This window comes from Triticum aestivum, chromosome 4A, assembly GCF_018294505.1.
Source record: "Triticum aestivum cultivar Chinese Spring chromosome 4A, IWGSC CS RefSeq v2.1, whole genome shotgun sequence".
In the NCBI taxonomy this organism is placed as follows: domain Eukaryota; kingdom Viridiplantae; phylum Streptophyta; class Magnoliopsida; order Poales; family Poaceae; genus Triticum; species Triticum aestivum.
Genome location: NC_057803.1, coordinates 331,854,416 through 331,926,504, shown reverse-complemented (window position 1 = coordinate 331,926,504; position 72,089 = coordinate 331,854,416). Strand labels below are relative to the sequence as shown.

The 72,089-nt window shown below is 44.3% G+C and overlaps 1 protein-coding gene across 1 annotated transcript; it reads right to left on the bottom strand.

Moving 5' to 3' along the window:
* Window positions 1-35,022: 35,022 nt before the first annotated feature.
* Window positions 35,023-43,517, bottom strand: LOC123086059 (probable esterase D14L). The gene is made up of 2 exons (XM_044507753.1): window positions 43,024-43,517; window positions 35,023-35,636 (listed from the first exon to the last, which is right to left on the bottom strand). Exons 1-2 carry the CDS (start codon window positions 43,392-43,394, stop codon window positions 35,192-35,194), a joined length of 816 nt encoding a protein of 271 aa, XP_044363688.1. The 5' UTR covers window positions 43,395-43,517; the 3' UTR covers window positions 35,023-35,191.
* Window positions 43,518-72,089: the final 28,572 nt, after the last annotated feature.

Genomic DNA, 72,089 nt, shown 5'->3' with positions numbered 1-72,089 from the left:
GGGTGTTATGGGAACCCCTTGACAGTTCGCTTTGAATAAAACTCCTCCAACAAGGCCCAACCTTGGTTTTACCATTTGCCACCTAAGCCTTTTTCCCCTGGGTTCTGCAGACTCAAGGGTCATCTTTATTTTAAACCCTCGGGTTAGTGCTCCTCTAAGTGTTGGTCCAACCTGTCAGCCGCTGGTGACCACCAGGGGAAACTCTGGGTTGGCCTACTGGAATCTTGGACAATCTGGTGTGCCCTGAGAACGAGATATGTGCAACTCCTATCGGGATTTGTCGGCACATTCAGGCGGCTTTGCTGGTCTTGTTTTACCATTGTCGAAATGTCTTGTAACCGGGATTCCGAGACTGATCGGGTCTTCCCGCGAGAACGAATATCCTTCGTTGACCGTGAGAGCTTGTGATGGGATAAGTTGGGACACCCCAGCAGGGTTTTGAACTTTCGAAAGCCGTGCCCGCGGTTATGGGCAGATGGGAATTTGTTAATGTCCGGTTGTAGAGAACTTGACGCTTAACATAATTAAAATGAATCAACCGCGTGTGTAGCCGTGATGGTCCCTTTTCGGCGGAGTCCGGGAAGAGAACACGGTCTCGTGTTATTCTTGAACGTAAGTAGCTTCAGGATCACTTCTTGATCACTTTATAGCTTCTCGACCGTGCTTTGCTTCTCTTCTCACTCTCTTTTGTGTAAGTTAGCCACCATATATGCTAGTGCTTGCTGTAGCTCCACCTCACTACCCTTTTCCTACCTTAAGCTTAAATAGTCTTGATCGCGAGGGTGTGAGATTGCTGAGTCCCCGTGACTCACAGATACTTCCAAACAGATGTAGGTGCCGATGATGCCAGTGCAGGGGACACTACCGAACTCAAGTGGGAGTTCGACGAGGATTCGGTCCGTTACTATGTTTCTTTTCCGGATGATCAGTAGTGGAGCCCAGTTGGGGCGATCGGGGATCTAGCATTTGGGGTTGTCTTTCTTTATTTTGGTTCCGTAGTCGGACCTTGATTGTATTCTGGATTATGTATGATATATTTATGTATTGTGTGAAGTGGCGATTGTAAGCCAACTCTTTATCCCTTTCTTATTCAGTACATGGGATGTGTAAAGATTACCCCTCTTGCGACATGCCTACCATGCGGTTATGCCTCTAAGTCGTGCCCCGACACGTGGAAGATATAGCCGCATCGTGGGTGTTACAAGTTGGTGATCAGAGCCTTCCCCGACTTAGGAGCCCACTGCTTGATCGAATCGCTGACGTTGTTGAGTCTAGAAGAAAATGTTTTGAGTCTTAGGATTATATATATATCGGAGAGTAGGATTCTTTTACTCCTCAGTCCCTTCGTCGCTCTGGTGAGGTCTCCTGACGTAGAGTTTTGACTCTTCTCTCCTCAAATTTGACTAAAAAAATTAGGATCACGCGAGTATGTTGGAATCGTTCCGATGGTTTTGTGACGAGAACATTGTTCTCGATGCCTCCTGGCATTTAGGGGTTGTGGAAGTGTCCCGGGGAGTTGAGCTCTGAGGTGTTGTCGTCACAATTTTATCGTTGTATTTCTAGAATACCTGAGTTCGCTGACATCGAAAATGCTTTTATGCAGTTGTTGCTGAGATAACCTCGACGCCACCCAATACTGGGGCGGGAGTTCGGGAGTATTGCCATAACTCGTATAACCGATGCTTTTTGAAGGTTGAGATAAATGATTTTCGAAGGTTTCTTGGTTATGTGTTGAAGGATGGATACAGCTGGATGTAGGATTTGCTAGTTTTGGGTGAGATATTATGCTTCCCGTGTATCCCCAACACCTGATTGCATAACCAGAAAGTTTCGGGAGTTTATAAGTGGGAATTCAAGTAGCTCCTAGAACATCTTTCCGGCAGACACATGATACGATATGGGGTCTATCATATGTTTGTTCCGGCTTATTTTGCAAGCCAATCCTTTGTTATGTTTTGAGTTGTGGAATTCGAGTTGCTTCAATGTCAAGTGTTGATTCCATGCCTTTTTCCTCAGCGGTGCTCTCATATTTCTATGGGAGTGTTAATCCTTTTCGATCATCGAGATGGTCATGCCAATCCTTTTCAACCAGCGTGTTCCTCTTCAAGTGGATCCGATCATTTCTACATTCGCGAGATCAATTCTCAGTTCTTTCCAATGGTGTTTTCTTCATTCGTCCCAAGTTGCCTTTGTTTTTCCTGCCCTCCCACCCTTTTTCTTCAAGGAATCAGATGTCTTAATCAAGTATCCATCTTATGGATGTGAAGACTCTTCATTCTTGTCTTTCCATGTTTTACCCGGCGGTTCTCATGAAGATGCTCTACAAGTTCATCATTGGTCGTTCTCTTTCTTCTCCGGTGGATTAAATTCAAGCTCTGTAGATCATATCTTTTCCTCATTTCAAACGTCTTCTCATGCTGGTGCACCTCTTAATAATCCACTTCTCGCTATTCAATTGTCCCGGAGTGCTGAAGATATCCCAGAAGGTTCAAGTTTCTATTCGTAATCCTTTCAAGCTATTTCGAGGTCTTATCTTATTCAAGCCATTTAATTCTTGTCTTTCAATTTTGAGACGTTTTCCATAAGCCCACTACAAGTTTATTTGTTTCGTTGTTGATAATCCAACAACTCCGTTCTAGCATTTGTTGTAAGCGTGCTCTCTCAAGATCTCGTTTCCCTCCGTTCAATCCATTACATTCTTTCATTTGTTCCGGATGCATTGTGTTGTTGCTCTCTTCAATCATCATCTCTATTTGTGAGGTTCGTGTTCTTTCATGCTTATCCATTTAACCAGAGTGTTGCGTCCTCTGCTCAAGTCCTTTTCATCTTATCAAGTCTTGCATCTCTTTTCAACCGGAGTGCTGCCCGAATTTGTTCTTACTCGTTCCTCTTTTCTAATGGAGAGTTATCAACTTTGTTCATCTCCGTTGTATTCTTTTCTCGAAATGGTTTAACCTCTCAAGGTTCTTTGGTTTCACTCGTTTGTCAAAGAAGCAACTTAGTTTTACCTCTTATCTTCCTCTTCCTTTTCCCTCTGGTTCCATCCTAGATCTCGGGACGAGATCCTTTCGTAGTGGTGGAGTGTTGTAACACCCCGGATGTAACTTGCCATATTTGTACTCCGACTCTTGCCATTTTTGGCTTTAGGTTATGAGATTCCCTTCATGGTTGGGTTTTGTCTTCGTTTTTCATTTTGTTCATGTCATGCATTTCATATCATGTCATCATGTGCATCTCATTTGCATACGTGTTCGTCTCATGCATCCGAGCTTTTTCCCCGATGTCCGTTTTGCAATCCGACACTCCTACGTGCACCCCCCCCCCCCTTTTGTCTCTTTTCGTGAGCGGGTGTTAAACATTCTCTGAATGGACCGATATTTGCCAAGCGGCCTTGGTACACCACCGTTAGACTGCCTGTCAAATTTCGTGTCATTTGGAGTCCGTTTGATACTCCATCGGTTAACCAGGGAACCGCAAAGGCCTCTTGTGTGTTGCAGCTCAACACCCCTCCAAAGCGGCCCAATAACCCGTCTAAACCCCTCCCATGTCCTCCGTCGTCGGATCACGATCGTGTGGTCGAAAACTACACCTCATTTGGACACTCCAGACTCCTTCTGCGTATAAATACTCTTTTCCCCGTCCAAATCTAAGAGAGAAAGCACCCTAACCTAATCCGCCTCGATTTCCATGCCCCAACAGTGCTAGTCGCAGCCTCCCACCATGCGGGCCCGCTAGGTCCATCGCCGGCCATCCCGGCCTGGGTCGCGTGCCCGGCCACCTCCCGCGTCGTCCCCGTGCGTCGCCCGGCCAAGCTCGTCCTCGCCGCCCTGCTCCTCCGCGCCGCCCGCCGCCACCAAAGCCGGCCGCGCCTGCCGCCACCGGAGCTCACCGGCGCCCGCGCCCACCGCGAGGCCCGCCGCCTCCACTTCGATGCCTCACCTTCAAGCCACTCTGGTGCTATCCCCGGCCATCTCCGGTGAACCCTCCTCGTCCGCAAGCGTCGGCGACCGCCACGACCTCCATCTCCGGCGATCCTCGGACTCCGCGCCAGATATGGATCCCACGAGGTTGACCCCCGTTTTTTCGTCTAAGTCCCTGATATTTTTGCATTCTGGTGCTATATTCATCATGCCATAACTTCTAATCCGTAGCTCTGTTTCATGCCCATGATATATCAAAATGTTCATTAGGAGATGCTCTTCATTTCATTCCATTGTGGCATGCTTGTTGGAGTCCATCTTGATGCCCAAATCGTTGATGCAAACGTGATATAAAATGTTAGCTCCTGTTACTTAGCAGATTATGAGGATTTGTCATTTTTTGCCACATTTGTTGTGTGCTTCATATGGGCATGAGCTCTACATGTGTTTTGGTCTATGCCATGCCATCTTTATAGGGGTGCTTGCCATGTATTTTTGTGGTCTTTGTGGTGACTAGCACAAGCATGCAAAGTAGCCTTCGTGATATTGCTGATTTCAGGGACTTAGGATTTTGCTATGTCCTTGCTCTGCTGTTATTTTTATGCCATGTTACCATGATGCTACAGTGAGATCTATGCTTGTTTTGAGTTGCTTCAGTAAGGTTGATTTGGACATATGGTTATGCTCTATCGATCCATGCCCCTGTTTGCAATTATGGAGTGCCCTAGCATGTCTTAATCTTGCTCTACTTTTGCTATAAAATGTTCCTAGCAGATTATTTACATGTTAATCAATCTTGGACAATCCGGTGTGCCCTGAGAACGAGATATGTGCAGCTCCTATCGGGATTTGTCGGCACATTCGGGCAGCTTTGCTGGTCTTGTTTTACCATTGTCGAAATGTCTTGTAACCGGGATTCCGAGACTGATCGAATCTTTACGCGAGAAGGAATATCCTTCGTTGACCGTGAGAGCTTGTGATGGGCTAAGTTGGGACACCCCTGCAGGGTTTTGAACTTTCGAAAGTCGTGCCCGCGATTATGGGCAGATGGGAATTTGTTAATGTCCGGTTGTAGAGAACTTGACACTTAACTTAATTAAAATGAATCAACTGCGTGTGTAGCCGTGATGGTCTCTTTTTGGTGGAGTCCGGGAAGAGAACACGGTCTCGTGTTATGCTTGAACGTAAGTAGCTTCAGGATCACTTCTTGATCACTTTATAGCTTCTCGGCCGTGCTTTGCTTCTCTTCTCGCTCTCTTTTGCGTAAGTTAGCCACCATATATGCTAGTGCTTGCTGCAGCTCCACCTCACTACCCTTTTCCTACCTTAAGCTTAAATAGTCTTGATCGCGAGGGTGTGAGATTGCTGAGTCCCCGTGACTCACAGATACTTCCAAATAGATGCAGGTGCCGATGATCCCAGTGCAGGGGACGCTACCGAACTCAAGTTGGACTTCGACGAGGATTCGGGCCGTTACTATGTTTCTTTTCCAGATGATCAGTAGTGGAGCCCAGTTGGGGCGATCGGGGATCTAGCATTTGGGGTTGTCTTTCTTTATTTTGGTTCTGTAGTCGGACCTTGATTGTATTCTGGATGATGTATGATATATTTATGTATTGTGTGAAGTGGCGATTGTAAGCCAACTCTTTATCCCTTTCTTATTCAGTACGTGGGATGTGTAAAGATTACCCCTCTTGCGACATGCCTACCATGCGGTTATGCCTCTAAGTCATGCCCCGACACGTGGGAGATATAGCCGCATCGTGGGTGTTACATAAGAAAGGAGGTATAACTGTTGTTCCTAATGATAAGAATGAACTTATTCCACAAAGAATTGTTATAGGCTATATAATGGTAATAGATTTTAGAAAATTAAACAAAGCAACTAGAAAAGATCATTACCCTTTGCCTTTTATTGATCAAATGCTTGAAAGATTATCAAAGCACACACACTTTTGCTTCCTTGATGGATATTCTGGCTTTTCACAAATACATGTTTCTCAGCCTGATCAAGAAAAGACCACTTTTACTTGTCCTTTTGGAACCTATGCTTATAGACGTATGCCTTTTGGTTTATGTAATGCACCTGCTACCTTTCAAAGATGTATGACTGCTACATTCACTGACTTTTGTGAAAAGATTGTTGAGGTTTTCATGGATGACTTTTCTATTTATGGGAAGTCTTTTGATGATTGCTTAAGCAATCTTGATCGAGTTTTGCAGAGATGTGAATAAACAAATCTTGTCTTGAATTGGGAGAAGTGCCACTTTATGGTTAATGAAGGCATTTTCTTGGGTCATAAAATTTCTAAAAGATGTATTTAAGTGGACAAAGCTAAGGTTGATGCAATTGAGAGAATGCCATGTCCTAAAGATATAAAAGGTATTCGTAGTTTTTAGGTCATGTTGGTTTCTATGGGAGATTTATCAAAGACTTCTCAAAAATTTCTAGGCCTCTTACTAGTCTCTTGCAAATGGATATTCCTTTTGTTTTTTATGATGATTGTTTAGAAGCCTTTGAAACACTTAAGAAAGCTTTAATTTCTACACCTATCGTTCAACGACCTAATTGGAATTTGCCTTTTGAAATTATGTGTGATGCTAGTGATTATGCCATTGGTGTTGTTCTAGGACAGAGAGTTGATAAAAAAACTTAATGCTATTCATTATGCTAGTAACACTCTAGACAGTGCTCAAAGAAATTATGCCACTACTGAAAAAGAATTCTTAGCGGTTGTGTTTGCTTGTGATAAATTTAGACCTTATATTGTTGATTCCAATGTAACTGTTCACACAAAGCATGTTGCTATTAAATATCTTATGGAAAAGAAAGATGCTAAACCCAGACTTATTTGATGGGTTCTCTTGTTACAAAAATTTGATTTGCATATCGTTGATAGAAAAGGAGTTGAGAACCCAGTAGCCGATAATTTATCTAGGCTTGAAAATGTGCTTGATGACCCACTACCTATTGATGATAGTTTTCCTGATGAGCAGTTAGCTTCAATAAATGTTTCTCATAGTACTCCTTAGTATGCTGACTATGCTAATTACATTGTTGCTAAATATTTACCACCTAGCTTTACAGACCAACAAAAGAAAAAATTCGTCTATGATTTAAGACATTACTTTTGGGATGACCCACGTCTTTATAAAGGAGTAGATGGTATTATTAGACGTTGTGTACCTGATCATGAACAGGGACAAATCCTACGGAAATGTCACTCCGAAGCTTATGGAGGGCATCATGCTGGAGATAGAACTGGTCATAAGGAATTGTAGTCTGGATTTTATTGTCCTACTCTCTTCAAGGATGCCCGTAAGTTCGTCTTATCTTGTGATGAATGCCAAAGAATAGGTAATATCGGTAAGCATCAAGAAATGCCCATGAATTATTCACTTGCTGTTAAACCATTTGATGTTTGGGGATTTGATTGCATGGGACATTTTCCTTCCTCTAATGGGTATACACATATTTTGGTTGATGTTGATTTTGTTACTAAATGGGTAGAAGCTATTCCAACCAGTAGTGCAGATCACAACACCTCTATTAAAATGCTTAAGGAAGTTATTTTCCCAAGGTTTGGAGTCCCTATATATTTAATGACTGATGGTGGTTCACACTTTATTCATGGTGCTTTCCGTAAAATTCTTGCCAAGTATGATGTTAACCATAGAATTGCATCACCATATCACCCTCAGTCTAGTGGTCAAGTTGAACTTAGCAATAGAGAAAAAAATTGCAAAAGACTGTCAGTAGGTACAGGAAGAATTGGTCTAAGAAATTAGATGATGCACTTTGGGCTTATAAAACAGCTTATAAAAATCATATGAGTATGTCTCCTTATAAAATGGTTTATGGAAAAGCTTGTCATTTTCCTCTTGAGTTGGAACATAAAGCATTTTGGGCAATCAAAGAAACTCAATTATGACTTCAAACTTGCTGGTGAAAAGAGGTTATTTGATATTAGCTCTCTAGATGAATGGAGAACCCAAGCTTATGAAAATGCAAAATTATTCAAAAAAAAGTTAAAAGATGGCATGACAAAAGAATCCAAAAGCATGAGTTTAAAGTCAGAGAATATGTTCTTTTGTACAACTCTCGTTTCAGATTCTTTGCAGGAAAAATCCTCTAAAAATGGGAATGCCCATATGTTATCGAGGAGGTTTATTGGTCTGGACCCATCAAAATAAATAATTCCAAAGGTACTAACCCGAAGGTTGTCAATGGGCAATGAATAAAGCATTATATCTCAGGTACGCCTATTAATGTTGAAAGTAATATTATCCAAACTTTGACACTGGAAGAACACATAAAAGAGTCCTTCCAGAATCATGAAAATAAGGAGTTACGTGACACGGTAAGTAATCGGACTCCGAAAAATCTGCAAAAATAATTTTTTATCAGTTTTGGAATATTTAAGAATTTTGGAAATAAAGAAACTTCCAGGAAGCGTCCCCTGGTGGGCACAAGACACCAGGGCGCCAGGCTTGTGCCCACCTAGGACACCTTCTGTACTCCGTTTTTCTATAGTTACTTGTCCTCCAAGATAAAAAAAATCTATATATACTTCTCGAACATGTTGATCATCGTATCACGGAGAAATCCTTTATTCTCTTTTCTTGTTGTTTTCTGCGTAGATCTAAAATTATGTCTTCCCAAGACTCTGACGGTGAGAGCTATGTCTCACATCTCATTGTTGACCCAAAGACCTATGGGGACCTATCTCCTTGTGGTCGAACTATGGATGATGAGGAGGATGCTCACTTGATGAGGGTCGATGACCCAAGCTCGGAGGAGAATGTTGCTCTACCTCAACCTGGGGATATGCACATAGAGTTCAAGAAGTCCAGTCTCCCTAAGAGAGCTAACCGATCTATTCCTTCTTGTTTCCGGCAGAAAAGTAAAGGAGATTTATGTGACAAGATTTTGAAGCTGGAGTTGGAGGTTGACTATTTAAAGGAGGAAATTGCTCTCCTCAACTACAATATGAAGAAGCTAAAGGCACAATTGTCATCACTGCCACCATCTTCTTCACCACCAAAAGAGAACTAAGTATCGAGTATGGTCACTCCCCTTGGCTTCCTCCAAGCATTGGGGGGGTGCCCCGGTATCGTATCATCCCACTATATTTTTTCTTTTACTTATTTTAGTTCGATCTTTTGCTTTAGATGAATAAAAGTTTAGTTTGATCCTTTCTTCTTTGAGAGTTTGCATAATGATCTATCCTTGTAATCGTGTGCAAGTTATATAATAAAGTTTAGTGTGAGTTTTTGCTTTCTTTACTCTCATGTTGAAAATAAAGAAAAGAAATAAGAAAGGAAATAATTAAAAGAAAAGAAATAAATCAATAAGATCATATACTAATCCAATGGTAGGTGATGGCACCACATAAGGAAAAGTATAAGTAGAAAATTTTATTAGAGATTGACAAACATAGCATTAGTCAATGATGCAACTCGTGAAAGAATTAATAAGGGAAGAGAAGATTCACATATAAATATACTATCTTAGAAATCGTTTGTGATTGTGAGCCCTCATCAAAATATTATATGCCAAAATAGTTGATGTTGGACAAGGAAGACAACTTAATGATTTATGTTTGTTCATATTCACATAGAAGTCATATTGTCATGGATCCTTTAACATGTGGTGCTTGCCCCCTATCTTTGCTAGCCAAAAATTCCGTACTAAGTAGAGATACTACTTGTGCATCCAAAAACCCTTAAACCCAAATCTTATTTTCAAGTGTCCACCATACCTACCTAGGGATTGAGCAAGATCCCTCAAGTAAGTTGTCATCCGTGCAAAAAGGCAATAAAAATTGCTTCTAAAAGTGTCAGATCATTTAGTGTAAGAGAAAATTGAGCGTTGCACGAACTTGTGATGGTGAAGAATAAAAGCGACAGACTGCATAATAAAGGTCGCTATCACAAGGGGCAATGTAACGTGACGTTGTTTTGCACTAAGGGATTGAGCATACAAACAAATAAGCGCATGGTAACCTCTGCTTCCCTTTGGGAAGGGCCTATCTTTTACTTTTATGTAAGAGTCAAAGTTTTTTCTCTATTCCTTTTATTTTTCTCTTTTGGCAAGCATCATGTGGTGAGGAAAGATCTAGGCACATATGTCCAGTTGAATATGGATGGCATGAATCATTATTGTTGACATCACCCTTGAGGTGAGTATGTTGGGAGGCGAAACCATAAGCACATATCTTTCTATGTGTTCGGTTGAAACGTTTTGCTCATGTGTACGCGGTGAATGTTAGCAATCATAGAAGACTATATGATGGTTGAGTATGTGGACTTGCCTAAAGGCTCCGACACATGACCCTTCTTGAAAAGATGATGAATTGTAGTTGCAAAGTTGACTGAGAACATAGTTTGTTGGTTTCTAATAGAGTTTTTGCTTTATACTTTGATTGTGTGATGAACTATTACTTATTCATGAGAAGTATATGATAAAAATCTTATGTTTAATTTTGTTGTTGTTATAATAATCAACATGATGCTTCTATGTTCGTATTTTGTTATTATCGACACCTCTCTCTTAAAGCATGTGGACATGTTTTTCGATTTTGGTTTTCGCTTGAGGACAAGTGAGGTCTAAGCTTGGGGGAGTTGATATGTCCATTTTGCATCATGTTTACTTACTGTTATTTATAATGTTTTTATCCATAATAATGCTTTTTGGAGTAATTCTAATGCATTTTCTCTCATAATATGCAAGGTATACACAAAGAGGGAGAATTCCGGTAGCTGGAAATCTGGACCTGAAAAAGCTACGTCAGGCCACCTATTCTGTACAACTCCAAACAAGATGAAACTTCATGGAGATTTTTTATGGATTATTTAAGAATTATTGGAGCAAATAACTATCAGAGGGGGCCCACCATGTGGGCACAATCCACCTGGGCGCGCCAGGGAGCCCAGGTGCGCCCTGGTGGGTTCTGCCCACCTCCGGTGCCCATCTTTTGGTATATAAGTCATTTTGACCTAGAAAAAATAAGAGTACTTTTGGGACGAAGCGCCGCCGCCTCGAGGCGGAACTTGGGCAGGAGCACTTTTGCCTTCCGGCGAAGCGATCCCACCGGGGGAACTTCCCTCCCGGAGGGGGAAATCATCGTCATCATCATCACCAACAACTCTACCATCTTGGGGAGGGAAATCTCCATCAACATCTTCAACAGCACCATCTCCTCTCAAACCCTAGTTCATCTCTTGTGTTCAATCTTGTTATCGAAACTATACATTGGTACTTGTGGATGACTAGTAGTGTTGATTACATTTTGTAGTTGATTACTATATGGTTTATTTTGTGGAAGATAATATGTTCAGATCCAATATGCTATTTAATACTCCTCTGGTCATGAGCATGTTTATCATTTGTGAGTAGTTACCTTTGTTCTTAAGGTCACAGGAGAAATCATGTTGCAAGTAATCATGTGAATTTGATATGTGTTCAATATTTTGATAGTATGTATGTTGTGATTCCCTTAGTGGTGTCATGTGAACGTCGAGTACATGACACTTCGCCATATTTGGGCCTAAGGGAATGCATTGTGGAGTGGCAATTAGATGATGGGTTGCGAGAGTGACAGAAGCTTAAACCCCATTTTATGCGATATTCCGTAAGGGACCAATTGGATCCAAAAGTTTAATGTTATGGTTAGAATTTAGTCTTAATACTTTTCTCATAGTTGCGGATGCTTGCGGGAGGGTTAATCATAAGTAGGAGTCAAGTAAGAACATCTAAGCACCGGTCCACCCACATATCAAATTATATCAAACACGAATTAAACCAACATGATGAAAGTGACTAGATGAAATTCCCATGTACCCTCAAGAACGCTTTGCTTATCATAAGAAACCGTTTAAGAACCCGTTTTGGCCTGTCCTTTGCCTCAAAAGGATTGGGCTATCTTGCTGCACTTTTGTTACTACTATTGTTACTTGCTCGTTACAAATTATCTTGCTATCAAACTATTCTGCTACTTACAATTTCAGCACTTGCAGACACCATACTGAAAACTACTTGTCATTTCCTTCTGCTCCTCATTGGGTTCGACACTCTTACTTATTGAAAAGAGCTACAATTGATCCCCTATACTTGTGGGTCATCAATGTGCCTACTCATTCATGCTTGCTTCTTATGCCTGGTATGCTTAGAGTCGTGTTAGGTCTGATTCATCTTGGAAGGATTGGAATGGATGTGATCATGTCCTACTGTTGAAAGCTAAGTGCATGAACACGATTTGGTAAAGGTAGCGACGAGAGGCCATGTAGGAGTACATGGTGGGTTGTCTCATTGAAACCATTCTTAGGAACTGAGTTCTGTGTTTGTGATCCAAGAACAACTACTACCATACATTGGGCCCGAAACCCATGGACCCTCTCGACTTATTAATCGCCTTGATCTCTGTCCAGGAGTTGCAACTAGTTTCTGATGTTTGTAGGATATGTGTTGGAGGCCGTGCGTAGCGCTGGCCCTAAGGGTGGACTATGATGCGGTATAGACAACAAGGCATGGTGTACCAGGATAACACCCGAACGATGCTCTTGGGAACCCTGCTCTCATCGTTTAGGGACATGGTAGAACCTCGGTCGAACTTCCATTGCGGATACAACCTCAAATAGGCAATAAACCTGGACTAGAGACTTGTGTGGTTAGTCATGTCGTGGCCGACACCCTAGTTGGGCTTCCGCTTGAAGGTTGTTGAGTACATGTCATGTAAATGGCGATAAGTGGTGAGAGCGTGTGTGAAGAAGTACACCCCTGCAGGTTTAATGATCTATTCGGATAGTCGCGTCCTCGGATATGGACTACTTGGAAATCTTACATTGTTCATAGATAACTTGAAGTAGATACTCTAAAATGCGCAAGATAAGTTTGAGTGCTATGGATGGCCTTCTCGTAGGAAGACGGGAGAGAATCCATAGTGGTGTATTGATATAGTGAATATGTGGACTCATGTGTGCTTTCTTCCCCAAAGAAAATGTTGGTAGACATAGTACAAGAAAGCCAGTGAGTCAAACCTGGCTTGCTACAGTTGAACTCCACAACCCCCTTGTTGATACTGATGCATAAGTATCTAGTTCTCATGTAAGTCTTGCTGAGTACATTTGTACTCACGTTTGCTTAATTTATGTTTTGCAGAGAGATTTCAGTCTCACTAGTAGTTCTTCGTGCGCTTCGACGATTAACATGGGAATCCCGGATAGAGGTATGTTTCCTTTGGAGGGTTTTGTAGATAGACAGGCTTTCTAGTCTTCTTTCTTTTCAGATGTCTGTACTCAGACATGTTTATACTTCCACGTGTGCTCGTTGCTTCTATGACTTGAATGCTGGGTCATGAAACCCATGTTTGTAATATCATGCTATGTATGGCTGCTCGGAGCCTTTCAAATAAATACTTGAGTCGTGGAGTTATGTTGTGATGCCATGTTGTATCTACACATATCAAGCATATTGTGTGTATGTTTCTAAAATGCTTTGGTATGTGTGGGATTCGACACCTAGTTGTTTATTCTTGGTAGCCTACCTTATGGGGAAATGCCTCCTAGTGCTTCCATCCGGAATACATGGATTGACCGGCATGTGTCCTTTGCTCATGTGTTTGTCCCTTCGGGGAAATGTCACGCGCGGTGTTTACCGGAGTCCTGATAGCTTGCTACAATCCGGTTACACTTGCTGCAGACCGACACATGCATTGTTGGGTCATGTATGCATGTCCCTGTAAGTTTGTGCCACCTTCAGTTTACGACTAGTCATGTCGGCCCGGGTTCTCTATCATATGTATGCTAGCGACACTATCATATACGTGAGCCAAAATGCACAAACGGTCCCGGCCAAGGTAAGGCTGCAGTCATGGGAATACCGTGCGTGAGGCCGCAAAGTGATATGATGTGTTACCTGCTAGATCGATGTGACTTAGGATCGGGGTCCCGGCAGTAATCCAACCATCTACAAAGCAAGTCTAGTTGCGAAAGGGTTTTTGCAAGTTGAGGGAGTTGATTATGATGAGACTCTCTCTGGTGGCAATGCTAAAGTCTGTATGGATTATGATGGCTATAGTTGCATATTTTGACTACGAGATATGGCAGATGGATGTCAAAACTACTTTCCTAAATGGAAATCTGAAAGAGGATGTATACATGATACAACCAGAAGTTTTGTCGATCCAAAGGATGCCAGAAAGGTGTGAAAGCTTCAAAGGTCAATCTATGGTTTGAAGCAAGCATCAAGGAGCTGGAATCAACGTTTTGATGAAGGGGTAAAAGAGTTTGGCTTCATTAAAAATGATGAAGAAGCGTTTCTAATATTATATGTAGACGACATATTGTTGATTGGGAATGATACTAAGTATCTTGGCACAATAAAACACTATTTGAAGTGTGTGTTTTCAATGGAAGACTTAGGTGAACCGGCATATATATTGAGCATAAAGATCTATAGAGATAGAGCAAGATGTCTAATAGCACTAAGTCAGAGTACGTACATCGACAAGGTTTTAAAGAGGTTTAAAAAGAAGAATGCTAAGAAAGGTTTTCTCCCAATGTCACATGGCATAACACTTAGCGGAAATCAATGTCCTAAGACAGTTGATGAGCGGGTGCAAATGAGTGAAGTACCATATGCCTCTGCTATTGGCTCCATCATGTATGTTATGCTATGTACAAGACCAGATGTTTCTTATGCACTAAGTGTTAGTAGCAGATACTAGAGCGATCCAGGAGTGGCTCACTGCATAGCAGTTAAAAATATTCTTATGTACCTCGGAAGAACAAAGGACATGCTCCTTGTTTATGGAGGAGATGAAGAACTCGTTGTAAATGGTTAGACCGATGCTAGCTTCATGAATGATACAGATGACTATAAATCTCAATTAGATTATGTTTTCACACTTAATGACGGTGTGATTGTTTGGAAGAGTTTCAAACAAAAACACTGTTGCAGATTCTATGATAGAAGCAGAATAAATTGCAGCTTTGGAAATTTCAAAGGAGGCGTAATAGATCAAGAAGTTTTTGAAGAAATTAGTGTAGTCCCAAGTGTGATGAATCCAATAGCTCTCTATTGTGATAATAATGGAGTTGTTGCTCAAGCAAAGAAACCAAGATCACACATGAAGACCAGACACATTGAATGCAAGTATCACATTGTCCGACAATATGTTGAGAAGGGTTATGTGAATATTCTGAAGATTCACATGGATCTGAATGTGTCAAACCCAGTGACGAAGGCTTTACCATGAGAAAAACATGAGCAACACCGAATAGCCATAGGTGTTAAAGAGACAATGTAAACTAGATTATTGAATCTAGTGCAAGTGGGAGACTGTTGGAAATATGCCCTAGAGGCAATAATACTTGCATTATTATATTTCCATATTCATAATTAAATAGTTTATATTTTATGCTATAACAGCTCTGATCCTGGAATACGCGATTCAGTAGAAAAACTCATGTACATGTGGAATGATAAATGGTTAAATAAAAGGTTCCTGGTCTTGCATCTAGGACTAGCTCATGTGTTGATTCGTGATCACATTTTCTGGATCTTAGAATATCGTTAAGTGTTAAATGATAGTCCTAAAACAACATTGAGATTATGATGTTGGAAGAACGATCATATTGAATCGACCCAAATATGTTTGTTATGAATTGAATAATATCGTCTGTAATCAATTGTAATAACGTGAACTGTGAACGCGTGATTTTGCTCCTTAGACCATGAGAGTATCGTAGTCACTTCTTATCGTAAGGTGGGCTTTGGGGTTGCTCAAATATCACCTGTAACACGGTGATCATAACGGCAACTTACAGGATCATCGAAAAGATTGACAAGGGACTAGATAGCTCGAGAGTGGGATTTGCTCCTCCGACGATTGAGATATATTCTTAGGGCCCTCTCGGTGTGACGGCATTCATCATTGTCTAGCCAAACACAGGTGACTATGTCATGGGGATGCCAGAACAAAACAACGAGAAAAAGGAACAAAACGGGCAACAAGGATTTCGGTACAGTGAGCATGTGATGACTCAAGATGATAACGATACATTGTAGGTTATGTAAAGTATCGTGAAGCAATGCGAACATCACATGATAACCAAAGGTTCACTTGTACATCATTCGTGGCTCATAGGGATCGATATGGACGTCCACGGTTTCCGCTATTGGTTATTGAACGAAGGGGTTTCGTTCATGTCTATGAGTTACCGAACCCACGGGGTAACAACCTTAAGGAAATCACAATATTCCGAGTGTTAGTAGGATGGGAGTGATGAGAATATATTTGTTGAATTGTTTCATTAATATTCGAAATAGTTCTGAGAGGATCCAAAAGCGTTTCAGGGTCATCGGAAGGGTTTCGGTGAGTATTGGGTAATATTGGGTCTGATAATATTTAGAACACTTTTATATTTGATTTAATATCAACGAGCCTTAAAATGCCAAATGGAGGAAGGCAACTTGGTCCACCAAGGCCTAAGTGGGAAGGCGCCCCTTCCCATGTGGAAGAAGGCCGAATTGTGGAAGGGGAAGGACTCCCCTTCCCTCCTTGGCCGGCACAAAGGGAGGGGAGTCCTTCTCCTTCTCTTTGATGCTCTCCTCCCCTCCCAACCTATATATACTTGAGGATTTGTGCTCTTCAGGATACACAAGTTCTGGAGCCTCCTCTAGTTCTAGTTCTAGTTGGTCCTAATTGACTAATTAAAGCTAGACTAATCCTCTAATAGTCATAATTAGAAGACCCGTGTGGTTCTAATCTTCTCCCTCTAATTCTCCGGCGATGATTAGCTCTGGACGACGAAGCGCTGGCGAATCATGAAGGCTGCACGCTTGCAACCAAGTAGAGAAGCCGTGCTTTCGGTCTTCAGTTCGAGGGACTGTTCGTGGGCGATCCACGAGATCATTCATCGACGGTTCGAGGGACTCCAAGTACGATCTATACCGACACGTTTCTTATTCTGCTGCAACTTGGTGATGGTAACGATCATGATCCCAACCCGATATGCATCTTCATATTGACCTTGGGTGCGCATAGGCATGAATTTTTTTGTTTTCTACTATGTTTCCCAACATCCCTAACCTGGCCCCTACCTATACGGCTGGGCGACTGGCTGACAAAAGCAGAACTCGCTCGCTAAATTACGGGTAAGTCATTTGTTCTACATCATTTTTGCCATTTTGTGTGTAGAAGTGCATGCTCTAGCCAATGCAACCAAAAGACCGATATGATAGAAGAGATTAGGCAATACATTTATACGTCAACACTCCCCCTCACGGGTGGCTCCCTCGGACCTAAACGTGGACCGTAAGTGGATTGCAACTTAATTGTGCTAGCCAGATCTTAAACTCAAGACCTCTTGGCTTTGATACCATGTAGAAGTGCATGCTCTAACCAATGCAACCAAAAGATTGATTTGATGGAAGAGACTAGGCAATACATTTATACATCAACATTGTGGGATAATAGATGGAGTGATGAAGATAACATGTTGTATTCTAGTCACTAAATTTTCTTTGAATTTTAGGTGACACATATGGAGGTCATAGTGAAATTCATAATCTTACGGGTACTATGCTCTAACAATTTACAAAACCATTTGTAGTATGACAATTATGCACTGTTAAATCTTCAGAAAAATATACAAACATTTTCCTTTCGTAGGCAGGCTTTAGCCACTGCTTTGTATATGAATATTTATGTGCTACATCTGAGTCATCTATTTGACATTCAAATTGATGAGGTGGTATTTATTTTCCTTGCAATTTGAAACCATTGTCTTTTCAGTATGTTGTAAACACACTAAATTATACTTTGTTTTAAAGAACAATATGCCAAGTCTTCATTTATGTTTCTGTTTTTGGAGCTTTAGCCATGGACTACATTCTGGATATGCGCCCTTGATGCGTGCTTTAATTGCCAGCTTCTTCTTACAAGTAGCACTTGCCATGTAAGTTGAAAAATAAGTTCCATGATTCTACCAAATGTCAAGTTAGTCCACATTCTCATTCCATATTTGATCCTTTCTAGACTCCATTGCTCCGACGGAAACACCATGTGTTCCTCACTGCATCATGCATCCTATTTGTGAGGGCTATCTTTTTCCAATTACCTTTCTTTTAATATATTTGCTAAAGGTAACTTTTTACAACTATTGTTAACCTTAAAATTGAAGATGTTCTCTATGCTTTGGTCGATTTTCTGTTGCTAAGTACTCTTCATGTCCTTTTATTTTTTGAAAAGAGTGAAGCCTAGAGATTTTGAGGGGTGCAACATGCCTGCTATATCAAAGTTAACTATACCATTACTTGAGGAATCATGTTGTGCCCAGTGATGTCCAAATGTCTTTGTTCTAGGAGTTAGATGCTAACAGGAGTTTTACAAAGATCAATTTCATCTTGCCTCAACTCATTCTATATGTTTACTTGAAACAGAACCAATTTAGTCAGTCATTTCACTCCTTTTTAGTGATCTTTGGACCCTTTGTTTTGCAGCTTAATGATCTAATTTGCGTAATTCATGATGGATTTCAGGTTGGTTTCGTTGATTTTTCTTCGGAAGTGTTGGAAGAAAGCAAAGCACTATGTGATTAAGTAGAATTAGCTCACAAAGCATGTGTGATTGTCTCCGAAGATGATGTTTCTCACAAATTAGAAGAATTTGGAACACTTCTACTAGATTTGACTCTTGCAGCCTACAAAGGTCTAACCTCTGGAAATCTCAGCAAGCTGAAAAAGAAGAGAGGAACCAAGGTGGAGACTAGCAAGGAGGGATAGAAGGAGGCTCCCAAGGCCAAGGCCATCTTCAAGCCTTGATCCCCAGACAGTTGTTGCACTCTCGGCATGTTTGACTTTTGGAATGAATGTAATGCTTTGTATTATGAATTGCTGGTCTTGTGTTAAGTTTGTAAGAATCCCCTTAAGTACTACTACAACCTCTAACGTGTGTTGGTCATACTGGACTACTTGTTGGAATTTATCTCAACCTTGGCCTATGTGTGCCAGCTCCAGGTCTTTGGTTGTTTGCTGTCTCTGGATGTATTTGCTCTTAAGACCCTGGCTCAAAGGATTTAATGCTCCTTATAAATGAATACAAACTAAAATATCTTAAACTAGAATATTAGAGGGATCAACTCTAAAGATAAATGGTCTGCCATCTCCAATAAAATAGAGGATCTGGTTGTGCTATATTGTGTCTACAGGAAACAAAGAGAGAACATTTTGACACTGCCTATGTTAAAAACTTCTGCCCTAAAAGGATTAACAAGTTTGGATTCACTCCATCTGTGGGGGGCTTCTGGGGGTCTCCTTGTTGCCTGGAATGATAATTTCTTCCAGGGGCAAAAAGTTTTTGAAAACAGGTTCTCCCTGTCAATACAGTTCACACTGGGGGAAGTTGTTTTTTAACAAATATTTATGGCCCTTGTTCACTAGAGGAAAAGTTGGAATTTCTAGACTGGTTCAATAACATTCAAACTCCTAATGATGTAAATTGGCTGATTTTGGGTGACTTTAATTACATCAGATATCCTAAGAATAGGAATAAAGAGGGAGGAAATTTTCAAGAAATGCTGCAATTTAATGAAGCTATTAATAATCTTGGTCTGGTTGAAATTCCCCCCAAAGGAAGAAGCTACACATAGAGCAACATGCAAACTGCACCCTTGCTGGAAAAAATAGATTGGATTTTTTCTTCAGAATCATGGACAATTTCATATCCCAACACTCAGGCAGCTGCCCTTTCAAAACCTATCTCAAATCATGTCCCATGTGTGATAAAAGTGGGCACAAGCATTCCCAAGTCCAACCTATTCAGGTTTGAATTTTTTTGGCTAGACCATGGTGATTTCAAAGAGGTTGTGCAGAATATCTGGTCACAAGATGCGCAGGAACAAGATAGTGCCAAGAGGATCACAGCAAAATTCAAGAGGCTTAGAAAAGGTCTAAAAATTTGTCCAACCTTGCAGCCACCATTAGAGCTTGTAATAATTTCATTCTCCTAATGGATACAGTGGAAGAGTCCAGACCTCTAACCAATGTGGAATGGAATGGCAGATGTATAATAAGTGAGCATTATCTGAAACTTCTTTCATACCAGAGAACTTACTGGAAACAAAGGGCTACCATAAGATGGGTCAAGTTGGGAGATGAAAACACCAAAAAAAATTCAAGCAAAAGCCACTATCAAGTATAGAAAGAATCACATCAGTTCTATCCATGATGAGACTGGTCAAGAGACAACAGTTCATCAAGCCAAAGCAGTTGTTCTATGGAGAGCTTTCAAAGAAAGATTAAGCACATCTACCCCCAAAGTGGAATCTTTTCCATTGCACACTTTGATTCAGAGAAGGGGAAATCTAATGGAGCTAGAAAGACCTTCTACTAAGGAAGAAACAGATGCAGTGGTAGCTCAATTGCCACTAGATAAAGCTCCTGGTCCAGATGGTTTTAATGGGGCCTTCATCAAAAGTTGTTGGAGTATAATTGCTGAAGATTTTTATAGTCTGATCAAGGATTTCTATAATAGGAATGTCAATCTTCAGAGCATTAACTCTTCATATATTACTCTCATTCCTAAAAAAGATAATCCAATGTTGCCAGGGGATTATAGACCAATCTCTTTCCTAAATTGCTCTATCAAGATAATTACCAAACTCTTGGCCAACAGACTACAAGCTGTCATTCTTCGGTTGGTGCACATCAACCAGTATGGGTTTATAAAGTCTGGAATAATCCAAAATTGTTTGGCCTGGGCTTTTGAATATCTTCACCAATGCCAACAATCCAAAGAGGAAATTCTAATCTTGAAATTAGACTTTGAAAAAGCCTTTGATTTAATAGAGCACCAAACTATCCTAGATATCTTGAAGGCCAGAGGTTTTGGGAAGAGATGGATAAACTGGATAGATATGATTTTCAAATCTGGGACATCTGTTGTACTGCTCAATGGAATATCTGGTAAAGTGTTCCACTGCAAGAGGGGTGTCAGAGAAGGAGATCCTCTCTCACCTCTCCTTTTTGTTCTGGCTGCTGGTCTGCTACAGTCCATCCTCAATGAGGCCATGAGGAATAGGATACTCTCCCCTCCACTACAAGTAAACAGTTACCCTGATTTCCCTATAATCCTGAAGGAAATATGCCCTAGAGGCAATAATAAAGTTATTATTTATTTCCTTCTATCATGATAAATGTTTATTATTCATGCTAGAATTGTATTAACCGGAAACTTAGTACAAGTGTGAATACATAGACAAACAGAGTGTCACTAGTTTGCCTCTACTTGACTAGCTCGTTGAATCAATGATGGTTATGTTTCCTAACCATAGACATGAGTTGTCATTTGATTAACGGGATCACATCATTAGAGAATGATGTGATTGACTTGACCCATCCGTTAGCTTAGCACGATGATCGTTTAGTTTGTTGTTATTGCTTTCTCCATAACTTATACATGTTCATATGACTATGAGATCATGCAACTCCCGAATACCGGAGGAACACTTTGTGTGCTACCAAACGTCACAACATAACTGGGTGATTATAAAGGTGCTCTAGAGGTGTCTCTAATGGTGTTTGTTGAGTTGGCATAGATCGAGATTAGGATTTTTCACTCCGAGTATCGGAGAGGTATCTCTGGGCCCTCTCGGTAATGCACATCACTATAAGCCTTGCAAGCATTGTGACTAATGAGTTAGTTGCGGGGTGATGCATTACGGAACGAGTAAAGAGACTTGCCAGTAACGAGATTGAACTAGTTATTGAGATACCGACGATCGAATCTCGGGCAAGTAACATACCGATGACAAAGGAAACAACATATGTTGTTATGCGGTTTAACCGATAAAGATCTTCGTAGAATATGTAGGAACCAATATGAGCATCCAGGTTCCGCTATTGGTTATTGACCGGAAGTGAGTCTCGGTCATGTCTACATAGTTCTCGAACCCGTAGGATCCGCACGCTTAACGTTCGATGACGATGGGTATTATGAGTTTATGTGTTTTGATGAACCGAAGGTTGTTCGGAGTCCCGAATGTGATCACGGATGGAAAAGCAATGATTGCTTGAGAGACATTTTGCAAACCTAAGTCCCATGGGGGACTAGGAGTAGTGGATATTCAACTGCACAATACAGCTCTGCTTATCAAAAATCTGCACAAATTCTTCAATAAGCAAAATCTGCCATGGGTTAAATTGATGTGGGAATCTTACTACACTACCAACCCACCTCAAGGCAAAATGGAAGATTCTTTTTGGTGGAAAGCACATTTGAAGCTAATCCCTCTCTTCAAGGCTGTGGCACGTTCTACTGTGGGCAATGGAGAGACCACTCTGTTCTGGACTGATAACTGGCACCAAAATCCCCTGGCACAACAATATCCTGAATTACACTCCTTTGCAATAGATGACCAATGCTCAGTGGAAACCATGAAACAGTCTTTGGATATCATGCAACAATTTCGTACTCCACTCTCCTCTATTGCCTTCCAGCAACTACATGATGTTACACCCATATTACTTCAGTTGGAAAGCTCTAATGACTCTTGGACATATGAGTGGAAATTTGGCAATTTCTCTGTTAGTAAGATGTACAAGCATCTGCTGGGACTTCCTGACGCTCATCACTTGTTCGGAGTGGTTCTTAACTTCATTGAAGGATGATCTCAACATAAGCAACAGTACACCATATACACTTATGAGTGACAAGCAGAAGGTGGGCACACTTCCTTCCATTTTATGCTAGTGTTTGCTGTTAGTTTATGCAATTATTGTTGTTGATGATATTGCTATTTTGTAGGGTTTAATAAATGTAGTTCAGAAGGTTTTTCCTTATTCAGAACACAGAAATTGTGTTAGGCATATTTACCAAAATTTTCACAAAGTCCACAAGGGTGACCAGCTGAAAAATGACTTGTGGGCTATAGCTAGATCCCCAAATGAGATGGCCTACACGAGAAGCATGAATCAGATCAAAGAGCACAACCTTGATGCTTACAAGTGGGTCGAGAAGTTAGCTCCGAAAACATAGATCAAAGCTTTCTTCAACCCATTTTGCAAGTGTGACATATTATTAAACAACATGTCTGAAGTCTTCAACAGGTTTGCATTGCCCTCCCACCTTTCCTTCATATCATGTCAAACAATGCCATTGGGTACTAACATAACATGAACATATGAAAATATCTACAGTTATATATTGGATGGAAGAGAGCTACCGATTAAGTCAATGCTGGATTATATTTTCACGAAGCTCACAAATAGGATAGTTGGTAAGCAAAGGGAGTCGGAAAAGTGGACAGGAAGACTGCGCCCCAAGATTCAGAAGAAACTCGACAAATACATTGAGTGGGCAAAGAATTGCAGGGTGCAAGAGTATGGTAGAGGTGTGTTCAAGGTTTTCTCTCTACAAAACTCATACATAGTGGACTTAAATATGCTAAGCTGTGATTGCAAAAGGTGGGTACTGTCTGGCATCCCTTGTCATCATGCAATGCAACTTTCAGGCATGAGAGGATTGAACAAGAGAGCATGGTTCATTCCTGCTATATAGTGGAGTACAAAAAGTGTTATGGATATAACATGATGCCGATGAGGGATACAAATCTATGGGAGAAAATGAACGGGATTGATGTGTATCCACCATTGTACACAAAAGTTATGGGCAGGCCAAAGAAAAATAGGAAGAAAGATCCACAAGAGAAGAGTGACAAAAATGGAGTAAAGAAGGTGACCAAGCATGGTGTGACCATGCATTGTTCAATATGTGGAGCAGCTGATCATAACAAAAAGGGACACCATAATCATGTTGATAAGACTCCAAATGAAGAAGCTGCTAGGGAATCTGAAAAAGAGTATGATGATCCATCAATACTTGCTGTAATACACTTGTACTCTTATGCTTACTCCCATATACTTTTTCAGATTTAGGATACACTAAGTTCATACATTGCTTGTCTTGTGTAGAACATAATGCCACACAGGGTATACCCACAGCTGGATCCAACACAAACACCTGATTCTATGGTGTACAAGATGCAGGAACAGGCAATGATGATTTCACTAATTAACTTGTACACACTCATAAATCACTAGTGTGCTCTGTCTTAATTTTTGCAGGAGAGGCTCACGTACCCACCCCCTAGGGAATTTGGCCCCTTGCCTGAGTCTACATTTATTGCAAATGCTAGAGAAGCAATGCCAGTAGGCAGAGTGACAACAACAATGGCTAGGGGGGGAGGAGTCAGCAAGCAGCGCCTGCAAATGGAGAGGAAGCAGCTGAGTCAAGTCAGCAAGCAGCGGCTGCAACAAGACCCAAGAAAAAACAAGCAAGAGGGGGAGGCAGTGTAGGGAGAGGAGCAACAAATGCTGCAAGAGGAGGAGGAACTGCTGGGAGGGGAGGAAGAGATGGTGCAAGAGGAGAAAGAAATGCTGGTAGAGGAGGAAGAAATGGTGCAAGAGGAGGAAGAACTGCAGCTGCTACATTTGGAGGAAGAGGTGCTGCTCCTGGAGATGTCACAGGAGGAAGAGTTGATGCTCCTGGCTTTTACAATCTCCTGTTTGGAGATGATGGAGCTGCTGATAGAGCACAGTTCATGCAGGCTGAAGAGGGGGTTTTGTTTAGCCAAAATGCACCACATTCCGCTCTATCTCAAGATGGCCGACGTACTGATCTGCATGATTTTCTCTCTTTAGTTTACATCAGAACAAGTTAGAGTTCATGAATGAACTTTTAGTTAGGTTTAGTTCATGAATGAACTGCTCCTGTAGTTGGGGTAAAGATGTACTCCCTCCGTTCCTAAATATTTGTCTTTCTAGAGATTTTGACAAGTGACTATATACAGAGCAATTGGTGAGAAGCTCTTCATAGGAGGAGACCTCAATGGCCACGTGGGTACATCTAACACAGGTTTTGAAGGGGCGCACGGGGGCTTTGGCTATGGCATCAGGAATCAAGAAGGAGAAGATGTCTTAAGCTTTGCTCTAGCCTACAACATGATTGTAGCTAACACCCTCTTTAGAAAGAGAGAATCACATCTGGTGACTTTTAGTAGTGGCCAACACTCTAGCCAGATTGATTTCATCCTCTCGAGAAGAGAAGATAGGCGTGCGTGCCTAGACTGTAAGGTGATACCTGGAGAGCGTGTTGTACCCCAGCATAAACTGGTGGTTGCTGACTTCCGCTTTCGGATTCGTGTCCAGCGGGATAAGCGTGCCAAAGTCGCTAGAACGAAGTGGTGGAAGCTCAAGGGGGGGTAGCTCTAGCGTTCAAGGAGAGGGTCATTAAGGAGGGCCCTTGGGAGGAAGGAGGAGATGCGAACAATGTGTGGACGAAGATGGCGACTTGCATTCGTAAGGTGGCCTCGGAGGAGCTTGGAGTGTCCAGGGGAAGGAGAAGCGAAGATAAGGATACCTGGTGGTGGAATGATGATGTCCAGAAGGCGATTAAAGAGAAGAAAGATTGCTTCAAATGCCTATACCTGGATAGGAGTGCAGACAACATAGAGAAGTACAAGATGGCGAAGAAGACCGCAAAGCGAGCTGTTGGTGAAGCAAGGGGTCGGGTATATGAGGACCTCTACCAACGGTTAGGCACGAAGGAAGGTGAAAGGGACATCTATAAGATGGCCAAGATCCGAGAGAGGAAGACGAGGGATATTGGCCAAGTCAAATGCATCAAGGACGGAGCAGGCCAACTCTTGGTGAAGGACGAGGAGATTAAGCATAGATGGCGGGAGTACTTCGACAAGCTATTCAATGGGGAGAATGAGAGTTCTACCATTGAACTGGACGACTCCTTTGATGAGACCAGCATGCGTTTTGTGCGGCGAATCCAGGTGTCTGAGGTCAAGGAGGCTTTAAAAAGGATGAAAGGAGGCAAGGCAATGGGCCCTGATTGTATCCCCATTGAGGTGTGGAAAGGTCTCGGGGACATAGCGATAGTATGGCTAACCAAGCTTTTCAACCTCATTTTTCGGGCAAACAAGATACCAGAAGAATGGAGACGGAGTATATTAGTACCAATCTTCAAGAACAAGGGGGATGTTCAGAGTTGTACTAATTACCGTGGAATTAAGCTGATGAGCCATACAATGAAGCTATGGGAGAGAGTCATTGAGCACCGCTTAAGAAGAATGACAAGCGTGACCAAAAATCAGTTTGGTTTCATGCTTGGGAGGTCGACCATGGAAGCCATTTTCTTGGTACGACAACTTATGGAGAGATATAGGGAGCAAAAGAAGGACTTGCATATGGTGTTCATTGACTTGGAGAAGGCCTATGATAAGATACCGCGGAATGTCATGTGGTGGGCCTTGGAGAAACACAAAGTCCCAGCAAAGTACATTACCCTCATCAAGGACATGTACGATAATGTTGTGACAAGTGTTCGAACAAGTGATGTCGACACTGATGACTTCCCGATTAAGATAGGACTGCATCAGGGATCAGCTTTGAGCCCTTATCTTTTTGCATTGGTGATGGATGAGGTCACAAGGGATATACAAGGAGATATCCCATGGTGTATGCTCTTTGTGGATGATGTGGTGCTAGTTGACGATAGTCGGACGGGGGTAAATAGGAAGTTAGAGTTATGGAGTCAAACCTTGGAATCGAAAGGGTTTAGGCTTAGTAGAACTAAAACCGAGTACATGATGTGCGGTTTCAGTACTACTAGGTGTGAGGAGGAGGTTAGCCTTGATGGCCAGGTGGTACCTCAGAAGGACACCTTTCGGTATTTGGGGTCAATGCTGCAGGAGGATGGGGGTATTGATGAAGATGTGAACCATCGAATCAAAGCCGGATGGATGAAGTGGCGCCAAATTTCTGGCATTCTCTGTGACAAGAGAGTGCCACAAAAGCTAAAAGGCAAGTTCTACAGGACGGCGGTTCGACCCGCAATGTTGTATGGCGCTGAGTGTTGGCCGACTAAAAGGCGACATGTTCAACAGTTAGGTGTGGCGAAGATGCGTATGTTGAGATGGATGTGTGGCTACACAAGGAAGGATCGAGTCCGGAATGATGATATACGAGATAGAGTTGGGGTAGCACCAATTGAAGAGAAGCTTGTCCAACATCGTCTGAGATGGTTTGGGCATATTCAGCGCAGGCCTCCAGAAGCTCCGGTGCATAGTGGACGGCTAAAGCGTGCGGAGAATGTCAAGAGAGGGCGGGGTAGACCTAATTTGACATGGGAGGAGTCTGTTAAGAGAGACCTGAAGGATTGGAGTATCACCAAAGAGCTAGCTATGGACAGGGGTGCGTGGAAGCTTGCTATCCATATGCCAGAGCCATGAGTTGGTTGCGAGATCTTATAGGTTTCACCTCTAGCCTACCCCAACTTGTTTGGGACTAAAGGCTTTGTTGTTGTTGTTTGTGTTTTTGACTATGTACAGAGCAAAATGAATGAATCTACATTCTAAAATATGTCTATATACATCCGTATGTGATAGTCCATTTGAATCTCTAAAAAGACAAATATTTAGAAACGAAGGGAGTAGTAGGCAAGGCCTTTTCCAACTTTATTTTGCTTTGGTTTTCTCGGTGTTCAGACTGTATGAAACTGTATTTTGCTACGCTTTTGTTTATGCTATGACAGTGCTAGTAGTTCAAGAGGCCTCCCAGATCAATATTAAGTAAATTTCTATGATTTCTGTAATCTGGTTTCAATTGGTTCATTCTTGAGATTGTTTTGACAGTGCTTAATTTGTAGAATTGTTGCTGCAAAATGTATTTAATCTGTGTCGCCTGGTGCAAAATAATAAAAAGAGCAAAAAAGGTAGGCTATCTAGGACTCGAAACCGAGATCGGCCAGTGATAGATGACACCATATAGCCAGTTGGGTAATGAGAGGATTCTGTTACTTTCTCCCCATCTCTCCCTTTTCTCCCATGTAGTGTGCATCGTCTCTTTCCTCTGCTCCGCCGCCCGTACAACAGAGGATGTGCACTGAAGGGCGTAGCCGCGACGGCACGCCGGCGCCCGGCGCGGGCAGCTCCAGTGCCGGTTCAAGGCGCCGCACATCCGGTTCAAGGCGCCGTGCATCCGGTTCTGCATCCGGCGGGTTCGGGTCATCGTCCCGTGCCTTTGGGTCATCGTGTAGCTGCTATCTTCAGTTATGTTCAGTTAACTAAGATGTGGCTATCTTCAGTGATCTTCAGCCCACATATGTTCAGTTAACTAAGCTGTGGCTATTTTCAGTTATCTTCAGCCCAGATCCAACCGGCGGACAACTATTCAACCCGACGACGCCGACGAGGACTCACCTTATTGCTACCGCAGCCGTCTGTCTCCGCCATCGCCTGTCTAGGGTTCCTAATTTGGGAACCGGGGGGATTTGTGAACGAGGGGACGACTTGCCCACTGTCATGAATGGCCCACTGTCAGCAGGTTTTTTTGCGCAAAAATTAATAAACCCACAGGGTTTTCTGCAAAGTGACCGCGTGCACGCCTCATTGGACGGCCATGGTCGCTGACAGCGGGCCCACGAAGGGAGTAACTGTATTTGCACTGTTTTGCAAGTTCCGTGACCATAAATGTGTATTTTACAACTTTATGCACCAAAGTGATCATCCAGTGCAAGTTCAAAAACCGCGGGTGTATTTACCTCTATCTATACGCTAGCTTTACTCGAGTTTTAAAACAAAAAATATCAACCAAATAACCAAAACAAGAGAAGTTCCGTGACCATAAATGTGTATTTTACAACTTTATGCACCAAAGTGATCATCCAGTGCAAGTTCAAAAACCGCGGGTGTATTTACCTCTATCTATACGCTAGCTTTACTCGAGTTTTAAAACAAAAAATATCAACCAAATAACCAAACAAGAGACTCCTCTGCCTGCTAGTTAATACTGATGGTGCGTAGCGTACAAAGCTTGATTCTGGAATTGGAGGCTAGGGTGTGGTTTCTCGGGACAGAACAAGGGAAGCTCTGCGTACTGCAGCTGGGTGTTAGACTATGTATAACTTCTGTACCTATGTACGTATTGTAACACAACCATTATATATAATGAGATAAGCCACCCCTAGAGGGTTGTGCTGGTTCCCAAAACTTATTGTCTTACATGGTATCACGCTAGGTTACGATCGCTTCCGCTTCTAAACCCTAATACCCGCACCGCCGCCGCAGCCGCCGCCGCGCCACCGATCGCGCCGCCGCCATGTCGAGCGCCGCCACCACCGGTTCCACTGCTGCGGGCTTCCTCCCTGCCTTTCTTGCGGCTCTGCTCAACCTCCCGCTCGATGCCGTCTCCGTTCCGGCTCCGATCGGGACAAGGAGCATCGGCTCCGTCTTCTCCACGCCGCCGGCGCCCTCGCTCGGGCGTGACCTCGTGGTCCACACCGCGGCGCCGCCGTCCGCTGCGGATTCCGCAGGCGTCGTCCCGCCGCTCCTGCCGCGAGCGGATCACACCGCCCCGCTGGCGGGGTTGGCGGCGTCCGCCCCGGCCGCGGGCCTTGCGGCGTCCGCACCGGCCGCGAGCTTTGCGGCGCCCGCCCTGGCTGCGGTCCCGCCTCCTCCCGCATCGGCTTCGGTGCCTCCGGCTGCCTCCATGGTGTTTGCACCCCAGGCAGCCTCCTCGATGGGATCGTCTTCGCCGCCGCCGTTTCACTTCGGTCATCTCATCACCATCAAGCTCTCCGCAGACAACTACATCTTCTGGCGTGCGCAGGTTCTCCCGCTCTTGGGGAGTCACTACCTGCTAGGCTACGTCGACGGATCGCTTCCCTGCCCACCCGCGCTGGTAGACAGCGTGCACGGTCCGGTCTACAATCCGGCCCATCGCGTCTGGACGGGGCAGGACCAGGCGAACCTCTCCTCCATCCAGGGGTCGCTCTCGCCGGCAGTTGCCGGCCTTGTTGTCTTCGCGAAGACGTCTCATGAGGCCTGGACCATCCTTGAGCGCACCTTTGCAGCGCAGTCCCAGGCTCGTGTCTCTGCACTCCGTCGTCAGCTTGGAGAGTGTCAGAAGCTTGACTCCACGGCCACTGAGTTCTACAACAAGGTCAAGGGCCTTGCCGACACATTGGCCTCCATTGGACAGCCCCTCACCGACTCCGAGTTCAACTCGTTTATTGTCAATGGTCTTGATGAGGAGTATGATGCCTTAGTCGAGATCATCAACGAGCGGGGTAACTCGACACCCATGTTGGCACACGAGGTTTTCTCTCGGCTTCTTCTCACTGAGCAACGGGTCGAGACTCGCCGCACCAGGGGCACTGGCTCTCTCTCGGCCAACGTCGCCACCAAGGGTGGCCGCTCTTCTTCATCACCCCGGTCTCCCTTGGGGCTGCCACCGTCGCCCGCCTCGGCCCCCCCACCTACTGCGACCTTACCGGGGGCTGGCGGTCCACGTGTGTGTCAGCTTTGTGGCCGCGATGGGCACTGGGCCTCCAAGTGTCATAAGCGCTTCCAGCGAAGCTTCCTTGGTCTTGGCAATGACGGCAAAGATACACGCAACAATGCCCGTCAGGTCGCCATGGCTGATCGTCCCGCGCCGCAGAAGCACCAGGGACACACTCAGTCCTACTCCATCGATCCACACTGGTACATGGACTCTGGGGCGACAGAGCATCTGACCAGCGAGATGGGGAAGCTTCACACTCGTGAACCCTATCATGGCTCCGACAAGATCCACACCGCCAATGGAGCAGGTATGCACATCTCTCATATTGGTCAAGCATCTCTTCTCACTAGACATGCCAATAGGAGTCTTCAGCTTCGCAATGTTCTTCGCGTTCCATCTGTGACCCGCAATCTTCTTTCAGTTCCTAAACTCACACGTGATAATAATGTGCTTTGTGAATTTCACCCTTTTGATCTTTTTATTAAGGATCGGGGCACGAGGGACATTCTTCTTAGTGGGCGGTTGTGCCAGGGCCTCTACCGTCTGGAGCATCCTGGCGTCGCTCGCGTTTTCAGTGGAGTTCGGGTCTCTCCGTCACAGTGGCATGCTCGTCTTGGTCACCCGGCCACACCTATTGTCCGTCATATTTTGCGTCGTCATGAGCTTCCTAGTTTGTCTAGTAATAAAGATGTAGCAGTGTGTGATGCTTGTCAGCAGGGGAAGAGTCATCAACTTCCTTTTTCGGAGTCCAGTCGTGAGGTGAAACATCCGTTAGAACTTGTGTTTTCAGATGTATGGGGTCCTGCTCAGACTTCTGTCAGTGGTCATAATTACTATATCAGTTTCGTTGATGCTTATAGTCGCTTTACCTGGCTTTACCTTATTAAACGCAAATCTGATGTGTTTGATATTTTTGTTCAGTTTCAAAAACATGTTGAACGTCTTCTCAAGCACAAAATTGTTCATGTCCAGTCGGACTGGGGGGGCGAGTATCGCAACCTCAACTCCTTCTTTCAGTCGCTTGGGATAGCTCATCGTTTAGCATGTCCACATACACATCAGCAGAATGGTTCAGTCGAACGTAAGCATCGTCATATTGTTGAAGCTGGTCTTACTCTTTTGGCCCATGCATCTGTTCCGTTTCGGTTTTGGAGTGATGCTTTCACCACTGCATGCTTTCTCATCAATCGTACTCCTACTCGTGTTTTAAACATGAAGACTCCCATTGAGGTTCTCCTTAATGAACAACCTGATTATACCTTTCTCAAGGTATTTGGGTGTGCTTGCTGGCCGCATCTTCGTCCATATAACAAGCGCAAGCTTGAGTTTCGTTCTAAGAAGTGTGTTTTCCTTGGCTATAGCTCTCTTCATAAAGGTTACAAATGTCTTCATGTTCCCACTAATCGTGTCTATATATCTCGGGACGTCGTGTTTGATGAGCATGTTTTTCCCTTTGCCAACCTTCCTGTGTCCACTGTCGAACCACCATCCCTGCATTCATCCTCTGTTGCTTCTGACCAATTTGATGATGTTGCATACTCTCCTTTGCTGTTACCTAACCATGGTGCAGGAACCGGACGTGGAGCTCGTTTGGAGCTGTTGGAGGATTCACCATCATCATCGTCGTCTTCTGGTGGGCATGTCGATCGCCCTCTGTTGCATGGCATCGATTCGCGTGCCCATGCATGGTCACCCGACGAGCCCGTCGCGCCGAGCATCTCCACTGCTCGGTCTGCTACGCCAGTGATCGCCGAGTCTCCAGCGGCTCGGCCTTTTTCGCCAGCGGCCGCCGAGTCGCCCGTGGCTCGGCCCGTCACGCCGTCTTCGCCCGCGGCTCGGGTCCTCACGTCGCCTTCATCAGCGGATCGGCCCGCGACACCGGCCGCGCCACGGCCCACTATGCCGAGCTCGCCATCGGCCCGGTCTGGGATGCCGGAGTCGCCAGCTGCTTCGTCTGCTCTGCCGGTTTCGCCGGTGGGCCGGCCTTCTTCGCCGACTGAGTCCGAGGCTACCGTGCCTGGCTCCTCGTCACCGGCTGACTCGTCAACGTCGCCGTCCTCCAGCCCGTTGCAGGCTGCTCCGTCGACCTCGGTGGTTCCTGTGTCTCGACCACATACACGCAGTCGCAGTGGCATTTTCAAACCTAAGGAACGTACGGATGGTACGGTTGCTTGGTTGGCTGCTTGTTTGGCTGCTGCTGTTGCGGATCCATCTTCTGAGCCTCGCTCATATCAGGCTGCCCTGCGCATTCCACATTGGCGAGAGGCTATGGAGCAGGAGTTTCATGCTCTTCTTCGTAACAAGACATGGACTCTCGTTCCTCCACCACCACGGGTAAATGTTATTGACTCAAAATGGGTATTCAAAGTGAAGAAGCATTCGGATGGATCTATTGAGCGTTACAAAGCGCGACTTGTTGCTCGCGGTTTTCGGCAGCGTCATGGTCTTGACTATGAGGACACCTTCAGTCCTGTCGTCAAGCCTACCACTATTCGGCTTCTTCTCTCCATTGCTGTTTCTCGTGGTTGGTCCCTTCGTCAACTTGATGTGCAGAATGCTTTTCTACATGGATTTTTGGAGGAAGAGGTTTATATGAAACAGCCGCCTGGTTTCTCTGATCCTGATCGTCCTGACTATATCTGTCGTCTTTCCAAAGCACTATATGGTTTGAAGCAAGCTCCTCGTGCCTGGCATGCCCGCCTTGCCTCTGCCCTTCGTGCTCATGGGTTTGTGCCGTCCACTGCTGACACTTCATTATTTCTTCTACAGAAGCCAGAAGTCACTATGTATCTTTTGGTATATGTCGATGATATTATCCTTGTCAGCTCTTCTCAGTATGCTGCTGATGCTCTTGTCTGCTCTCTTGGTGCTGATTTTGCGGTCAAAGATCTTGGGAAGCTTCACTACTTTCTTGGAGTTGAGGTCACTTCTCGTGCTACTGGTCTTGTCCTTACGCAGAAGAAGTACTCCTTGGAGTTGTTACAAAAAGCCGGCATGCTGAAGTGCAAACCGACCACCACACCCATGTCGTCTACCGACAAGATAACAGCTGTTGATGGTGAGCTTTTGTCTCCTGCGGATGCCACAGAGTACAGAAGCATTGTTGGTGGACTTCAGTACTTGACGATCACGAGACCAGATATCTCTTATGCTGTTAACAGGGTTTGTCAGTATCTTCAGGCTCCCAGAGATACTCATTGGGCTGCTGTTAAACGCATTCTTCGTTATGTTCAGTTCACCCTGACTTTTGGTATGCATATTCGGCCGACTTCCTCTCGGGTCCTTTCGGCCTTCTCTGATGCAGATTGGGCTGGTAGCCCAGATGACAGGCGATCCACGGGGGGTTATGCAGTATTCTTTGGCTCTAATTTGATCGCCTGGAGTGCTCGGAAACAGGCTACTGTGTCACGTAGCAGTACTGAAGCTGAGTACAAGGCTGTGGCTAATGCTACTGCAGAGATTATTTGGGTGCAGTCTTTGCTTCAGGAGTTGGGTTTGTCTCAACCACAGCCTCCTATTCTTTGGTGTGATAACATCGGTGCTACATACCTTTCTGCAAATCCAGTATTTCATGCCCGAACGAAACACATTGAAGTTGATTATCACTTTGTACGGGAACGTGTATCACAAAAGCAACTTCAGATCAAGTTTATCTCGTCTAAGGATCAACTTGCAGATATCTTCACTAAGCCTTTACCACTGCCACAGTTTGAGGCTTGTAGGCGCAATCTTACCCTTCTCAGTTCTTTAGAAAGTGGCTAAGATTGAGGGAGGGTGTTAGACTATGTATAACTTCTGTACCTATGTACGTATTGTAACACAACCATTATATATAATGAGATAAGCCACCCCTAGAGGGTTGTGCTGGTTCCCAAAACTTATTGTCTTACACTGGGTATCAGGAAATTGCAGCCTTGAAAGCTCTTGAAATCAGGAATGGCTAGAAATCAGTCAGCTGACGTTGAGAAATCAAAGGCCCATGATGCTTCTTCAACCTCCGTCTCCTCTTGAGCCGCCGGCCACCACCGACCGAACCGTCGGCCCCTGCCGCCCACGGCCGGCGGCGCTCCCGCGCTGCCTCGCCGCCCAGCCCTCTCCGGAACCACTCCCACCGCCGGTTCTCCGTCGCCCCGGCCATCCCTCTAGGCCCGCCGTGCTGAGCTTTTTCTCTGGCGAATCTCCATGCCACTGGCCATCACTGCCCTCACCCTGAACCATAAGATAGATATTGACGTAGCCTCTCCGGCGAGCCCCCTCCGCTGCGGCTGGTTCTTCCTTCCCTCCGGCGAGGCCCCCCTGAAAATCGACTGACCCAAAGTCGGATCCGTTGACTGAAGTCTAGCTAAACTGCTTCAAATCGCCATCAATCTGGGAATGGCCAATGTGATTTTAGAAACTGATAACTTTAAAAAGAAGTCGGGAAGCTGGGTGCTATGGCATGTCGCCCCAGTGTGTACTCATCGAGGATCGTAAGTTCTTACGAGTCAGTTTCTGAGTTTAGAAATCCCGTATTGTCCTAGGATGACAGGCAATCCTAGTCTGCAGTGTAACGCGCTATGCCTATTGTAATGTCATAGTGGAGAGCAATTTAGCTTGCAAGGTTTTGCATTTCCACAAAAAATCTTCTCCAACACGTTTTCTTTTCCAAGTAGCACGGAACTACAGAAAAGCACATCCTTCAGAGTTCAGACTAAAACCATGGAGACAAAAGAGAGTAGGAATTCGTAGGGCATGAGTTCTGCTAAGTGATCCAACATGATTATTATACACATTTTAAAGTAGGCAAAGGTTTACAATGTACACTACAATTTCCACCGCCAAGAATTTACATCATGTGGTGAATCCTTAAGTAAATGCAGATACTGACCTCATAAAGCTTCCAAGCAACAGTTTCTATGAGCGATGGTTGCACTACTTAGAATGCAATGTCATGCTGGATGTGTCGGAGCAATACGGGGGTGACAATGTCCGGTGAGCTAAGCTGGGGGAGATGGCCCTCAGATGGCATCACCTCAACGATGGAGTCGCCACCAAGATGCTTGTGCAAGTACTCTGACACCACAACTGGCACTGCGAGGTCCTTGGTGCTCTGAACGATATGGCATGGGACCAAGACAAGCGGTAGGAGGGTGCGCACATCACTCTGGAAGATCGTCTGGACAACACTCAGGGCTATGTCTGGGCGAATGTTGAAGAGAGTTCGGCTGAACTCCTGAACTGACACTGATTCCAGGTCCCCTCCAACACAGAGTGGTGCAAAACCTGAGCACCAGGCCTTATAGTTTGATCTCATCGCTTCAAAGAGCTCATCAAGCTCCTCCTGCTCAAATCCCCCATAGTAATCCACATCATTGAGGTACCTGTTTGGTCAATACAAAATTGGATATGTGAAACAGAAATCATAAAATGAAAACAGAGCAACCAGAAACGAATTAGTAGAGAAGGTCTGAAAGGAAGGATGTAAACCCTTGAAACATCAGAACTGGATAGGATGTCCAGAGATACTCAACATACCAAACAAATAGCATGTACTTGTGAGATACAATTGCATTTGCTACAGAATAACAACTGAGTGATTCATATAATGTCTGATCTATAATTTTAATCATCCTCGGTATGTGGGAGCACAAAAGAAACAATTAGGTTGTTAAGAAGTTGGGGTCGTCAGAAAGAGGACGAACAAGCCATGGACAGATGCTTGGAAAGGAACATCTCCCACTTAGCACCGTAATCTTCCAAACTAGCTCGGTATCCTATATCTTATATACATAAGAAGTTCATCCCCACTATCTTATTTATCTAAACATGCATCCTGTCCACATCACGATCTAGCCACATTAGCAACTCTCGGCATGCATGCGCTCTATTTTCAGTGTACACCAACAACCAACAAATGCTATTTTGCTGCCATCTTAACATTCCACGCCACCTCTATTTATTTCATGTCTCGTAGAAACATATGTGACTGATTGCATCCATCTAACTACCGCATTATTTGCTTGAAGTCCATATCTCTTCCCCTACCATTACGTTGTCTCTTCTCTCCTTAAGTACTCACTTTACCTTGGTCTTGCATCCTCCAGTTCACTTTCTCTTTCCCCACTCTTTTGCTAATTGGTTATTCCTTTGTTTCCCGACAGGCATGGAGAAGATATGGCTTCCTTGGTTTCTATTTCTTAAGCCTATCTGTTGCGTCCATTGGTAGGAGGTGTTTTGCATAGTTGTTGGCCGTTGTCTTCTGCTGCGCGGCTCGATTAACCCCGGCCTCTTAGCCTGTGCGGCCACCATTATCAACTGCGGCACCTTGTCCGCTTAATCGAAACAAAAGTACATATGGTAGTCATGATGTTAGGAGCTAGGGTTCTGCCGGTTCTAGGGCGGAGATTGTAGGGGAAAGATGGAGGAAGACGAGGTCGAGGGCGCGGCGGCCGGCGGCTAGGCGCCGTCCTTGCGTGGTGGAGAAGAGGCGGCGGTGGCGCAAGAGGCGGCTAGGGTTAGGTCTCCCGGATCCCTAAGGGAAGCCGAGCAAATACTGATTGCTTCTTGCTTGATTAGATTGATACATCTCCTCTCCTTATATAGAGAGGTTTACTTGACTCCTAAGCAAACGACCCTAATAACGATAAGATAATTGGGCTAAGCCCCTAATAACGATAAGATAACTTGGGCCACAGCCCACTGGGCTAAGCCCCTAATATGCCGGTCATGACACTTCTCCCTGCCTACACAAACAGCTCGTCCTCGAGCTGTAAGGTGAGGAAGCGCTTGCTGAACTCCTCGAGGTGATCAACCAGCGTCAAACACCTCCGCGACAGTTGGGGCGGCCAGGTCGCCGAGCCCGGCGGCGACGGCGTCCTCCTCAATGTAGTCTGCAGCCTCCAGATAGAAGAATCGGGGGCAGACGTGGCCGGGCATGTAGGTCTCGTCACAGTTGAAGCACAACCCTTGGCGGCGACGCTCGAGTAGCTCGGCCGAGGTGAGCCGGCGGAACGGGCGCGCCACGGTCGCGGCAAGGGGTGCCGCGGAAGCCTGAGCAGGCCGACCCTGCGCGGGAACATCCGGCTAAGGTGGCGGCCCAGCGGCCCGGGACGATGATGCCTGCTGGATGGCCACCGCGCGGCGCTCGTATGCGCGGGCGTAGTACATGGCCGTCTGGAGGTCCTGGGGTCCCTGCAGCTCGACGTCCACGCGGATATGATCTGGCAGACCGCCGACGAAGAGTTCGGCCCGCTGGTGAGCTGTCACGCTGGGCGCGTGGCACGCCAGGGCCTGAAAGCGGTCGGTGTAGTCCTGCACCGTTGTGGTGAAGGGAAGGCGGCCCAACTCCGCCAGCCGGCTCCCACGTATCGGTAGTCCGAATCGAAGGAGGCGGAACTCGCGAAAACGCTCCCATGGGGCATACCGCCCTCGTCCTGCTCGAGGGCATAGTACCACGTCTGTGCGGCGCCGCGGAGGTGATAAGAGGCGAGCCAGGTGCGGTCCGACGCGAGCATCCGTTGCCCCCGAAAGAACTGCTCGCACTGGTTGAGCCAGTTGAGGGGGTCCTCGGCGTCGTCGTAGGTGGCGAAGGCGAGCTTGGCGAAGCGCGGCGGTGTCTAAGCATGACCGCCGTGAGTGTACGGCTCGGCGGTATGAAGCAGCGAAGAGGATGGCGTTGGTCCGGTGTGCACAGGTGGTCCGCAGGAAAGCAGTGGCCCGTCGAAGCCAGCGTGGAAACCCGCGGAGTCAGAGGGCCCGTTGTACGGCAGGGAGGGCGCCGGCTGATCCGCGGCCATGGTGTAGACTGGCAGCGGTGACGTCCCGGCCAACCAGGCCGAAAGCTGGGATGGCGAGGGCGGGAACCGCACTTGCTGAATCGGCACGCCCGCCGGCGCAGTTGTAGTCAGCCCGGTGCTTGGCGGCGGAGGCGCCAGCTGCTGCTGCCTGGAAACGGCGGAGGCGACGGGCACGGCGATGGCCACGTCCGGCCATTATGGCCAGATCAAGGCAGTGGCGGGGGCTGGTTGTAGCTGCAGCAAGGGCTGCAACGGCCCGACCAGCGTCGCGGTGGCCCCGGGGTGCGGCGGCTGCCAGGGCGATGGCGGCGAGGACCTGGGTGGCATGGGTGACGCCGCGAGGGCCGGCGCCGGCCATTGGGGCGTGTAGGCGCGCGACCGCTGAATCGGCCAGTGGTGGTGTAGAGGCCCGGTCGGCGTCGCGGGTGCCAAATACCACGGCAGGGCGGCTGGCCCGGTCGCGGCAACCGGCGGCCCGTAGGGGCCGGCTAGGTATAGCCGTATCCCCTGGACGGCGGTGACGAGATCGTTGAGGACCCCGGTGATCTTCGCCGGGGAGTCGACGGCGGTCGGTGGTGCGGTGGAGGGCGCCGTCATCTGGGTGGTGGCGGCGTCGGAGGATGCGACCAGCAGCGCAGACGGGGAGGGCAGCGGCGCGGTGGAGAAGGCCAGCGGCGCGGTGGTGACGGTCGGCAGGGGAAGCGACGGGATGGGCGATGGCGAAGACATGATCGGAACTAAACAACCTGATACCAAGGTGTTAGGAGTTAGGGTTCTGCCGGTTCTAAGGCAGAGATTGTAGGGGAAAGATGGAGGAAGACGAGGTCGAGGGCGCGGCAGCCGGCGGCTGGGCGCCGTTCTTGCGTGGTGGAGAAGAGGCGGCGGTGGCACAAGTGACGGCTAGGGTTAGGTCTCCCGGCTCCCTAAGGGAAGCCGAGCAAATACTGATTGCTTCTTGCTTGATTAGATTGATACATCTCTTCTCCTTATATAGAGAGATTTACTTGACTCCTAAGCAAACGACCCTAATAACGATAAGATAATTGGGCTAAACCCCTAATAACGATAAGATAACTTGGGCCACATCGCACTGGGCTAAGCCCCTAATATGCCTGTAACACATGAATATGCATTCGTGCCGGCCACCTTGGCACTCCAGTTTCTCTCTCGATAAACCTTCATGCGCCAGCCACGCTGCTACGGTAAGGTGTTTGATATGTGTCCATCATATTTGTCCTTTTTATTTGTTTTCTTTTTCCCATACATTTTGCTAGTTTAGGCTTCAAACCATGTATAGTCAATAGGATGTCGGCTGTTTATTTCTTGTGAATTTTCCCGTGGAATAGAGCTTAGCTCCACCTACCTCCCCTCGTGGGAACAAGACCTCCATTGTGGAGATGGCTCCTTGTGGATAATAAGGCCTCCGGAGGGAGAAGACTCTGAGGAGTACAAAAGCCACCTCCGGGTGAAGATTCATCCATGGAATTCAAGTCCTCTTTGTCTTACGACTTGGGGAAGAACCCTATCCTGCTCCCTCTCTCTTGTGGATGATTGAGATCAAGGATTTATCCATGTGTGTCTTGTGTTGCCACTTGTGTGTTGATTTGTGCTTGTTTCCCCTGTGTTCTTCCGCTCTTCTCTCATGCTCTTCGTGTTCTTCCTCAAATTCACCTCCAATTCGTGAAGATAGGGCCACCCCTATGTTTTGCCCCGTATCATAATAGATTTTGCTTCAGCAGTACGAGCTCCAATATGTCACTTGCACAGAGATCTACCTCAAGTAGATACTGCGTACTAGAACATTTATTGTAACTGCTACCTCACCCAGGATAGTTTTGGTGGGAAACTTGGTGTCAAATCTTGGAGCTCACCAAGATTTGTATGTGGGCTGGTTTGTGGTGGTCTGGTGGATCTTTTTACTATGTAATCTTTCGACTTTTGTGTTTACTCCATGAAATCTCGAAAACTAACTATTAGCATCAATCCCGTCATACCAATAAATGGCCCAAACCAAGCCAGATCTACTCGCTCCTGTAGGCAGCATTAACCACTAGGTTTTAGAAACCCTCATAGAACATCTGTCCAAGATAAAACTCATATTCCATTCCAACAGATATCATGATACCATTTTCAGTCAAGCTGATTAAGATCAGTCTCACAATTACGGTGGGGGACGGGGGTACCACCTCGTTCAACCATTTACAAAAGGCAAGCACATACCTCGAAGAAGAAAAAATAACTAACCACATCCAACAGCAACCTATAATACCACCTTGCAGGTAGTTATGACTCTATTATCCTGGTTTCTTATCAAGTCACCTAATTAATCTAAGATCCAACGGTTCAACACTGAACACCCCTCTAGAATCCAAGTAAATTAGACCGTGGTTATTGACAGCATCTAGATCACCATCACTAATAATGTTTTTGGAATAAAACCATAAGAGCTAATCCTTTGAGGCAGGATCGCAAAATGTCTCCATCCTAATGAAGGTACATCAGATTAGTGACGTTGTAAGAAGGTATGAGGTGTGTAAAAAAGTTGTAGGCCTATGTCCCGAGCGAGTCGTTAATTTCTGCCTGTCGTCATGCCGCAATCTGCCCCCAAATCCTAAAAAATCCTTCGTGAGTAGAGCAAATCAATGTATTATCCCAAATCAATCAAAATGACTGCATACATGTAAATCAAACGACTAAAAACCGATGCTCCCAACATCAAATTCCCCAATCGATATGACTAGAAGGGTTGAGCGCTCTGCTGTGCCGTTGTTATTGTTGGGATTTCATAATTTTTGTTTGTTATTTTGTTTGGCGCGTCGGGAAGATATTTTTTTAGACAATCTCACAAAGCTTTTATTAAGTCGTCAATGTTTACAGGGACGAAAAAGATATTATCAGGCTGGCCTAATCAAACATGGCGGCCAACCCCTAAGATAAAGCATGCTTCACTAGATTGTGAGCTTCGACATTTGAGCTCCTAAACTCATTAACGAAATTACACAAGGTGAATGCAGCAGCCCGGTCTATTATTTCATGAATGATTGCACCATAGCCCATAGAGCTCCCCTGATTGAGATCTTCAACAACCACCAGACAGTCTGAAGCAACATGAATCCTTTGGGCATAGATCATCAGCAAGTGCCAAGGCCTCTCTGACTGCAGGTGCCTCAAGTGTTGTGGTATCAGAAATACCAATGAATATAATTACTGGCGCTCCCAAGTAAGATCCGCCTTGGTCTCTGCAAATTGTCTAGCTAAGGATTTAGGAGTTAAGGAATGTAATTTAGCTTGTAACAAGATGGGAATGATAAATATCTATCACCCATCTTGAGGGGGAGTGTTGGGTTGAGTGTGTGTAGTGTGTGCATGGGTTTAGCCCAAAGGCCCACCCTTGTGTATATACTCATACTTTTAGACTGTAGAAGGTAGTAAGAGAGAATTCCAGAATCTTCCCAAAGACAACAGATCCAATTCTTGGCATTTAAGTTTTAGTTATAGCACATGTGCTCAACCATTTCCTCCGTTGGGAGAGCCCATACACTTCTTGCCATAGAGCAGTCAAGCAACGCGTGTCACCATGTATCCTTCGCTCCCCATAAGGAACATACACACATCGTAGACACATTCCGATGGTGGAGGAGTTGTGCCGTCGGAATTGAGTGCCGTGCCAACCGCCATAAAAAGACCTTTAGTTTCGATGGCGCCCATATATTCCAAAGGGAAGTCCAGCCCCTATTCTCCTCAGCCCCATCAAACGTGCCTTCACCTTCCTCCAGCCAATTCTCCCTGCTCAGTTTTGTTTTGACAATCATTCTATAAGCATATCTGACTGTGAAGTTTCCACGACGTTCCTCGCTCCATGCCCAAAAATCCTCTGCATGGGGAAGATGGTGTATGTTTTCTTTTTTTTATAATACGGTACTTTGGTCAGCTTTCTTGGCAGCGTGATTCTATCTTTTTTGATAATCAACTCATACTTATATGGGGAAGTTTCTTGCGCCCGTGGCCGCATGTATAATATCGGTGCTACAGTGTCACTTGTTGGCGCTTCTCTTTTTCTAGGTAGTGAGAGGATGCACAGGACTGATCTGTTCTCTAGGCTGGTTTGCTGCCGCTTAATTTGAGAAATTATTGACCCATTCAAAATCGTGAATCAGATCCAAAATAGAATACTTTAACTGAGAGAGCTAGTTGAGAAGTTGTTGACCCAGTCAAAATCGTGAACCAATCGAAAACTGAACATCTCCATTGAATTGGAGGACTCCAAAATTAAGGAGCATAGTCTATTAGACTAGTCACAATGGGGAGTAACGTAGACTAGTAACATCACATTTTACTTGGCTATGTTACTACCTCCACAGTCAGGGGCGTAGCTATGTAGAGCTAGCTGGTGTCACCGGCACCGGGTCCAATTTGAACTTGCTTAATGTAATCCATTGATTTAGTGTGTAGATCATTGAATTATTTGACATGTAGGCATGCATTCTTCTATATGGACACCGGGTAATTTCCAATCTGGATCCACCCCTGTCCACAGTGAGTAGTAACATATGTGTGTTGTCATGTTATAGTTCATTTATTAGCCTATAGACTCATATTGTCTTGGTATGTGTGATATCACAGTAACTAGCTAAGTTACCACCATCACCTCTCTCATCATTAAATATGTGCCACATAAGCAAAATTATCTTGAAAAGTGTGATGTTACTAGTGATGTTACTTCCACTGTGGCCAGCCTTAGATGGTTAGGACCATCAAACAAACAAATAAATAGTTCCAGTGGAAAGACATCTATCCATTTATAATCCTCCTTTAATAGGATTAAGGGATCCTCCAGTTGGAAATGATAACAGAAACCGATAAGTCATTAGAAGGAATAAGAATCTTGTGCCGACCTTCTGTAATAGTCTACCTAGTGGGAATTAAACGAATTAAGCAGCTACTTAGAAAGTGAGGCAACGTTGCAACGTACCTGGGAGAAGCGGAGAGGAGTACAAGCTTGGAGAAGAGGTCGGGACGGGAGATGGAGGCGAGCACGCCGATTACGGCGGAGACAGAGTGGCCGACGTAGATGCAGGAGGCGATCCCGAGCTCCTCCAGGATGGCAAGCAGATCGAGCGCATATCCCTCGAGCGTGGCGTAGCGGGAAAAATCGAAGTAGTCTGGGTTGGTCGGCCCGGCGCCCATGGTGTCGAAGAGGACCACGCGGTAGTCGGCGACGAGGTGCGGCACCAGGTGCTTCCACACCGACTGGTCCGTACCGAAGCCGTGCGCCAGGACGATCACTCCGCGCTTCCCCTCCCCGACAACCCGCAGGTTGTGTGCCTCCTCCACGATCCCCATGGATTTGATTGACTTCGCTTTCTCGTCTCCTCTTCTTTGACGGGGTGAGAGAGAGGGGAGTGGGCGGCAGCTGAAAATGGACGAGTGGCTAAAGGCGGGCGCCGGGCTGGACCGCACTCCGCCGGTGCTCCCTCCTTCTATCTATAGGGCCTATAGCATTTTGCAAGATTAATTTTGATTAACTATTAAAGCAATAATATATAACATGCAGGTTACATAAAGCATATCGTCGAATTCACATGTGAAAAGAGCTACCAATAATATATTTTTACATTATGCATCTTATATACTCCCTCCGTTCTTAAATATATGTTTTTTTAGACATTTTAAATGGACAACAACATACAAATGTATGTAGACATATTTTAAATTGTAGATACTCCGTCACTTGTTGGAGTCTCTAAAAAACCTATATTTGAGAACTGAGAAAGTATTATTAATTTTATCAATAGTCAAAAACAATCATAAAAACGCATTAGAAAGGAGGGAGTAGAAAGAATGGGATCGACGCAGGCTAGCAGTTTGCACTAGCCGGCGTAAAAGGCGCATTAGGGAAGGACTAGACAGAGGGAATCGTGAAAATTACTCTTACTCCCTCATTGCATTAGAGCAAACCATTGCGCCGACCTAAATGAATAATGATTTTATCCGCATTTTGTCCGTTTGCATCGGTTCGGCGGACACTTATGTCCATTTTTGCATTTGGTTCGGCGCTTCCGCTCAATGCTAGCCCGACTCATTTTTGAGCTCGCGCGAAAAATATATCGCAAACATTTTGAAAATAAAAAAACATTAATTAAATATTAATGCCGGCCACAAAGACTGGCGAGAGCCCACGAGTCCACTTTAACATTAATTAAAACATTAAATAAAACTAAAAACTACGAGCAGGCATGCTGCCCTAGGCGTCCTCGTCGTCGTCGAGGCCGGTGAGGCCAATGAGCATCGGCGTCGGGCCAGCCCAGGGGAACGCCGTCGCCCAGGCTGTAGCGACGTCCTCCGCCGCTGGTTGTACCATCGCCGACTGGGCTGGCCCACTGCGGGCAAGGCGCTCCGCCTCGCGGCGCTCCTCCACGTCGTGCTCCAGCTGCTCGAGATACTCATCCTCGCGACACTCCTCCGCCAGTCGTTGCTGCCGCCATTGCTCCAGGTAGAGTTGCTCCTGCGTCGGCGTCGCCCCAAACTAGATCGGTCGCGCACTAACCCACTCGCGCACCATCCCGTCCCATGAGTAGAGCTCCGGCTTGATGGCGGTCGGCGCCAGCTCGGCCTTAACGGGGGATGGCGACCTCAACTGCAGCACGACGTGGTCGCTGGCAACGAAGAGCACCATGGCCTCCACCATGCGCGCCTGGTACGCCGCCTCCTCCTTCGCCGCCGCCTTGAGCCGCTCGTCCTCCTCGCTCTCATGGAGGGTAGCCGCCAGCGCCGCCTGGTAGGCGGCCTCCGCCTCCTGGTCCTCGTCGCACACAATGAGGGGCGGCGGCGGGAAGTTAGGCCGCACATCGCAGACGCCACGCCGGCGCTACTCCTCGTGCTCGAACGTGAACCAGACCTTCCAAAGCGGGAGAGTCTGTTGAGTAGGCGGGGTCACAGCGCTGCTTCGCCGTCAACACCTGTTGCTGGCGGCGCACCTCCTCTTCGTGCGCCCGATACGTCTCCAACGTATCTATAATTTTTTATTATTCCATACTTTTATATTATCATTTTTGGATGTTTTATAATCATTTTATATCATTTTTTGGTACTAACCTATTGACATAGTGCTCAGTGCCAGTTGCTGTTTTTTGCTTGTTTTTTACATCGCAGAAAATCAATATCAAACGGAGTCCAAATGCAGTGAAACTTTTTGTGGATATTTTATGGACCAAAAGACACCCAATGGGCCGGATAAGCACATGGGAGGTGCCCCGAGGGGGGCACAACCCATCAGGGCGCGCCCGGGCCCCCAGGCACGCCCGGGTGGGTTGTGCCCACCCCGCATCGCATCTTTGCTCTATTAATACCCCAATATTTCAGAAACCCTAGGGGAGTCGACGAAAATCAATTCCATCCGCCGCAAGTTCCAGAAACACCAGATCCAATCTAGACACCATCACGGAGGGGTTCATCATCCTCATTGGTGCCTCTCCGATGATGCGTGAGTAGTCTTTTGTAGACCTTCGGGTCCGTAGTTAGTAACTAGATGGCTTCCTCTCTCTCTCTCTCTTGATTCTCAATACATTGGTCTCTTGGAGATCTATTTGATGTAACTCTTTTTGCGATGTGTTTGTTGAGATCCGATGAACTTTGAGTTTATGATCAGATCTTTGTTTTTATCCATGAAAGTTATTTGAGTCTTTTGATCTCTTATATGCATGATTACTTATAGCCTCGTATTTCTTTTTCGAATCTTTTGTTTAGTTAGGCCAACTAGATCATTTTTTCTTACCATGGGAAGAGGTGCTTTGTGATGGGTTCGATCTTACGGTGCTTGATCCCAGTGACAGAAGGGAAAACGACATGTATGTATCGTTGCTATTAAGGATAACAAGATGTGGTCTATTTCTACATAAATAGATCTTGTCTACATCATGTCAGCATTCTTATTGCATTACTCTGTTTCTCCATGAACTTAATACACTAGATGCATGCTGGATAGCGGTCGATGTGTGGAGTAATAGTAGTAGATGCAGGCAGGAGTCGGTCTACTAATCTTGGACGTGATGCCTATATAATGATCATTGCCTAGATATCGTCATGATTATTTGAAGTTCTATCAATTGCCCAACAGTAATTTGTTTTCCCACTATTGCTATTTTTCTCGAGAGAAGCCACTAGTGAAATCTACGGCCCACTGGTCTCTTCTTTATTATATTTGCCTTTGCGGTATATTTTTATTTGCTTTTATTTTCAGATCTATTAATCCAAAAAACCGAAAATACCTTGCTGCAACTTTTATTTATTTATTTTATCTCATGTTTCCGCGAGATCTATTTATCCAATCTACTACAATTTTACCTATCTTTTTACCTATGAGGGATTGACAACCCCTCTCTTACGTTGGGTTGGAAGTATTTGTTGTTTGTGTGCAGGAGCTATTTACGTGGTGTTGTGTGGTTCTCCTACTGGTTCGATAACCTTGGTCTCATCACTGAGGGAAATACCTATCGTAGTTGTGCTGCATCATCCCTTCCTTTTTGGGGAAATACCGACGTAGTTCAAGCCGTATCAAAAGGAATTTCTAGCGTCATTGCCGGGGTGACATCATCAACATCTACCAGGTTCCTAATCACAAATCTCATCTCCTTGTAATTTACATTATTTGCCATTTGCCTCTCGTTTTCCTCTCCTCCACTTCACAAAAATTTGACGTTTTATTCGCCCTCTTTTTCGTTCGCCGTTTTCTCGTCAGATCTGTTTTTGAGTGCAATCATGTTGCGTAGTCACAATGACTCAAGAGAACACCAACTTGTGTGATTTCTCCAATACCAACAACAATGATTTTATTAGCACTCCGATTGCTCCTCCCACCACTAGTGCGGAGTCTTATGATATTAATACCGCTTTGTTGAATCTTGTTATGAAAGATCAATTTTCTGGTACTCCTAATGAGGATGTCGCGTACCATCTTAACACATTCATGGAATTATGCGGTATGCAAAAGAAAAAGATGTGGACAATGATGTTGTGAAGTTGAAATTATTTCCGATTTCTTTGCGAGATTGTGCAAAAAATTGGTTTTCTTCTTTGCCTCGCAATAGTATCGATTCTTGGAATAAGTGCAAAGATGCTTTTATTACTAAATATTTTCTGCCCGCAAAAATTATTTCCCTTAGAACCCAGATCATGAATTTCAAGCAACTTGAACATGAGCATATTGCACAATCTTGGGAAAGGATGAAATTAATGCTAAGGAATTGCCCAACTCATGGGTTAAATCCTTGGATGATCATACAAATTTTTTATGCGGGGTTGAATTTTGTTTCTCATAATCTTTTGGATTCCGCCATAGGTGGTACTTTTATGGAAATTACTTTGGGTGAAGCCACCAAATTGCTTGATAATATTATGGCAAATTATTCACAATGGCATACCGAAAGAGCTCCTACTAGTAAAAAAAGTTAATTCGGTTGAAGAATTTTCTTCTTTGAGTGAAAAAGTTGATGCTCTTATGAAATTGGTTGCTAATAAAAGTGCTCCTGTTGATTTTAGTGACATGTCTTTGTCTACTTTGATTGAGCAAAATAGTGATGCCATAGATGTGAATTTTATCTCTCGAAACAATTTCAATAACAATGCTTATAGAGGTAATTTTAATCCTAGGCCTTTTCCTAGTAATTCCTCTAATAATTATGGTAATTCCTATGGTAATCCTTCTTATAATAATAATAATAATAGTAGTAGTAGAAACACCTCTGATCTTGAGAATAATATTAAAGAATTTATCAATACTCAAAAAGTTTTCAATGCTACAATAGAAGAAAAGTTGAATAAGATTGATGATATGTCTAGAAGTATTGATAGAATTTCTCATGATGTAGAAAATCTCAAGATGAAAATTGTTGTGCTTAAGTTTGAGGAATAAATTAAAGCTCTTTATGTTTCTATGGATGAAAGTAAGAAAAGAACTGGTATGCTTAGAGCTAGAAGAGAATTTTTAGAAAAAAGTGTTTTCTAGTGATTGCTTTCATAAAAGTGATGAAGATCTAAAAATGATTGGTGTTTCCTCTATTGATTCTTTGTTTAGTAAGATTAAGATTGATAATAAAGGGACTGAAGAAGAGTCAACTTTATCTATAAGGCATCCCGATGATTCGGAGGGTGAAAATCCTGTTGAGAAAATTGATTAAAGTGGGTTTGAAGAGGTTAAAACTTTAACTAGTGATGTGCCCACTCTTTTGGATTACAAAGATTTTAATTATGATGGTTGCTCTCTAATTGATTGTATTTTTTTGGTTGCAATCCATGATAAATTCACCCCATTCTTATGAACAAAATAAAGCTTTTACTAAACATATTGTTGATTCTATGATGAAAGCTTTGGAAGAAAAGTTGGAATTAGAGATTTCAATTCCTAGAAAATTGCATGATGAATGGGAACCTATTATCAAAGTCAAGATTAAAAATTATGAGTGTTTTGCTTTATGTGACTTGGGTGCTAGTGTTTCTACAATTCCGAAATCTTTATGTGATATGCTTGGTCTTACCGATATTGAAGAGTGTTCTCTAAATTTGCACTTGGCGTATTCTACTATTAAAAAAGCTATGGGAAGAATTAATGATGTTCTTATTCTTGCAAATAGGAATTATGTGCCCATAGATTTTATTGTTCTTGATATTGATTTCAATCTGTCTTGTCAAATTATTCTTGGTAGACCGTTTTTACGAACTATTGGTGTCGTGATTGATATGAAAGAATGCAATATTAAATTTCAATTTCCACTAAGGAAGGGTATGGAACACTTCCCTAAAACTATAATTAAGCCACCTTATGAATCAATCATTAGGGCATCTTATGGATCTAGAAACAAATATGACAACACTTGATTCTTTGCATTATGCCTAGCTAGGGGCGTAAAATAATAGCGCTTGTTGGGAGGCAACCCAATGAATAAAATTTATTTTGTATTTTTCTTTCTGTTCTTGAGTGTTTGCAAAATTATGCTACTGTTATGATTGTGTTTTTTGTGTTTTACTTAGTGTTTGTGCCAAGTAAAGCCTCTGGGATTCATTTATTTTTTCCTCGCTTAGGCATAGCTTTGGTCTTATATGACTTTGCTACTTGTCGGCATGTTTATGTGTGTGTGCGTTGGTCTCGGCTGTGTGCATCCTAGCTATGCAGAGGCCATGTGTGTGCTCATTGTGTTTGTATCTTCTTGATGCTTCATTCTGAGTCAATAAAATCCACCCTTTCTCAAAAAAAAGTAAAGCCTTTGGGATCATGTTGGATGATAGTTGATTTGATCTTGCTGAAAAACAGAAACTTTTGCACCCAAAAATAATAATTTTCATTTTTGACAGAAGTGTGATAAAATACTGATCGTTTTTGCAGAAGATTAATATACAAATTTCTCATATTGTCCTAATCCTTCAGAATTTTTGGAGTTACAGAAGTAAGCTCCAGATTGCTACAGACTGTTCTGTTTTTGACTGTTTCCTTTGCGTTGTGTGCTTGTTTTGATGATTCTATGGTTTCCTTTGAAGAGTTTTTGCCATAGAAAAGTTGGAATACAGTAGATATAATGCAAAAATAAAATATGAATGGGTTTGCAACAGTACATATAGTAGTGATTTGCTTTCTTATACTAACGGATCTCAAGAAGGTTTTGTTGAGTTTTGTGTGATTGAAGTTTCCAAGTTTTGGGTGACTTTACAATAGATGAAAGAATAATGATTAGCAAAATGATAAGCTTGGGATGCTTGCGGCACCCCAAGATAATATTTAAGAAGTATCAAGCAACTAAGCTTGGGGCACCCCCGAGTGGCATCCCCTCTTTCTTCTAACAACCATCGGTGTTTTACTTGAAACTATATTTTTATTTGTCACATATTATGAGTTTTTCTTGGAGCATCTTGTATGATATGAGTCTTTACTTGTTTTTCTTTGTATTCTTAGTCATGAATCCTTGCTGGACACACCTATTTGAGAGAGCCAAAATTTTGCCATGACTTGTTAGAATTGCTCTCTATGCTTCACTTAAATTTTTATGAGCTATGGAATTGCTCTAATGCTTCACTTATATCTTTTTGAGCACGGTGTGCTTTAGTATTTTTGAACAAATGCTCTCATGATTCACTTAGATTTATTTGAGAGTTAGTAAAAAATTTAAAGAAATTCTCTCTTGCTTCACTTAAATTATTTTGAGAGAAGAAAATTTTTATGCTCATGTTCTTCACTTAGATTTGTTTGAGATTATCAAAAGCAACATATGAAACTAGTTCCCAAGTGATAGATATCCAAGGAGGATATAATAAAAACTTTCATGAACATCATTGGACAAAATAAACTTAATTATTTGCAATAGTTTCGAGATATGATGATAGTGATATGTGAGTCATGTTGATAAGTAATTATGCTTTAGTAAGAACATTGGTGTTAAGGTTTGTGATTTCCTATGCAAGCACGAAACTCAATAGTTATGCAATGAAATTACATCCTACTTGTGGTGCATTATTCGGTGTTAGTTATGCTTAATGCTCGCTTATGAGATTTTTCGTTTCTTGGTTGGTCGTTTCTCAATCTTTTGCTAGCCTTCATTTTGCACTAAGTATGATATCTACTTGTGCATCCAAAATCCTTTAAACTAGTTTTGCCATATGAGTCCACTATACCTACCTATATGCCATATTCTTTTGCCGTTCTAAGCAAATTTGTATGCCCATCTCTAATTTTCAAAATAAACTTTTCTTTTGTGTGCTCGTACCGCTCATGAAACGGTAGGGGGTGGCTGATATATTTCCATGCTAGATGTGTTATTCTCAAGATGAGTGTTTATTCACTTGTCATTGCACGAGAGTACGACAAAAGTATTAAGGATGCCCAGTCCTGAAATGAAAACTAAATTTACTTTATGTTATCAATAATAAATTCCTTGGAAAGTGTTGGTATGGAAGGCACCCATGGATACGGTTAGCCATGGAAAGTGAAAGTATGGTGGAAAAAGGAATAAACTTTATTTTATGTTTGGGAACCACCTATTATATATCTAACATGGAAAGTATTGGGAACTACTCGATCATTTTCGTTGACAGGAAAAGCATGCCACCCAAAATGTTTTATCTCTATCTTTTTCGCTTTGAGCTGTGGCACCTCTATAAATCCCCACTTCCCTCTGCGAAGGGCCTTTCTATTTACTTTATGCAATTTTTATTTTTACTTGAGTCTCCATCTTCTCTTATAAAGCACCAATTAAGGGGCACTATGATCGTACTTGAGCATTGGGTGTAGCTAATATGCGAGTGTGTTTCATGAATGGATTAATGATTGAGCATAATGGGCTAGGGATAACTTGCTTTAGCGTTGATATTTTGAAAGACATGGTTGCTTGTTGATATGCTTGAGTCTTAGAGTCCTCATGTCAAAACTAGACTATTGCTGTGAACCATATAAAAGTCCAATTGTCCATGCTCTAAAAGAAAGAATATGTGACGAACATGATAGGCAGCATTCCACATAAAAAAATCTGTTTTTATCATTTACCTACTCGAGGACAAGTAGGAATTAAGCTTGGGGATGCTGATACGTCACCAACATATCTATAATTTTTGATTATTCCATGCTTTTATATTATCATTCTTGGATGTTTTATAATCATTTTATATCATTTTTTGGTACTAACCTATTGACATAGTGCCTAGTGCCAGTTGCTGTTTTTTGCTTGTTTTTTACATAGCAAAAAATCAATATCAAACGGAGTCCAAATGCAGCGAAACTTTTTGTGGATTTTTTATGGACCAGAAGACACCCAATGGGCCGGAGAAGCACCTGGGGGGTGCCCCGAGGGGGGCACAACCCACTAGGGCGCGCCTGGGCCCCTAGGCATGCCCAGGTGGGTTGTGCCCACCTCGCACTACCTCTTTGCTCTATAAATACCCCAATATTCCAGAAACCCTAGGGGAGTCGATGAAAATCAATTCCATCCGCCGCAAGTTCCAGAAACACCAGATCCAATCTAGACACCATCACGGAGGGGTTCATCATCCTCATTGGTGCCTCTCTGATGATGCGTGACTAGTCTTTTGTAGACCTTCGGGTTCATAGTTAGTAGCTAGATGGCTTCCTCTCTCTCTGTCTCTTGATTCTCAATATAATGGTCTCTTGGAGATCTATTTGATGTAACTCTTTTTGCGGTGTGTTTGTTGGGATCCGATGAACTATGAGTTTATGATCAGATCTTTGTTTTTATCCATGAAAGTTATTTGAGTCTTTTGATCTCTTATATGCATGATTACTTATAGCCTCGTATTTCTTCTTCGAATCTTTGGTTTAGTTAGGCCAACTAGATCAATTTTTCTTGCCATGGAAAGAGGTGTTTTGTGATGGGTTTGATCTTACGGTGCTTGATCCCAGTGACAGAAGGGGAAATGACACGTATGTGCTATTAAGGATAACAAGATGGGGTCTATTTCTACATAAATAGATCTTGTCTACATCATGTCATCATTCTTATTGCATTACTCCATTTCTCCGTGAACTTAATACACTAGATGCATGCTGGATAGCAGTTGATGTGTGGAGTAATAGTAGTAGATGCGGGCAGGAGTCGGTCTACTAATCTTGGACGCGATGCCTATATAATGATCATTGCTTAGATATCATCATGATTATTTGAAGTTCTATCAATTGCCCAACAGTAATTTTTTTACCCACCATTGCTATTTTTCTCGAGAGAAGCCACTAGTGAAATCTACGGTCCGCGGGTCTCGTATTTATTATATTTGCCTTTGTGATCTATTTTTATTTTCTTTTTTCAGATCTATTAATCCAAAAACCGAAAAATATCTTGCTGCAATTTTTATTTATTTATTTTATCTCGCGTTCCTGCGAGATCTATTTATCCAATCTACTACAACTTTACCTATCTTTTTACCCGTGAGGGATTGACAACCCCTGTCTTACGTAGGGTTGCAAGTATTTGTTCTTTGTGTGTAGGAGCTATTTACGTGGTGTTGCGTGGTTCTCCTACTGTTTCGATAACCTTGGCCTCATCACTGAGGGAAATACCTACAGTAGCTGTGCTGCAATCATCCCTTCCTCTTTGGGGAAATACCAACGTAGTTCAAGCCGTATCAGCACCCGCGCCGATCATGGCACCACCGACACTAGGATCCTCTCTAGATCCAAGTGTCAGTCGTGTGGCAGCATGTCGTCGGGATAAGGGAGGGCGATGCAGTGCTCCTAGCTAGTGCCACTTCGCCTGGTGCACTGGGACGCTGATCCGCTGCTGAGGCCGACGGGAAAACGCCGGCAGAGGCGGGGGCGAACGTGCGGGACGGGCCATTGTTCTTACTGGAGAAGAAGCCCATGATGGCTAGGGTTTGTCACTGATGGGGGAGCACAGGGGTGACTAGATGGGGACGGGCGTCTGGATGAGGATGAGGACGCCCCCCCCACTACATGTTCGGATTAAAAAAGGCCGACCGCCCTCGCTGATGCGTGGGCCCGAGGTCGGTCATCATCATTAATAAAGACGACAGAGGTAGTTGGGGGGCCGCCGTGTGGGGACACGACAAACACCGAGAGGACGCGCGACACATCTGCGCCGAAGCATTTCAGCCGCAAATTTGGGCCGGAAATGGGTCCGCGTGGACGCGTTTTAGGAATGAGTCGACGCGTTGGGCCATCACATTTGTCCACGGCGACCCAAACGGACAGCGGTGGACAAAATGGGTCGCCCCTTTGGAGTTGCTCTTAGGCACTTAACATAAAATATTGAAATATCCGTCTCCTCATGCTCGTCGAGAATGAGGGGGGCCTAATCCACGTTCGTTCTGTGGTGACGTGCCGCTGGGGCCTTTCAGGGCTTTCTGCACCGTCCGATCTGTTCAGATGACACGTGTCCAGGAAACCATCTGGTCGATGCATGACGGGTGGACTGCGAGGGTCACGGGGGGGCATCAACATGGGGCAGTTTCGGCAAGAGTGTTCTTGTGCGCCGCGTCACGTCTGATGGGGAGGCCTAACCCGCCTATTGGCGTCCTTTTTTCTCGAATACACATGAGTGTGCATATCATTCATTAAAGGAGAAGGGGGAGACTCTCCAAGGTTCCATAGTTACAAAATATTTACATGTGGGATTTACCCGACACCAACCCAAATTCTAAGCCGAACTACTCATGTTCTACCCATGTTGTGTTCGCCACCTCGAATCCTTGTATGTTGCCCTTGATTAGGCCCACTTTAATCCAGAGTGATCCCTCCTCCTTGATGCGCTGCATTATCTATGGTATTGATGGCGTCACTCCATTGAAAACGATATCATTCGGATGCTTCCATGGCATCAACATACTCAGAAGGCAAAGAGCATGCACATCCCTCTGATGCTCGGCACTTTGATCTTGCCAGATGCATCATTCAGTCAAAGTCTCGCTATGTCGTGGTTCAAATGCTCGTCTACCAGTAGTCGTACCGAACCAATGCCAGACTTGTCTCACGAAGACAAAGCAACAAAATAGGCAGCCTACTGTCCCAGATTGCACAGGTAGCTGACACATGGCATGTTTACCGTCCGCTAGCTTATGGCAAAGCTCTTTGCCGTCCGCCAGCAGACGACAAAGAGTCTATATAGCCCCTGTTTTTTCTGTTTTTCTTGAAATCATTCAATTTGACAGGATTTCACATATATATACACACACATGAAAATACTTTCGACAAGCATACCAACACATATACATACCAAATCATATCCCTGCCATATCGTCATGATCATCCAACACATATACATAGCAAATGGTTTCATCCAACACATATACATAGCCAACATATCCAACAACAAGCATACAATGGTTTCATCCATACATACATATATAGGTAGCAAGTTTGAAATTGTTCATCATACAAAATCAAAACAAGAAGGAAGCATAAAAGAGAAGAGTAGACTCCATCAACGCAAGCTTCCTCATCTAAAGAAAATCTGCAAATTGGGAAAGAAGCAAGTTAGAAGAAGAAGACTATCTAGAAAAAGAAGAAGAAGATTTTTTTCTTCTCTTCCTTTTTCTCCTCTCCTCTATTTTATCTTATTCTTCTAACTAAGGTAGGTAAAAATGCCATTTTATTTCTAAGCTAGGTAAAAATGCTATGTGTAGGTCATTTTAGTGCTAAGCTAGGTAAATAGGTCATTTTGGAGCTTACTAAGGTTACTATGTCATTTTTGAGGAAAGTAAGGTAAGTCTATATCATTTTGGAGGTAACAAAGATTATCATGACATTTTTGAGGAAAGAAAGCTAAGTATAGCTTATTTTTTGTCTAACTTAGGTAGTTATGCCATTTATGAGGAAAGTAAGCTAAGTATGCATTTGTTAAGCAAAACACTAGAGAATACTTACCCTCATCACAACAAATGCGATGAAGATCGCAACTAAGGTAAAGATTGATCCAATGACATAATGATACCAAGCCTCATTATCAATGGCATATTTTCTAATCTTCTTAAGCTTCAGGCGCATTGCATCCATCTTCAAGCGCATTGCATTGATCTTCATCTTGTGATCATCAATGACATCGACAACATACAACTCCAATGTCATCTTATCTTCTTCAATTCTTTTATTTTTTTTCTTTCAAATACTCATTTTCTTTTTCAACTAAATTTAACTTCTCGACAAGAGGGTCGGTTTCAAATTCCGGTTCACATACCTCCTAGATTAAAAAATCTCTATGTCAACTTGATGGCCATAATTGTCATAAATGAGAAATGCAACAAATAGTTATGAAAGAGAATTTACCACATCTGAATCATAAAGCGGGCGAGGGCCAACGGGGACGGACATCAAGACCATGGCACTATGAATAAGAAACAATCATACAAAGTAAGAAAAATATACAAGTAACTATATAAATCATACAATCATACAAGTAACTATATAAATCAAGTACAATATAAAAAATTGAATACCTAGTCATAATCTGGTTCAATAAATGCTTCGGTATCAATAAATGCATCATCATCATCACTATCAGTAATGACGTGCTCATCATCATCATTAATAAATGCATCATCATCATGTGGAAGGCCACCTCTACGTAATCTGTCAAGCATTGACAGGTCATCCGCAGTAGTAACCTCTTCTAGTTCAGGCTCTTCTTGTTCCGGCTAAGGGGTGAAGTCGGGTTCACTGTCGCTGTCTACTTCAATGTTCTGGGGTGAAGTAGACTGATTCTTGAAATGTTTTTTGGAAAGACACATTTCTTGGAATAATTCTCCTTCATATGTGTTTGGGTTAATGTGAGGTGCATAATCATCTTCATTGGGGGGAGGTGGTCTAACACGTGGCGGCACTTCATAAATGACATCCCAACATTTGAGATTAGGATCACTTTGATAGGCCCATGGTAGATAGAAAACTTGGGTTGCCTGTTGAGCCATAATATAGACATCGGGAACATCCAAAGGGGTGCTTTGATTGATTTCCACTAGCCCTATATGTTCATGAGTCCTTCTAATCTCCTTCAGTTGGAACCAATAAAATTTGAAGACTACGACGTTTGGTGGGTTTGCACCATAGAATTGAAGTTCATAAATTGCTTCAACTCTTCCATAATACTCGGTATCTCCTTCGCTGATAGTAGAGACACAACAATTTGTAGACTTTCGGTCGTCCATAGATAGATCTTAGCCATAGGTACAAAAGCGATACCCGTTGATGTCATATTTGTCAAATGAACGGACCTTATAGTCAAAACCATTAGCGACTTGTCTCAATTCGGCGTCCATAAGCTCTGAATTAGCCTACAAGTTTGATACGAAAGGGATTATTGCATTAGCCACCAATTAGACAAAGAAATGAAATTGTCTAATGGAAATTACCGTTTGTTTGAACCAAGAGATGAAACCGGGATAGTTGTGTCCATGCTTTGCCAGAAGCTCACACTCTTCGAAGGAATCCTTTTGGATCACCACTCCATACGAGAATATGGCGACATATCGACTGTATCGAATTTATCTGGGAATAAGAGTAGTTCAAAGGAATTAGAAGTTGCGAAACAATGTACCGAGAACTTACTCGATGTACGGCCGCACTTCTGTTAGGTTGGTGAAGATATACAACAAAATGATCTGCCATTCTTCGAAATCCAACATTAAGGAATTAGAAGCACCGGCTAGTGCGAGATCCCCTTTGAATAGGCTGAGGTTGGATCCACCCTTTTTAGGTTCGTCAGCATTGTATCAATGCTTCGGATTATGCAAATGATGATTTTTGGCTTCGTAGTGTGCTGTCACGAAGTTTGCCGCCTCCTCAGTAATGAATGCCTCAGGCATCGATGCTTCAATTCTACGTTTATTTTTACATTTTTCTCATAGTGTCTTCTGCATCCTCTCAGTGGCGTAGCACCAACGATTTTGCACAGGCCCCCCAATCTTGCCTCGGTTGGGAGATGCAAAATTAAGTGCTGCATTGGATTAAAGAAGCCCAGTGGAAAGATCTTCTCTAAATTGAAGATCAACTCCGGCGCAACTCTTCCATTTCTTCTAGCAGGCCAGGCGATAGTTCTTTCACACAGAGAACATAGAAGAAATAGCTCAGCTCTGCCAGTACTAGCCATTCATCCTCAGGGATGAAGCCACGCAACATCACCGGCATTACCCGCTCAATCCGTATGTGCTAATCATGACTCTTGAGACCAAATATCTTCAATTTATCAAGACTCGCTCCCCTCTTTAGATTTGCTGCATACCCATTGGGGAACATCAACTGTTGTTGCACCCACAAGATAATTTCCCTCATAGTTGGCCTTCCAAGATTGAACCATGCCTTTGGCTTCGTCCAGTTCTGCTTTCCTTTCGGTTCTTCCATGTTTTGTAACGGCCTATCACATAGCACCTCCAGATCGACTCTAGCCTTAGTATTATCCTTTGACTTCCCATCTATGACGAACAATGTACCAAAAAGTACCTTGGTGATATTCTTCTCAGTGTGCATCATGTCGATGTTGTGTGGGCAAAGGAGGTCTTTGAAGTAAGGCAGATCCCACAAGCATGTCTTGTGAGTACAGGCGTGTTTCGAATTATACCCCTTGAAATACCCTGGATGCTCCGGATCTGGCTCAAGAGCATTTAACTGGTCTAGTGTCTCTTGGCCTGTCAACGCAGGTGGTGCAGAGTTTTTGACAACTCTACCTATGATGAAGTTCTTCTTATCTTTCATGAACTTATGACTAGGATCCAGGAACTGTCTATGCATGTCGAAGCAAGAAAACTTGCGACCGGCCTGAAGCCAACGAAACTCAAGATCTCCCTTGCATGTGGGGCACGGAACCTTCCATGCACACACCAGCCAACGAATAGCGCATACGCAGGCAAGTCATGCATCGAGTACATGTACCAGACACACATTATGAAGTTCTATTTGCTAAAGGCGTCGTATGTCTTGAACCCATTATCCCAGGCTTCTTGTAATTCATCCTTCAACGGCTGCATGTACACATTCATATTCTTCCCCGGATAGTTGGGCCCTGGAATTATCAACGCCAGGAAAATGTTCTTTCTTTGCATAATCTGTCCGGGGGGAGATTGAGTGGAAAGACAAATACGTGCCAACAACTGTATTGGGCTGCTGTCAGACCAAACACACTGAACCCATCCGTGTTGATGCCGACTCGAGGATGCCTCAGATCTGTCACTTTGTCATCAGGTAATGCATTGAAGATCTTCCATGCTTCACCGTCCGATGTGTGCACCATCATCAGCTTCCCATCTGCATCTAGTTGGGTTCTTTTGCCCGTTTTGTGCCATGTTATCTATCTTGCTGTCTCTTCGACCATGAAAAGACGTTGAAGTCTTGGTACGATTGACATATACCGAAGAGCATTAACGGGGATTTTGGTCTGCGTCTTCTCACCCATACCGTTGTCTACCACAACATACCTGGATGACTTGCAAATGGGACAATAGTTCAAGTCCGCATAGTGAAGCTTAAATAAGACACATCCTTTCTCACAAGCATGTATCTTCTCATAGGGCATCTTAAGAGCATGGAGAATTTTGTTTGACTGGTACAAGTTTGCAGGTAATACATGGCCTTTGGGTAGAAAACGTCCAAATATTGTCATAATTGCATCATAGCATTCTCTGCCCAAGTTGAATTGAGCCTTCAGAGCCATTATTTGTGAGATGGCATCTAGCTGACAAAGCTCGGTGTGCCCGTGGAGAGGACATTTTGAAGACTCCAACATTTCATTGAAGGCCTTTGCAGATTCCTCCATCTCATCGTCCGAGTCCCGAGCATCATCAAAGTCTTGAACCATGTCTTGCGTCCCGGTACCATGCTCGTCGGTGCGAGGACGAAGCACCTCAGCTCTGGCACGTTGGGCAGACTCGCCATGAAATGTCCACACCGTACAATCTGGCGTAAAACCCCACTTCTGCAGGTGTTTGCCCATTTCATCCTCTGTCCTCTTGTGTCAATTGTTGCACCCGGCGCAGGGGCACCATGTTGTTGAAAGTGCGTTATATCGACTAGAGGGGGGGTGAATAGGCGATTTTTATGAAAGTCTTCAAAACATGGAAGTTATGAAGACAAACAGTAGAGATATGCCTATTACTATGCAGCGGAAGTTAGACTACACTAGGCAATCCATGGTCAAGTATCAACAGAGTGAAAGCACAGTGACAAATAGCTGTAGTGTAATAAGGATCAGGTAGGAAGATACTATGAAGCCAAACAGATCATACACTCATGTTGTGAAGACAAAAGATAGAACAGACATGCAATGACTTCACAATGAGTGATCAGTAAGTAAAGGAAGTGAAGATGAAACCAGTGACTCATTGAAGACAATGATGTGTTGGACCAGTTCCAGTTGCTGTGACAACTATATGTCTGGTTGGAGCGGCTAGGTATTTAAACCTTAGGACACACAGTCCCGGACACCCAGTCCTGAACACGCAGCTCAGGACACCAAGTCCTCACCGTATTCTCCTTGAGCTAAGGTCACTTAGTCCTCGCCCAATCACTCTGGTAAGTCTTCAAGGTAGACTCCCAAACCTTCACAGACTTCGTTCACTGGCAATCCACAATGTCTCTTGGATGCTCTGAACGCGACGCCTAACCATTTGGGGATGCACAGTCCTCAAGTGTAATAAGTCTTCAGATCACACAGACAAGAAGACTTAAGTGATGCCCAATGTTCTCTGGCTCTGGGTGGTTAGGGCTTTATCCTCGCAAGGAATTCTCTCTCTCAAAGGCTCCGAGGTGGGTTGCTCTCAAACGACAAAAGCCGTGCACTGAAATCTGAGCAGCCAACCGTTTATGGTTGTAGGGGGTGGGCTATTTATAGCCACTTGGCAACCCGACCTGATTTGTCTGAAATGACCCTGGGTCACTAAGGAACTGACACGTGTCTCAACGGTCAGATTTCAAACTCTCATGGCAACTTTACTTGGGCTACAAGCAAAGCTGACTTGTCCGGCTCTGGACAAGATTTGCTCTCATTGTCTTCACTCGAAGACATAGGTTTTTGGTTTAGGCATCACTTCAGTCATTCTGACTGGTTCTCCTGGACCCCACTTAACAGTATGGTGGTTCCTATGACTCAACACAAAAGAAAAAGAACTACGAAAGATCTACGTCTTCGAGCTCCATATGCTTTGAAAGTGCGTTATATCGACTAGAGGGGGGGTGAATAGGCGGTTTTTATGAAAGTCTTCAAAACGTGGAAGTTATGAAGACAAACAGTGAAGATTATGCCTATTACTATGCAGCGGAAGTTAGATTACACTAGGCCAGCCATGGTCAAGTATTCAATAGAGTGAAAGCACGACGACAAACAGTTGCAGTGTAATAAGGATCAGGTAGGAAGAAGTTATGAAGCCAAACAGATCATACATTCATGTTGTGAAGGCAAAAGATAAAGCAAGCATGCAATGTCTTCTCAATGAGTAACAGTAAGAAAAGGAAGTGAAGATGAAACCAGTGACTCGTTGAAGACAATGATATGTTGGACCAGTTCCAGTTGCTGTGACAACTGTACGTCTGGTTGGAGCGGCTAGGTATTTAAACCTTAGGACACACAGTCCCGGACACCCAGTCCTGAACACACAGTTCACGACACCAAGTCCTCACCGTATTCTCCTTGAGCTAAGGTCACTTAGTCCTCGCCCAATCACTCTGGTAAGTCTTCAAGGTAGACTCCCAAACCTTCACAAACTTCATTCACTGGCAATCCACAATGTCTCTTGGATGCTCTGAACGCGACGCCTAACCGTCTGGAGGATTCACAGTCCTCAAGTGTAATAAGTCTTCAGATCACACAGACAAGAAGACCTAAGTGATGCCCAATTTGCTCTGGCTCTGGGTGGTTAGGGCTTTTCTCCTTACTAGGAATTTTCTCTCAAAGGCTTCGAGGTGGGTTGCTCCCAAACGACAAAAGCCATGCACTGAAATCTGAGCAGCCAACCGTTTATGGTTGTGGAGGTGGGCTATTTATAGCCACTTGGCAACCCGACCTGATTTGTCCGAAATGACCCTGGGTCACTAAGGAACTGACACGTGTCGCAACGGTCAGATTTCAAACTCTCATGGCAACTTTACTTGGGCTACAAGCAAAGCTGACTTGTCCGGCTCTGGACAAGATTCGCTCTCATTATCTTCGCTCGAAGACATAGGTTTTTGATTTAGGCATCACTTCAGTCATTCTGACTGGTTCTCCTGGACCCCACTTAACAATACGGTGGTTCCTATGACTCAACACAAAAGAAAAGGAACTACGAAAGATCTAAGTCTTCGAGCTCCATAGGCTTCATAACGTGTCTTCCTTTGTCATAGTCTTCAATGTGAATATCTTCATATACCACCTTTGTCTTCAATGTCTTCGTTCATTTTTAGGGGTCATCTCTGGTAGTAAAACCGAATCAATGAGGGACTTCTACCTGTGTTTTCCTGCAATTCTCACAAACACATTAGTCCCTCAACTAGGTTTGTCGTCAATACTCCAAAACCAACTAGGGGTGGCACTAGATGCACTTACAATCTCCCCCTTTTTGGTGATTGATGACAAACTAGTTGAAGTTTTCAATGGGGAATATAATGTGTGAAGTTTGTAAAGGGTAGGGAATTGTCATCATAAGTTGCAAAGGCTCCCCCTGAAGATGTGCATATAGGTTAATTTGCTTTTGGAATGCAAATGCACATGGCAGGTTGTACTTGAGGAGATCCTCTTCAGCTTATGATGACAATCCACTATGCATGTGAAAGTATATGAAGATAATGACATGCATAATGGAAAATGGACGTCTGCAGAATGAGATAAGTGCGGAATTTATCGTCGCACATGCGGAATTTATCTTCGCAAACAGAGTGGCAAACAAGTAGCAGACGACCATCGAGTTTTAGTGTTTACAACTCAAAGAACCAAATAAAGTAAAAGCAAGAGTTGTAAACACGAGGCAAACTATAACAAAACATAAGGCACCCGCCCATATTGACCCGCTTGAAGACTATAAACATCATATGCTTCTCCCCCTTTTGCCAGTAATGACAAAAAAGGTTTGAAGACATAGAGTTTTCTACGCGTTCCCAGGCGCAGCAGGGTCGGTGGAGTTGTTTGGCGGTGCAGAACTTGGATGTGCTGAAGCAGATGGTGGTGATGTAGCATCATCGTCTTCATCAATGATCCTTGCAGTAACTGTGGCAGCAGATGAAGAAAACTCAGAGTCTTCAAGTGACGGTGTGTTGCGCATCACAGCCCTTCTCGAAGGTGTGGTGTCAAATTTGAAGCGCTCTGTGAAGCCATCCTCTTCAAGTTCAGCTTCAGTGCATATCATTGAGAGCCCTTTCCATGTACGACGACACGTCTCATGAGTGACAAAAGCATTCTTGGTGGCTAGGTTTCAAAGACGATTGACATCCACCAAGAGGCTCTTCATCTGACGCTTTAGCCAGTCGTGATGCCTATCTTGATTTTGGTGAAGGGCCACAAGAAGCTCTCGGTCAGTGAGGACACAAGCACGCTTCTTGGGTCTTGGAGCATTTGTGCTGTCTGTGGCTTCAGTAGATGCTGGTGCACGTGTAGTGCCAGCCAACGGATATACCCTGGATATGGCTTCAACACCTTCAACATTCTGCGTGAAGCTCTGGTGTTCTGCATTCTGAAGACTTATCGGTTGTTTGGCAGGCTCAGGGTATATTGCTTCAGTAGAGGTATCCACATCTGGCAAGAAGATCCGATGGTTTCGGGCAGAGGGCTGATACGAGATCGCAGAGTGCAGTTTGATTAGCCTCATCACCCAAGGAGCATAGAACTTCAAACCAAATAATTCTGAGCCTGACGCTGCAAGTTGTCGTATGAAGAAATCCTGTGCGTTGAACCATTTGCCATGAAGGATACAGAATATCATAGTCTTCATTGCACCCTCGATCTTGGCATGTGATGAGTGTCCCTTAATGGGCCAGAGAGTCCGCCGGATGATGTGATATATGGTCCTGGGCAGGTACTCTAGGTCTTCAATGAAGAACTCAGTAGGATAGGGTGCATCTTGAGGCAATGGCTTCATCATTGAGAGCATCTGACTCATATTTGGTTCAGTCCTCTGGAATATGCTCTCAATAGCTTCAACATGTAGTTGACATCCTTCCTCGTAGTATTCGCCAGGAGTGGGCAGGCCGGTGAGCTCAATGATATCGAATGCATTGGCTTCATGATGGACATTTCCGGTCATCCACTCCAGGACCCAAGTCTTCGGATCTTTGTTGTATCCTTTAATGTGGAGGGTGGCATAGAACTGAAGCAGAAGCTCTTCATTCCAGTGCTCTTCATCTGTGACAAATGGAAGCAGACCCACTTGCCTGAAGCAATCCAAGGCTTCCTCAAGACATGGCAGACCAGCAATGGCTTCAACCTCAAGGCGCTTGTGGGGAAAGATGCGACCTTGGTTGTATAAGATGCATGAGTAATAGCTGCGCTGAGAATAGCTCCAGAACCTGTCTGATACAATCCTTTCCCTTGAATAGGGGTTCTTGGAGCTATTGAAAAATGTATTGTCTGCCTTGAAGCTGTTGATGTCAAAGGAACCAGGTGCTGATGCAGGACCTGGGAACCTTGGAAGCTTTGGGACTGGCTTCTGGACATGAGGCCTGTGCTCAATATGATAAACGAATTGAGGACCTGCAGCAGACTCAGGAACAGAAGTGTCTGGCTCGGTAGCTTCGCTGTCCGCTGAAGCATTTGGTGGGGCGGGCTCCACATTGGCTTCAGTGTTTGTGGTGGGAGCCGCAGCATTTTCTTCCTCCGCTTGTGTAGTTGGAGGGACAACCTCAGGCATGTTCTCATGGAGAACTGCATCTTGATGGAGCGGGGAAGTGGGTTCTGGTGGTGCTTCTTCATTGTCTTCGTCTGATGCAGCCGGAATTTCTGCAGTATGGACTTGAGGCCGTGGACCTTTGCGAAGCCTATGGAACGCAGACGACGCTTGTGGGGTCGGAGTGGGCTGAACCTCAAAGTCTTCTTCCTCCTGAGGGCGATCCGCCCATGACTCATCTTGTGCCATTGGCGTCAGAGGACGGCCAATACTGATGAGTTCGCTTGTTTCAAGCTGAGGAAGGGCTGCATCATCTTGTACATTGTCTTGATGACCAATGTCTTCAACAGCTATTGGGTCGGCTGCTGGTATGTCTTCAGCTTCAGGAGCCTCCCTGGGAGCAGGCTCATGAACTGTCAGTCTTCTTTCTGCATTGGGGTGGAGGACAGAGAGAGGTTCAACCATCAAGGGCTCTGTGGGAGCAGCCCGAGATTTCTTGATCTTGCGCTTCTTTTTGCTGGGGGAAATAGGAGAGGCTTCAGTGCTCTTCCTTTTTCTGGCTTCAGCCTCTGTAGTTCTTGTCTTCTTTAGCTCTGAAGCTGTTGACCGTCTCTTGGGCTTCGAGCCAGTCGTTGCAGTGGGGAAGACAATTTGAACCGCTTCTTGCCTAGGTGCCTCTGGTTCATTCACAGCTGGCTTCTTCTTCTTCTTCGCGGCCATCTTGGGGTCGATGCCAGGACGCCCAATTGCCTTGCGCTTTTCAGCCTCGTTGTAGGCTTGAACACATTTGTCTGCCAAAGACTTCATCCTTTCACGCGAGCCCTGAGCTTCAGCATGCTTCTTCAGAAAGTTTTCTTTGAGCTCATGCAGCATGATTTTGAAGCTCCTCACTTCCTGCACGCTGAGGCTGGCCATGTGCTTCTTGAACTGAGCCTTTTCGTGATCAATTTTCTGCTTCAGCTCAACAATGCGCTGAGCAATGGCCAGCTCTAAAGCAATTGCGCCTTGGAAGGCGACACTGAGGCCAACTGGCAGCTGCAGATCATTGAAGCTTATGTCTGGTGAGTCAAACCATTCATCGATGAAGCTGTGGATGATGGCGACATCAAAGAGAGGCAGATTGTTGAAGATTTCAGCTTCTTATTTGCTTTTGATAAGCTGCTCTAGAGCATCATCTCCCAGACCTTCATCGCTTGATAGATCAATGGCTTCGCTGCGCAGAATGGCAGCAGCAGTGAGCTCTTTGCCTGTTTGTTGTTGGGGTTCCTTTTCCTTCTGGGGCTTGGAGACGCGGGATACGTCTTCAGACTGCACACTGACTTCAGGAGGTGCAGTTTTCAAAGGCTTCGCCCTTGAGATTTTTGAGGCAGGGGCCAGCTTTGAAGCTTTTGGTTTCTTCGTCTGCTTTGGCTTCGGCACAACAGGAGCTTCATCAGACTCAGAGTCAGCTGGAGGGTCATTCATGGCAGCCCCTTGTACTAAGATGTGAGTGATCAGGCCCTCAAGATTGGCAAAAGGACCGATGATATTGGGTTCGGCGTCGCGTGTGCCATCTGCCCTTGGTGAGGAGGGACCAGGGTTGAAGTCTAACCCGGATTTCTTCTTGTTTAGCTTCGCTGACTTTTGGGCAAACTGGAAGTTGCGCTTGAAGAGATTGTCGTCATGACACCAGAGGAGTGACGACGGATGCGCATCATCAGGCTGTGGTCCTCGGACCATGCATGGGTAGAAGCCTTGCGCAATGGCTTCATCTTTGGTTCTGGGTAAGAGGTTCTTGAAACGGATATCCCCCCATGGCCTCTTGATGGCATATTTCTCTGCATACTCCTGAGTGACGAAGCGGTATTTGAACCACTGTTCTGCCCAATAGCGTCGAATCCATTGGATTCGGGTCTTGCGCTGCCCATAGCTCTCTTCTGGATCTGTTTTGTACATTTCTGCCAAGTCTTCAGGCAGATCTTTGGAAGTTCCCTCACGTCTCTGTCTGCCCCCCTTCCTTGCTGCTGCTTCTGAAGCCATAAACTTTAACTTGAAAGGCTTCAAAACTTTCAAAGGCTTCAAAGGCTTTCTTTTTCTGGACCAACAGGAACTGGCTTCAGGAGAGTTTATGTGATGCTGTAGGAATTCTGCAAATGAATGCAGACTATGAGAACCGAAGGATTCTCCCACGGACATGTACCTGTGACAGCATTAAGGTGCGAGGGAAGGGGAAGAGGTCATATGCATTCTCAGAAGGTTTTGAAGATTAATCAGTTTAGAAGACATTGACCTCATCGTGCGAAGACATTCACTCATAGATAAGAAGTTGGTTCCAGATTTGTACGAACCCACAGATCAGTACAAGTGAGGAATCTAACTACTTTATGAAGCACAAGTGAATGTACTAGGCATGTTATGAGATGCAGCGAGAGATCTAACGAGTGTGAAGAGAAACTTCTTATGGTAGAAAGTGATAGAACCATGAGATCAAAGGGGCTGTAAAAAGAAGTTTTATTTACCACACTGGAACTGCTAGACGGAAGGGAGTTGATGCCGAGCAGTTCAGTCCTCTGTGCCCTAACTTGGCGACGGAAAACACCTACGGCGACGGTGGAGAGGATGATGTCCGCGGTCGGCGTGAGGACGGCGTTGGAGAGGTTGTGGCAGCGAAGCGCTTCGTCTCCGGCGTTGTCGAGTGCTAGCGGTGGCGCTAGGGTTCGTGCGAGGGTGGAAGAAGGAGATAATGACTGTGGTAAGTGTGAACTTATAGGCATAGGGGCGGCACTGTGCTATTACACAGGTGCCCCTGGCGGTTCGCATTTGAGGAACGCGTGGCCAGTTAGCGGATGTTTGGGGTTTGTTCCATGTCCTACGCATGCCTAAATTGTCGGGCGGTCGTTCCTGCTTCTCCGGATTTTATGTGGAGGAATGAGCATTAAAAACGGACTTTATGGTTGTCTCTATATCCTCAGCTGACACGCAGTGAAGACATTCAACAGTTTCAATAGAATGCATATGACTTGGAGAGATAGAATTTGAGATAGAAAGCATAGAGAGATTAGGGTCCGATCACATTCACTTAGTTCAAAAGATTCAACCAAGAAGACATAGCTATAAGTGAATGCTGTAGAGGACAGAACACCAGCATATATATATATCTATACAAGCAACGTAGTGAAGATAATCAAACAACCAAATGTGAAGATATTGCAAGGTAACGCCATAAGTGAAACACTTCAAAATAGAACGTTTGGTGGTGGCATTACCCATCGTATAGGAAGTATTAGACCCAGACACGGCGCACAATTATCGTGGCGCTCCGAAGTCAAATTCCACATTAATGTATTCACACTTAGAATGTATGTCTTCATTGAATGAAGATATACTTTACTTTGTGTGTTTCACATCTAAGTCATCAATATGCATAAGTGTTAGGATGTGTGCCTGATCACAGGACATTTGAGGATTCCAAAATATTTAGCTCACACCGTAACTTGCAAAATCTCTTCTCATCCAAGGGCTTGGTGAAGATATCTGCCAATTGCTCTTCAGTGTTGACGTGTATGATATCAATATCTTCCTTCACAACATGATCTCTGAGAAAGTGATGACGAATTTCAATGTGCTTTGTCTTCGAGTGCTGAACTGGGTTGTTGGCAATCTTGATGGCGCTTTCGTTGTCGCAGTAAAGTGGCACTTGCTTCAGATGAATGCCATAGTCCTTGAGTGTTTGCTTCATCCACAGAAGCTGAGCGCAGCAAGATCCAACAGCAATGTATTCAGATTCAGCAGTGGAAAGAGATACACAGTTCTGCTTCTTTGAAGACCAACATACAAGTGATCGTCCCAGAAAGTGACATGTGCCTGATGTAGACTTGCCATCAACCTTGTCGCCAGCATAATCAGCATCCGAAAATTCAACCAAATCAAACTCTGAGCCCTTTGGATACCATAATCCTAGAGTTGGGGTGTGAGCCAAATATCGAAGAATTCGCTTCACAGCTAAGTGATGCGACTCCTTTGGTGCCGCTTGAAATCGAGCACACATGCAAACACTAAGCATAATATCTGGCCTAGATGCACATAAATAAAGCAAAGAACCAATCATGGAGCGCTATACCTTTTGATCAACTCTTTACCATTGTCGTCAGGACCTAGATGATGTTTGGCTGGCATTGGTGTTGTGAAGCCTTTGCAGTCTTGCATACCGAACTTCTTCAGGCAATCTTTGAGATACTTCTCTTGAGATATGAAGATGCCATTGCGTTGTTGTCGTATTTGAAGACCAAGGAAGAACTTCAGCTCCCCCATCATGGACATCTGATATTGCTCTTGCATCATATATCCAAACTCTTCACTGTACTTCTGATTGGTGCAGCCGAAGATAATGTCATCCACATAGATTTGGCACACAAACAGTTCACCATCATATGTCTTCGTGAAAAGAGTGGGATCCAGGGAACCAGGTATGAAGCCTTTGCTCTTCAGGAAGTATTTGAGTGTGTCATACCAGGCCCTAGGGGCTTGTTTGAGGCCATACAGTGCCTTGTTGAGCTTGTATACCATGTCAGGATGTTTTGGATTTTCAAAGCCAGGTGGTTGTGCAACATACACTTCTTCTTCAATCTTGCCATTGAGAAAGGCGCTTTTCACATCCATTTGATATAGAAGTATGTTATGATGATTTGCATAAGCCAGCAGTATGCGTATAGCTTCAAGCCTTGCCACAGGAGCAAATGTTTCATCGAAGTCAATGCCCTCCACTTGAGTGTATCCTTGAGCAACGAGACGAGCTTTGTTTCTGACAACTTGACCATGCTCATCTTGCTTGTTGCGGTATATCCATTTGGTGCCTATTATGTTGTGCTTCCGTGGATCAGGACGCTTAACCAGTTCCCATACATTATTCAGCTCAAACTGTTGAAGCTCTTCTTGCATAGCTTGAATCCATTCAGGTTCCATGAAGGCTTCTTCAACTTTCTTGGGTTCTGATATTGATACGAATGCAAAGTGCCCACAGAAATTTGCTAGCTGAGTTGCCCTTGAACGAGTGAGTGGACCAGGTGCATTGATGCTGTCAATTATTCTGTCAATCTGCACTTCATTTGCAACACAAGGATGTACAGGGCAAAGACTTTGCTCTTGCTGATCTGCGTTGTTATTGGGAGGAATGTCTTCATGCTGAGCATTGTCTTCATGTTGATCAGGTGCTGAGATGATAAGTTCTTCTTCAGGATGAGCTTCAGAAGGTATAATCTCTCCAGTTCCCATAAGCTTGATTGAATCATTAGCTGGAACTTCATCTAGCACATTTGGCAGTTGCTCTCTTTGTGAACCATTTGTCTCATCAAACCGCACATCCACTGTTTCAACCACTTTGTAATGGAAGAGATTGAAGACTCTGTAGGAGTGTGAATCCTTTCCATATCCTAGCATAAACCCCTCATGTGCTTTTGGTGCAACTTTGAGGTGTGGTGTGGGTCCTTGATCCAGCACCTTGCTCCAAATACTCTGAAGTAACTGACATTTGGCTTCTTGCCAGTTAGGAGTTCATAAGATGTCTTGTACAGAAGCTTGTGAAGATAAACGCGATTGATTGTATGGCATGCAGTGTCAATGGCTTCAGTCCGGAATTTTCTTGGAGTCTTGTATTCATCTAGCATTGTTCTGGCCATTTCAATGAGTGTTCTGTTCTTGCGTTCGACGACGCCATTTTGCTGTGGCGTGTACGGAGCTGAGAATTCATGTGTGATGCCCAAGGTATCAAGATATGTATCAAGGCCAGTGTTCTTGAATTCAGTGCCATTGTCACTTTTGATGTGCTTTATCTTGGCGCCAAAATTGTTCATAGGTCGATTTGCGAAGCGTCTGAAGACATCCTGCACTTCAGTCTTGTAAAGGATTATGTGCACCCAAGTATATCTAGAGTAATCATCAACAATCACGAAGCCATAGAGGCAAGCAGTGGTAGTAAAAGTTGAGTAGTGAGTGGGACCGAAAAGATCCATGTGGAGCAGTTCGAAGGGTTGAGTAGTAGTCATGATTGTCTTCGAAGGATGTTTTGCTCTTGTCATCTTCCCTGCTTCACAGGCACCGCATAAGTGATCTTTCTTGAACTTGACTCCCTCGATGCCTATGACATGCTTCTTCTTCGCAAGAGTGTGGAGGTTCCTCATGCCAGCATGCCCAAGCCTTCGATGCCAAAGCCAACATTCTGAAGCTTTTGCAAGAAGACATACTGCAAGTTCTGGTCCTGCTGAGAAATCTACCACATACAAATAACCTTTCCGATACCCTTCAAACACTAGAGACTTGTCAGATTCCATTAGTACTAGGCAACGATATTTTCCAAACATTACGATCATGTTCAAATCGCAAAGCATTGAGACAGACATTAAGTTGAAGCCAAGGGATTCAACAAGCATGACTTTATCCATGTGTTGATCCTTTGAGATTGCAACTCTACCTAGACCCAATACCTTACTTTTACCAGTGTCAGCAAATGTGATGTGGCTCTTGTCGGATGGACGTAAGGTTGAGTCCATAAGAAGGCTTCTTTTGCCAGTCATGTGATTTGTACACCCACTGTCAATAATCCATTCTGAAGACTTTGAAGTCGCTGGTGTCGTACCCTACAGTGCAGTTAGGGGGATAGGCTTCACGAAGAGAATTGTGAAGCAAAAACATTTGACGAGCCAGTGGGTTATGAAAACTTAGATCCAGATTAGGACTAATAGGGAGAGTAGCATGCGATTCAGGAACGAAGTACATAATGATGCCATTCGGGCATTTTATCTTGCGCCCAACAAGATTTTTAAGGTCCCCAGCTATAGCATCAGAAGATTTTGTTTTTGTGCTGGAGACCTTTCCCTGCAAAAGAGAGTTAAGATTTCTTAACCACCCACATCTTCAAGGGTGGCTTAGAAGCTATAAGTCTAAGTGCAGCATCTGAGAATTTTGGCTTTGAAGCCTTAGCAAACAGTCTAGCAGGTGTACAATAATACTCATAGGAATTAGCAGAATAATTTTTGGTCATATGAACATGACGTCGTATGCCTGAGTATGGTTTCCCTGCAAAACATTTGCGTTAGTGTGACTCAGGTGAGTCCTCTGTTTGTATGAAGCCTTTGGACCGTATGAAGCCTTTGGTCTGAGGTTTGTCTTCTTCAAGTGAGGTGTCATGAAGACATTCACAGGAAGATTTTCCAGACACTTTTTCGGAACCCAGATCTTCTTCATAGGCGGTCCATTCCTGCAGTTAGTACCAATGTACCTGGCAAACACTTCACCATTCTGATTCTTAAACAGTTTATAGTTTGCATCAAAGGGTTCATCAATGATAATGGGGTTAGCACAAGTGAAGCCAGATAAATTGGATGGATCTGCTGAAGGTTCCTTTGCAGCAACCCATGTGGTTTTGGGGTACTGCTCAGGTTTCCAGTAAGAGCCATCTGCGTTTATTTTCCTCATGAACCCAACACCCTCTTTCCTGGGGTTTCGGTTCAGAATCTGCTTCTTGAGGACACCACATAATGTCTGATGTCCTTTAAGACTTTTGTACATCCCTGTTTCAAGCAATGTCTTCAACCTAGCATTCTCATCAGCAATAGCAGTGGTATCCTTAGCAGAGGGGTTAGTTATCACATCAAGAGTTGAAGATATTGGAACAGCAGTAGCAGTGGAACATTCAGCAACAGAAGTAGCATTATCACGCTCAATGCATTTAAGACATGGTGGTTCAAATCCTTCCTGAGCGGGACTGATCTGTTCGGCGCGAAG

What these genes read in the sequence shown, in the direction of transcription:
- LOC123086059 (XM_044507753.1), bottom strand. Translation starts at nt 43,394, where the DNA reads ATGGGGATCGTGGAGGAGGCACACAACCTGCGGGTTGTCGGGGAGGGG. An exon ending in CTCCTCTCCGCTTCTCCCAG is followed by an intron (nt 35,637 to 43,023) that starts GTACGTTGCAAC and finishes TTGACCAAACAG; the next exon opens with GTACCTCAATGATGTGGATT.